This window comes from Gopherus evgoodei, chromosome 7 (genome assembly GCF_007399415.2).
Source record: "Gopherus evgoodei ecotype Sinaloan lineage chromosome 7, rGopEvg1_v1.p, whole genome shotgun sequence".
Taxonomy (NCBI): Eukaryota; Metazoa; Chordata; order Testudines; family Testudinidae; genus Gopherus; species Gopherus evgoodei.
The window spans coordinates 26640204-26712292 of record NC_044328.1 but is presented as its reverse complement, the minus strand read 5'-3'; positions in this window follow the sequence as shown (position 1 = coordinate 26712292).

The window sequence follows — 72089 nt, the reverse complement described above, 5'->3', positions numbered from 1 at the left end:
CTCCAGGTCCAAATGACATTCACCCAAGAGTTCTGAAGGAACTCAAATTTGAAATTGCAAAACTAACAACTTTGATATGTAATCTATCACTTAAATCAACCTCTGTACCAAGTAACTGGAGGATAGCTAATGTAATGCCATTTTTTAAAAAAAAGGTTCCAGAGGCAATCCTGTCAATTACAGGCTGGTAAATCTAACTTCAATACCAGGCAAATTGGTTGAAACTATAGTAAAGGCAGGGGCGACTGATTCTTCCTTCCCCTTCTCTGCCCCATAAGTCCCCTCCGGTCAAGTCAGAAGCCAGAACCAGGCCAGGAAGCCCAGGCCCCCACACTTGCTTGGGAATAGGGAGATGAGAGCAGCCCTTGGCCCATTTCTCCGCCTCCTGGGTCCCCTGTCCAGGCCAGGTTGGAGGGTTCACAGCTTCCCACAGCTGCCCGCTGGCTCTTACCTCGACCTGCCTCAAGCGCCTGGGCTGGGGGCCGAAGAGCCGCAGCTGGGCCATGTTGTAATCGCCTCACATTAGGAGAATGTTGTAGGTTGCACAAGGAAGTTTAAGTTAATATACTTCATGTGAATTTATGTAATAGATATAATTTATTAAAAAAGCACTATTCATATGCTTCAAATTAAACACATGAATAGGTACTTTCAGGATTGGGGCTTAAATATAGTGGATCTTATTGTATTTCAATTCCATTTATTACTTATAAAACACCTATGCACGTAATATTAGGTAGTTTATTTACCATTTATGAACACTGAAGAAAAAAACCTATATTGTGAATTTAATTCTCACCCTTAAAAGTCAGGAAAGTCAGATATAACATTCTTAACACTTCCTTACTTCTGTTCCCATTCCTTGTTGGGATAACAGTCAGAGGAGTTGAAATCCACACCTTTGAATCTCCAACACTACCTGGAAAAAGCAGCAAGAGGAAGCCTGTAGGATAGTGATTCAGTTAACAAAAGTTGTTTTAACTCATGTCTGGAAGCTAGAGGTGTCCCTGTGTCATCATTAACCCTGTCTTCTTAATGAGATGCTAGTTTGTTCTTTTTACCTGCAGCTTTATCCTTTAGCTGCAATATCATGTCCTCCATGATCACAGTGCACTCTTAACGGCATCTATTAAGAGGCATAATTACAATTTACAGCTGTTTGTTATCAGCGACAATGAGTAAACTGCCAGAATAAAGCAAGATATTATCCTAAATAAATTCAGACTAAAACCAGCCTCAGAAAAGGAAAAAAAACACCTGCACTTTCAGTTAACAAAAATATTAATGTGTTATAAGGAGCCAAGCAAATGAAGTTTGAACTTTTTCTTCATATGAAGATCTGCAGATAATTCTGAGACTTGTGCATTCATTTGAGAAAATTAAAGTAGGCAAGAATAATTTCATCACAATTGAAGAATACCTCAGAGTTGGTAGAAAATTATTCCTGCCTTAAAATTCTCCTCCACTCACAAGAAAGTCAAAGAAAGGCAGAAATTTTCTTCCTTCTGTTTCATTCTATGAGGAGAGAGAGCTCAGCTGCATAGATGCATTTTATCTGGACTCACCTTCCAAAGGCACATTTATACAAGGAGATATAGTTGAACACAATACCACATCTGCTGTGCCTCTGCCCTAGTTAATACAGCCAATAAGAGCAGAAAGCATTCTTCTTAGATCTTGGTATGGCGACTACTGTTAATAATCCCCACACAGCTGCATTAGTCATTAGAAAATTAGTAAAAGAACTGAAATAGACTGTTGGTTACATTGGTAATGATCAGAATTCTTTATGCTACACTCCATAGTGTATTGTATATCTATATCTAAAATGCAGCTAAACTCAAACCAGTCTTTTGGCTGAATAATATCAGGGACTACCAAATAAATTTGTTATTTGGGAGATATATCGTAATATTGCCTGTCTCTTGGAAAAGATTCTTTTCCTTTCTGACTTGAATAAATTAATCTCTAAGCACCAGCTCAAGGCTTAAAAAAACAAACAAACAAAAACATTTTTTATATGTTTTGAACTCATTAACTCAGCTTTTATTGTTTCATGGTTTCCTTATGCTCCACCTGTCTGTTGTATGCACCTGTTATCTCTCGTTTTATACTTTGATTGTAATCCCCTCAGAATATCTCTTTGCTGTGTATTTGTAAGGCACCTAGTATTTTGGTCAAATGATTATGGCCCCTACGCCTTACTATGTCCCAGAGTAAAGAAAAACCATGAAGATTCAGCTAACTTTGTCTCTAAATTTGTTCTGATGTATATTAAAGTTAGTCTGCTAACTTTAGTAGTTCTAATTCCTACTTTAGCAGTATCTGTATTCATAAGAGTATCTCTGAATTTATTTTATGTCATAAACAGTGCCGTCATAATTTCATAACAGAAAGACCAAATTCATTCCTTGTTTTAAGATCATGCATGACGGTGGCAACTGTTGTTGAGTATGTTATCTCAAAGGCAAATTGTTCATGGATCCAGTTGGAAAGGCTTCAGCAAAACTTTACTTTCTGCTAGGGTTAACACATAGCAATGCTGTATTCATGGGTTTAAAAAATAGATTCTGCATGACTCATGTCCAAAAGGCAGGCACAGAATCCATTTTAATTGAGACTCAATATTCAGGAGGTTTTAAGGGAAGCTAGAGGGTGATTTCCTTTCCCCCAAAACAAATTTATGCTTTTTAATTGCCAAATAAATTATATACATGTTCTATATACACACAAACACAGAGAGATATATAAATGCTATATGTTACACAGCAGGTAGAAGCTCCTCCATGAATTTTAAAAGATGCTACAACTACACACTAAGCCCTGATCATTCTTTAATATTCCTTGCACTTATACATCAAAATAATGGACTAGGAATAAGCAACATTGTCATCCTATAACAAACAGTCAAATTAATTACTATTAGCACAGGTCATTAACTAGACTGTAGTACTCTGAACCAGTCTGCATGGAGGTGCCACCAGAAGACAGAATTCTGATTTCCAACACTTTAGGTGAAAAATGTGTATTATGTTGTAAAGTTTAATGTGAAAAATGTGTATTATGTTGTAAAGTCTAACTGATTCTCTTTAGTTGGCTAGACAAAATATCTTCCATTATCTAAATCACCTTGCACCATTTAAAATAGTATGCACTGGCATTTATTTCACCATTCTGCTGAGGAAATAAGGTGAACTTAGTGATGGGAAAACTTAAAGAAGATTCAGACAGAGGGCAAATACAAAAAAACCTGTTCCTATTCACTCAAATTAAAAGAAACAGAGAAAAAAACAGAAATTTTCTTCACCTGTCCTCATGTTTCTTTTATATTTTGCATTCTCTGAATATTGTAGTAAGAATTTGCTGAGAGAATGTTAATGGAATCCGCAAATTTTATAAGCACATTTCAGAATATTTGTGGAAAGTGAATTTTGAACTTTGAAACACAAATATTCACACTGGAAAACGGACCAGGGAACAAACACTCCAATTTCTTTCTAAATCAAATCATGTCCATTAGTTAAGCATGTCCAGCTTTCTATTAAAATCATACTTAACGCTTACACAGCATTTGTCTTCCATAGATCTCGAAGTACTGTACAAAGGAAGGTATCATCCCCATTTTACAGGTGCAGAAACAGAGAGGTTAAGTCACTTATCCGAGGTCACGCAGCACCTCAATGGCAGAGCCTAGCCTAGTGCTCTATTTACTGGATCATGCTGCTCTTCCTATGGGCTTGTCTATATGAACAATTAGTGCATTGCAAGCTGGGGTGTAAATCTACCTCAGAGTAGCCTGCTACACAGTAAGTGTCTATGTGGTCCCTGCTGCCATGCACTAAAAGTTCTGTAGTACTTTGATCTTCCCCGTTTTAAAACAGGGGTAGATCAATGCACACAAACAAACTTTTACTGTATGGCAGCAGGGTCCACATGGCCACTAAGTATGGAGCAGGCTAGTGTGCGGTAAATTTACACTCTAGCTTGCCACATTCTTGCTATTCACTATTCATACAACAAGTCCTGTGATGCTATTTGTTATATCCAATCCAAATTCTGTCATGTTCCCCATCCTGTCCTTCTAGCACAATCAGCTCTCTCTATCTGATCCTCTCTATCTGATGTCCTTCACACTTTAGCCCCTCTGTTTTCACCTTTCTAGCTCACAACCAGCTCCATTCTTCTCCCAGAGCCACAGTAAACTGCCTTTCACTTTGCAGATATTTTCTGATAGTCTCTGATGGACATTGGCTGCCTAATATCTTAAAATCTTTTCCTGTCTAAGGCTCAACCAGTGATGCATAACATTTGAAGAAAGTAACCAGCACAGGAAATCATAACAGCAAAAATTCCTTTGTATACAATTCATACAGGTTATCAGCAAAGGTAAAGGATGTGTTTGGGACAAAGTCTTATATCAGGTAGAAGGTTTACCTAACCAAAATTAACCCACACCTTCCAAAATGTCTGGCTTTGATCAGGACTGTTCATAATTTTTCCACAGCAGTTTGACCATCCCAAATTCCTATAGGCTGTAGTTTTAAATTGTTAAATTGTATCAAGTTTCAGGACACATGGCAAGTGAGTTGAACTTGACCAGGCCTTGGAAAAAATGAAGTCACAAATATTTGCACCAGCTTTCTCCCCTCTGCAACAATCTTCCACGCATATCAGAGATTTTTGTTTAGCAGTCCTTCCTCCCTACGTAAACTTTCCCAGTGGCATAACTGGGAAATGAGATTCTCACAATAATTTTTGTACAAAATTCCTGCTTGTGGATGAAGCATGACTGAACTTCTATTTTATCACATTTATGTCTGATGTTATAACCTAAAGTAAAATTCTCCGAATGGGACACACTGTCTCAGTCATTTCCTCCTATCTTTTTCTGTCTGACCCCCATTCTGTTGGACACTCCTTAAAGCTCTAAAGCTGGCACAGTAGGGCTCCATTTTTATTGTGTTTCACTGACTTGTTACCAGATTTGCTCAGGTTTCAAGTTTTAAAAAAAGTCAGTTCTAAATGCCAGTCCTCGTAGACTCAGCCTTAGATCATAAAGCCCATTTGGGTTCTTTATTTTCCTTGTATTCCCACGAGCAAAAGGCTAAATTATACCTTCAGTTACACCTGTGCAATCCCACTGAAGGACAAGGTGGCTACTTACCCATGTTTCAGAAAGCAGAATTTGGCCCACGCTTTCTTTATTAATAGTGATGATGTATGAGAAGGAAAGAACTCCAGCTGGACACTCAGACTGGAGGTTAGAACCTTCCCACTGTCAAGTTCTGCTTGACACAGGGAAGTAGATTACATCTCCCTGATCCAAGCCTGTACTAGCCCAGCCATGAATTAAAGAGCCTAGCTGTTATTCTAATTTATGCTACTGACTTAGGGTCTCAAAAGGGAACATACAGCTTTGGAGGATCAGTGTACAAGAGCTACAGTCTATCACACCTCTCTCACCCAGCACAACTCTTATTATTTGCACTGCAGTAGCACCTAGGAGCCCCAGTCATCATGGATCAGGACCCCGTTGTGCCAGATGCAATACACAGAACAAAAAGATTTAAGTGATCTTACACTGGTATGGATGTGTCTGGTAGTAAGGGACAGCTCTATCAGGAGAACTATCCATTGGCCGAATCTAGCTCCTTTTATGCTTGCTAAGCAATACATTATAGGGCCAGATCATAACTGAGAATCTGACACTAAGTTCGCAATGCTGGCATTTGGTAGAGGAAAAATAATCCATGAGGTTCTTAACTGAAAATCAATCACATTTGATATGGAGTCCTCAGGACACAAACATGGAACCTAAACTGTCATTTTTAGAGAGCACAACAGCACTTTAAGATGTACTTGAAAACTGTGTGATAGCTCCAGCCATTCAATTCTCTTTCATGATGTAAGTGGGTCTCATTCTGGTAGCAATGCTTGTCAATTTACAGTAGCTGCAAATATTTTTAAAATCTGCTTGAATGTCTAATCCCCTAGCATGCACTAACTGCTTGTTCTATTTAACAGAAACTGAGACAACATAGTAAAAAAACCCTATTACAATATATCATAAATCTTTCATTTTTTACTCTCTCTATATATATAATTACTTCTACTAATAATCTCAGACTCATTAGTTCCACATATCTTATTTAGCTAGAGAAAAGAAAAATAAATAACCAAATGGCTTTACATGCAAAATAGTTAAAAATAATCATTCCCCCCCCACGTGAAACAAAGTTCTATTGAAATAAGAAATTTGCTCTAGCTTAGGTGCCATGGCTCGATGCATTACCACTGTAAACAAAAAATTACAAACTCTGATATTCTGTGAGGTAGTTGCTAAACTAAAGTAAATACAGTGGGAATTCTGGGATCGTACCAGGTGTGGGAGGGAGCATAGCTAGAGCACACTGTGCTCCAGAGATCCTGGATCAATGGAACAGAAGTTAGAACAACCCAAACCAGCCCCCAGAATTAGGGAGTGTGGGAATCAGCAAGGTAGCAGAGAGCTATCTATATCCCCTCCTCTCTCCTTCTCTGGAGTGTCTACCAGAACTCAGGAGCATCTGAAGATCTAAATCCTGGATTCTTGAGCATGGAGGAGGAACGCATTCAACTCTACAGGTTCTCCTATTAAAGATCTCTATAATGTTCATTCATTTCATAGCAAAGCTTTGCTAGAGTCAATGGTACTTGTTGCCAGGCTTCCAATAAATTGCTATTATAATCAATAGTAAGATTAGCTAGATGTCTGTCAGTAATTCTCTTCATCAAGAAGACAGTGTTTAGAGGTGCACTTTCCAACTATTATACAGGGATTTAGCATTAAGACACAGAGGATTTGTACAGCAAAATCCCCATTCACTAAAGTGAAACTTTTCCCCTTTGTTTTTAGTATTAGCCCAACTCATTTCAGCTTGCTTATAGTCTTAGAAGTACACAAATACACAACAGCACACCTCATGATTTATATGCGCTGTATAGCCTCCATTGTTGTTGGTACCATGAGTAATGTCTCTGAGTCTGCAATTAAGACTGCTTTGTTGAGACCTAGAATTTAACTCACTTTTGAATCATGTGCTGCATGCTTTTTGGAATGTTAGTGAAGTTGAGAGTGTCGGTGAATGTGTACTGACACATACTGTGAGCAATTTTAACTCTCTCCTAAAACTATTTAATGTTGCATGTGGAACTTTTTAATTAATTCTTGTGACTGGACTGTCTAATTGCTATATTCTCTTTAACAACTTTTTGCCCACAGACCTTTTCAATAAGGTTGGTTATTGACCTCCTCCCTGATTTATTTGCTTTGAATTGAATAGACATGATGTATTTTTTTTATCCTAGCAAATGTAAGCAATTAAATCAAATTAATTCAATGTGATTTACTGAAGAAGTGGCTTGTTTCATGTACTGACATCGACAGTGACAACACGAGCACACTGCAGCAAGTCATGATGGAAATAGCCCTCCTCTGAGACCACAATCCAAGAATCACTCTACACAGCAGAAAGCTGAGTTTCAAACTTCAGAGTGTTTTAGAAAATCTCTTTTAATGCTCCAATTCCGTTTCAACCTGCATAACCATGACACAGCCTCTCTCCCATGCAGCACTGATGGGCAAAGTGAGAGTGACATACTATCCTTTGGAATTTCCAGGCTAAGGCTCTTGTGGATGATGTCATAATTAAACACTGTGGATAGAGTATTTTATTCTATTGGGATTTTTTGGGGGGAGGAAGGATTGTTCTCAATTCATTGCTTCATTCTCCTTGTATTAAAGGAAGCTGGTGGTATTAAACAGTAGCAATGTCATCCGCACTGCTAGACTTAAAGGGGGCCTGCACCCCATTCTCCTTCCCCCAAAATCTTTACCTTTTTCACAAATAGCACCTTAGGATACTAAAACTGAAACTACCGGCATTTCATTTACTTTTCACTATTTATATTTCTTGATTCTGGCTAAAATTTACCTTTGAGTGAAGTACCAACACAAGGTTCTTCATGTCACCTCATTTCTGCTTTGGGGATGAGCAGGGACAGCTATAAGCAGAGCAGTCATGCAAGGGGACCTCTATCTTCTGAACTGGTATAGAAGGCTGCAGCTTCTACTCCAACTCTCTGAACCTATTCCCACAGAGAAGAGAGACTGTAATGTCATCCTGTCCCTGCATTTCACCCCTGCCCCCCAAACAACTGCATAATTTACATGCATAAATTCCAGTTACTCAGGCATAATGCAGGTGAAGATAATTTCACTCTACAAACATTTTTTCTCAGCTTGGATAGTCTGTTTCATTCATATATATGTATGCAGTAACTCCCATTCATTTATAGTCACTTTCTCGTCAGTTCCACCTTCAGGCTCTCAAGCACTAGCTCAATACTGAAAGTTCTTAGATTCTAAGTCCACAAGGGACCATTGTGATCATCTAGTCTGACCTGTGCATAACACAGGCACAGAACTTCCCCAAGCAATTCTTCAAGCAGAGCTTTTAGAAAAACATCCAATCTTGATTTTAAAATGATCAGTGATGGAGCATCCACCATGACCGTTTGTAAGTTGTTCCAACGGTTAATTACTCTGGCTGTTAAAAAACTACACTTTATTTCCAGTCTGAATATGTCTAGCTTCAACTTCCAGTCATTGGATCACGTTATACCTTTCTCTGCCAGATTGAAAAGCCCATTATTAAATATTTCGCCATGTAGGAACATATAGACTGTAATCAAGCGATTCCTTATTCTTCTTTCTGGTCAGCTAAATAGCTTGTGCTCTTTGAGTCTAGCATTATAAGACATGGTTTCTAATATTCTAATCATTTTTGTGGCTCTTCTCTGATCCCTCTCCAATTTATCAACAACCTTCTTAAACTGTGATCACCAGAACTGGAGAAAGTATTCCAGAAGCAATCTCATCAGTGCCAAATACAGTGGGAAAATAACCTCCTTACTCATACTTGAGATTCCCACTTACATATCTAAGGATTGCATTATCCTGGTTAGGCACAGTGTTGCACTACGCACTCAAGTTCAGCTGATTATCCACCATTACCCCCCAAATCTTCCTCAGGATAGAATCCCCCTTGCTGTAATACAGCCTACATTCTTTGTTCCTAGATGTATGAATTTACATTTAACCATAGTAAAACACATATCATTTGCTTGTACCCAGCTTACCAAATGATCCAGATCACTCTATAAGTGACTTGTCCTCTTTATCATTTACCACTCCCCAGTTTTTGTGTTATCAGTGTTTATTATGTTTTCCTTCAGTTCGTTAATAAAAATTCTAATGTTTGGATTTCAAACACTGATGGGGAATATTTAAATAAAAACCCATGTGCAATTTCTGTTTTAAAACTCATATTTCTAGAGGTGTTAAGCCCTGTAAAAGCTTATTTTTACACTGAGAAAAAACAAACCACTTTAGGCTAAATTCAATTGAACGATGTCTATTTATGTTTGTACCAGCATTCTCATTATTGATCCCAATTTTATTTTTTGTAGAGCAATAATCTAAGACTGTAATAAAAAATGTCTTCAAGATTAAAACTTGGCAGTCTGATGCTTTTTCTAGGAAAAATTTTATTTTTAATAAAGTTTGAAAGATCCTGCATTCCTTGCATATCCCATACTTCTACTGAAATTTGTTTTTTTTCTTGTTACTGTTTGTTTGGGTTCTTATGAGTTTTAGGAATAACTGAAATCCCTCAACAAAAACCACCCCCCCACCATGAAAAGTTAGTTAATGGTATAAGGTACTTTTAAGATCTTTCACTTTAAAAAAAATGCAAATTGACAGGTGGTGAGTCTGTGATATGGTCTAATAAACTGCTCCACCTATTCAGCAGCAACTTTTCACAAAATTTGCCTGATTATTTTAATGATGATAAATTACTGAGCTGCACCAACCAAAATCACCATTATACAATATTAGACCATTATACAGTCACTACATATTTTATCATATAATTACATTTTAAAACTGTATTTTCTACTTTTGAATAATTCACAAATGGAGGAAATTTACTTGAAGAAAACAGATTCCACACGATAACATTGTGACAGAAAGAAATGAAAATAAGGAAACACACATTCAAGACTGACCTGCAATACTTAAGGCATCTCCTTAATATACTCTGTTGTGCCCATGCATGGCCATACCCAAGAATCCTTGGGCTTTTATTACTTTGTGTAACAATTCACTGTATTTTCTGCTTAGTGAAATTACTATTATGCAACAGACTTGTGCTGTTTTTATGCCAGAGAAATAATAATAAAATCCCCATTTATTTTCAGCTTGTATATCACTGTGTTTGCTAGCTGTGAACCGGTAGCTAAGCTGGCAGCCAAATTGGCAATCAAGTTAGCTATGAGCCTTGCTTTTATGTTAATCAATCCCCTTTTCTTTCTTGGGGCAGATTGTTTGATACATGAGATTCTCAAACTAATTTCAAATACATTTTTCATCAGACAAAAGCAGTTCATTCAGCCAAGAGTCTACCAGGCCCACATCCCAGCTTATGGCTCCAGCTACTGTATTTTGAGTTCACCAGTCCAGAAAGAGGGAACTGGGTCAGAAAGTACTTAGTTCCTAAAGGGAGGAAAGAGGAAACGATTCAGAGAATGGGCTCTTCAAGCAGAAGACACTATCCTGCCTCAGTTTCTCAGTTGAATTTTAAGGGGCAACAGCATAAGCAAATTATGCTTGATGGGTCTATAAAACAAGCAGGAGGTTTTGCATAAAATGTACTAGTCCTTGTAAAAATGACATAATTTTCTATGTTCTAGCTGAAAGGACTCCTAACACCGTTAAAAAGATTATGCTTCCCTATTGTATTCCTTTGAGGATTTTTTTTTTAAACTATAGTTACAGTACCTGAGAGTGCTACATTTTCTGAAGAAAATGTTACATATTGCTGATCTAGGAATACTAGAAGGATGAAATTAATTTTCTGTTCTCTCATTGTGCTGTGATATCTGTGCAGCACACTGGGAAATCCACAGGAGGCACCCACTGTGCTCTGCAAAATGAAAAAGAAAATAATTTTATAGTGCAAGTGAACTACTATCATAAACAAATTGTAACAATTTAATATGTTTATTGAAAGCTAAATTTTCAGCATTTTCAGCAGGCTCCTGTGCCCTTTGGGATATATTGTATAGTTCAAACTAGCTAGCTGTCCCCTCCAGCAATAAAATGTTAATAGACTGAAGCTTTTGGATTGCATTACTATGTGAGTGATGCAATTTAATTTTATAAGATGCCATCAATAATATATAAAAGGTATTGTATTACACAATGTGATGCTTTTAATTCCTAAAGCAAGTCTCAAGAAATACTAACTGAAATACAGTACTGTGTAGGTGATGACAGCGTTTATATATTCATGTTAAATTCCTTATGCTAAGAAATGGCCAAACAAATAGGCAAGCATATTAAAAAAAAAATTCAACCACATTAATGAAGGCATAATTCCATAAGGTTTTTTTTTTCCCTAGCTGAAACTAGAGCATCTTCTGTCTAGTTGACCTCTAATTAACTGTGCAGGAAATTGGTTGTAAAAGTGTTAATTTCAATAGGCTTAAAATGTGCATTAGGACAGATTCAAATAGAACAGGATTTATTTTTATCCTGGCAATGCAGGCTCTGAACTTATCTTCTGTCATGATGACGTTATAGCAATTTGTCACTACAGATAGTCTTGAGGATAAATTTATACAGTTTTTAAGAACTTTTCACCACCAAAGGGATCTGGCACTTAATGACAGAGATGAGAGAACAACTGGGACATACAGTAACTAGTAGTCTGACATCATATCCTGAAATATCAACATACCCTTTTCCTGAAAATGTATGCACCTGACTTACCAAGGACAGGTTACATTTTATTTATTTTTTTTAACTCAGCTGGGTGAGGTGATTGGTCAAGCCATTCTGCTGACATTCCCTGTGGCTGGAGTCTTCTCTAATGATGGGGTTTTGAAGTGCCATAGCTCACACCAGTTTTGAGGGGCAAGAGTGAGTGGGTCACAGGATGCAATGAATGACAGGACAGGGAGAGGAGGACTTTTCATATCCCAACACACATTAGATGCACCCCTTGTTCATATCCATTTCTGTGCACAAGGAAAACACATTGAGGTATTTCATTCAGGAGCCGTTTCCTATCTAAAATCCTAGTCTCTAGGATGGGCCTTTTATGGCCACATAGCAAGGGGATAACTATTAGAAGTTTGACTACTGAGTGAGCCATGTCGGAGGTTTCTTGTTCAATTGGATAATAAGTGTTATGACTAAACACTTAAGCCATAAACCATGTGTGGAATTCTTATTTGCCAAGCTCTAGATAGCAGCACCAGTTTGAACTCTGCAAATGCAGTTGTTAGAGTCCCTGTTGTTACTCAATGTGATGTGTAAAATTTTCGTGTTAGATGATGCATATATCAAAAGACATTAATGCTGCAATAATATGTAGGTATTACTAAATGTTGTATCACCAAAATATCAATTCAATAACCCAAGGCCAGATCTAAAAAATTTGCCAGTATAGTCATGTCAATCATGGGTGTGGTTATAGGGGCATAAAAGTACTTTTGCTAATATTGCTTATTTTGCCTGGCAGCCTGTCTCTCATGCATACCTGATGAAATGCATAATCTACAGAAACAAACATTTTGGTAACATTTAAAAAGAAACTTTGGGCCAAATTCTCAACTGGTATAAAATCTGCATATCTCCACAGAAATCAAAGGAAACTTGCAGACTTACAACAGCTGGAGATCTGGTTTGTATTGTACACGTTGAGTGCTTTACTCAAAAATAAAAAACTGAAGTTCATACCCACATATCTTTTTAAGCCAAAATACATAGATAAAGTAGGTAGTGTAGGATGTACAGAGATACAACAATGATTGGGCACCACATAGCTGGCACAAGGGGAACTTCACATTTTTAGATGCATACAAAAAGATTACTAAAGGGTATAGTTTAGTATTCTAGCTCTTAATGTGCATAGCACTTAATTGTCAGCTTGGAAAAATGTTATATGGAATATCAGGTGTGAAATACTCTGCAGAAAGTAGGTCCAAAAATAAAAACACTCTTCATAAGAATATTCTCTGAACCATTCTTATGAGAAGACCAGGCTTTTCAAATTTGCAGCTGATGTGCTAGGTTGTGACATCTGAAATCAGTCTGTAACATGACATGAGAGATCCAATCTGACAGGATGAATCAGCTGAAGAGGCAGCAACTGAAGTCTTAAAAAACATGGGTTTTTTTGAGCACCGCAGTTTTGAGAAAAGCACAATTTGAAAAAATAAAGGTGCACATACAGAGCCTACCATCACCCTCTTAGTTTAATTTCATAGTCCAAGTAGGTCACACAAACAGGAAATGTTTTAGATGTACCTATATACTTGCAATGTAAATATATTTTCTTTATTACTTGACCACTTCATAGTGTATAGTCCTATTTCAAATCCTAGACATCATATACAAATGGCATCAATTTCCTTCTGGGAAATATTTTTAAATGAATTTTGTATCTGTGAAAAGTGACAAATTAATGTTCTTGTAGACTGAAATGTAAGCCCATTTCCCACTTCACCCCACCTCTTATTGTTAATTAGTATGATTAATTTTATAGTACGTACAAAGTGTGTTAGGTACATCATAGAAGGGATGTTTCTACCCTGAAGAGCTTACAGTCTAAACAATGGATGTGACAGAAAAGAGGAACATAACAGAGACCAGAGAGGGTGAGGAAGGACTCAGATTAAAGACATATGATCAGATGACCTCTCAGTATAGATAGATGTGGGCCAAATTTAGAGCTGATGAGTAAGGTTGTGTAAATTAGCTGCCATCAAACTTATACTCTATGTTAAATTCCCTTACGCCTACTTACATTCATTCTCCTTGTATATGAGGGAGTCTAAGACGGCGTAATTTACATGTCAATGAGTCAGAAGAAGGTATAAGTTAAAACAAAGTGGCAAATACTTAAACTTACTCCTAATTAAACAACCGTCTGGCTCCTCATTGCACATTGATTGTATAGAAATAGATCTAAGGAAGTCTGAGTGTAAGACTGAACGTAATTATGTCTAATTTACAGTATTTTATCCATCAAATCTGAATTTGGGCCATATGAGACATGAGTCAAGATTTTATTTTCAGTTTAACATACATATCTCAGTTCTGGCCTGAAAAAGACCTATTTCCAGTTACTGCACTTCATGTTCCAAGTCCAAGCCCCTCTGAAGTGTAAACACTAAAAAAGTTCACTAATTCTCAACAATCTGTATCCTCTCTATTAGCATATAATTGAACAAATTAAAAGAAAGTATTTTTGTCTGTGTTTTTCTCCTCTTTCTTGGTTCACTTCTTAGCCTAAGCTGGAGTCTGGCAGATGGTAGTTGCTATAATAGGCTAATGATGACCAAAAATATATTCTAGAAAGAAGCAGAAGAACAAAGGGCACATTGGCCAAGAATGAAGAAAAAGTGGTGATTTAGACTCAGTGGGGGCCAAATCCAGTTCAGCCCAATAGCCCTCCAATAACAAACCATGGTACTTCCAAGCTACCTACCCTGCCAAGAGTCAATTTCTCCAGAATCCCAAGGTGGGTTTTATATAGTCCGGCACTGCATTATTTTGGATATAAATGTTGTGGGTCCTTATGCATCCGCTCAATGCCAGGGCCTATAACCATGGAATGACGGATCCTGCCTTAATTAACCATTGATGAAAAGGAAATGAGAGAGGTGATTACATTTACATCACAAATCCCATATTCAGTACATTCATTTGGATAAACACTATTTTCAGCAATATCATCAGACTCAACAATGAAGTTCTGTGCTGCAAGTTGATTTCTTGGCTTGATAAAGGGAAAAAAGGCCTCCAATTAATTCTCTGCTGCAATTCTAGGTGATGAAGGCAGAGGACAGAAAGTGATAGAATGGGCAATAGCCTACTTATTAAGGGCCTCATCCAAAGCCCAAAACAATGAAATCAATGGTACTTCCATGGATTCAGCTAGATCAAGCTCTAAAATGAGTTTGCCAGACAATTCCTACATCCCACCAGCCTCCTCCACCAACTTACTTTGATTTCAAATATAACTTTAAATCTGATGGTTTTATGAAGAAGCATGTGCAGAGATTTCAAACTCTTACATGTTTTCTTAGTCATGTATTTTTGATATATCTCACACCTAAAAACTATATTAATAGAGGGTATTTGGAGCATGATTTTTGTTAATGATAGACTCACAGACCTCACTTCATATTCATCAGCTGTTGTGCCATGGCCATCATATTATTAGCATAAGCACAGAAAATTAATAAGTAATAAACCCTTGGGCTGTCACAGATGCCTATAGGCATCAACCCACCACATTCATGTATAATGTGGGAATTATAGCAGTTGTCTAAGATTGCATAATCTGCCTTTGAAGATTTCCATTTAGACTAAAGAAATTGTTCCAACCATGTAAGACAAAAGTGCTTTCTGGGATATGAGGAGATATGAGAGGAGAGCAATCCTAGTTCCATCATCCTTCATCATCATTTGCCCTTCTTAAACAATAGATTCTAAATTAGGGACATATTGTCATTTCACAAACAGTCAATACAGTGATCTGAAGGGAAAAGTTGCAGACTGCGTGCAAAACAGTGTGTATCCAGAATCCAAACAGCAAGGAAGTAAAAAACAGCTTGAAAAATGACGACTTGTTTTCAGAGCAGTGGGAAAGATCTCTGCCCACTGAGAGCAACAGACCGATGTCACCATTAGTTCATAATTATATATAGGTGTGATTGCTTCCTCTATTATTAACTCTCAGTATCTGTGCTGTTTTAGAAGATTTTCATTTTTTATTTTAAGATGTATAGAAACACTAATAGGTAGGGATTTAGTACTCCATTCTGGCATTTATATGGAGTCTATAATCTGCTATTTGAATGACTTACAGAAGTAATATGAAATAAACCAGCAGATACTCTGGGCCAGCTATAAGCCCTCTGCGCCACTTCAGTGGCTGTGAAGCTCTCTTAACCTGCCAATTAAAGATTCCACCTCATATAACGAAATCCCTATGTGGTATAGAACCAGCTCTACACCACTCTAGCTCACAAGCACCTGATCTGGGGGAGTTGAGGTGTGGCCAGGGGAAGAGCTGCAGGGACCCTCTGTACTGCAATGATCCCTAGCTGTCATTACCACTTGCTTGGGGCCAGTACCAGTTGGTGCAGGTTAGAGCAGCCCTTAGTCTGCTCTAACTTGCACCAGAGGAATAACTAGCATCTAGTCAACCCCACAATTGGAAGTAGACTGATAAAAGTGGCAAAAAGTCATTTTTGCACCCCACTTATGTCCTACACCTGTCGGAGCTTAGATGGGACCCAGTTTCTATTCTAAATCCCCCTTTGCAGTAGTTAATCACTTTCCCAAATATTTTACTTTTTGGATTAATTTTCAAATGCTTCAGCTCAGCCCCAAAAAGGGTATAGAAATATTCATTATTATCACATATCCATGTTTTCTCCTCACTGCTTTGAAACATCTAGAATGTTTCCCATCCTCTGATTGGGAAGCTGGATGAACCTTAATTAGGGGAGACTGTGGATTCAGACCTTCCTGCTTTTGGCATCAGAAAGGGTGCCTCAAATCCAACTGGCCATCTCTGTGAGGTAGAATAAAAGCTCTTTATGGTGTGTAACTGTTGATTTTGAGACCTGCTGGAGACTATCTGAAAATTTAGAGAGTGATTGGGATTTCCTTTAAGGATACCCTTTAAATTTCCACCACAATCTGATAAGATGAACAAGGGATCAGATCCTCAACTGGTGTGAACTCTCTGTGCTCCATTTCAATGGAACTCTGACAATTTACACCAGCTCAGAATCTGCCCCAAGGTGTCTATGGGTCAGAAATAACACACAATCACAGTTCTATTTGAAATCAGTGGAAACTACAGGAGCTCAGTAGCTTTGACAATCACACTATGGGACAGATTTTCAGCTTGTGTAAATTGGCACAGCTCTATTGACTTCAATATGTTGATTTACAATAGCTGAGCATCTGGTCCTATGTTTGCAGCTAATAGACCGTTTCACTGCCCCACCAGGCCCTCCATGGATCTGTCCAAGGTAGTGCAGCTTTACCACCAAAGAGAGTTTGGAATCTATATGATCCACACTGGGAGAAGGATCATTGCAGAGCCTCCAGTACTTTGGGATATACACTGGGGTACTCAGCAGTCACATGCTGAGGGATAGCTCAGTGGTTTGAGCATTGGCCTGCTAAACCCAGAGTTCAATTCTTGAAGGGGCCGCTTAGGGATCTGGGGCAAAAATTGGTCCTGCTAGTGAAGGCTGAGGGCTGGACTCAATGACCTTTTGAGGTCCCTTCCAGTTCTAGGAGATTGGTATATCTCCAGTTATTACCTTATGCTCCTGTTTTGTAGCTATGTTCAAACTTTTCTGGGCCAGATCCTGAGATCTTCAGTGGAGCTGGTGAGGCTCCACTGAAGTCTATGTCAAATGAGTAGGCAATATAATATGTACTGCATCAACTGTGCTCAAACTTTCTTGAATGAAGCATAAACCAAATCATTTATGCCATTGCTACCAGTGAAGGAATTCAGAATGGATGTACCAAGTGCAAGTTAAAAGTAAACTGAACTGATAAAAACAACTTGCCATTTTAAGCCCAGTTAACAGTGCTCTGATTTTGTTGTTATACTTCATAGTGCGATTGCCAAAACATAAAAGAAAACATTACTTCTAGATGAAAAACTTCTACTACTTCAGACAGGAAGAGACCAATTCATTTTTTAAAAATATAGTTGGAAATTGGGTATTTTTGAAAATGTGCTTTGTGGATATAAACTCGTTTACTCCCTGCAGATCTGTAATTTCTGAGGAAACTTCTATGAATCTTGTAAAGCATGCTGTATGGATAATTTGTAAAACAATTACCAGCCGAAGTAAAAATGTGGCCTGACAATTTGAAATATGTGCTCAGGAAGATGAGGGACTAACTGCATTGAGACAAATTCATCTCCAGGATGTGACTCTATTATGTTCAATGGAATCACACCAGGGATGAGTTTGGAGCTTTGGGGCGTATATAGTGTAGAGAGAGGCTTTGCAAATTTCCCCAGGCAGCTCTCACAAAGCATGTCAATTCTAAGCCACAACACACCCCTTATTATAGTCCTGGGGCTCCCTTGTGCGCAGGCAGGCCATTTTACCAAATTATGTGGTGATTTTGTGATGCTAATAAAAGGCTAAGATGTGATCATAATTCACCTGAGATCTACAACAGTATTTGATACCAGGTCCTTGGAGGCAAAAGACGATTGAACTATGCCTGTGCATTTTCTAATCCTCAGAAGAGGCATAATAAATTATCACTTCACACAAGGCCAGAGGAAAGGAAGGCATACCAGGGCATTCATCAGTGTGCATTTGAGGAACTTTTCTACTGTAATTTTCTGAATAAACATTAAAAGAAAAATTAGTGTGGTATCAAAGATTTCTTGGGATTATAAGTGTATGTGTAACCTATAACCCACAGTGCTGCATTATTAAAATATAAAAATTAAAATTAATAACATATTGGGGAGATTGTCCAAGTCCAGTGCTTGGAAAACTCTTCTGGTTCAAGAACAAAAACAAAAAACCCACTACACTAACACTTTTAGCACTCTTGTTGAAAATGTCAGAAGACACACTTGTAGCTGAGGCTTGGCTTGACATAAGTAATTAACACATGGAGGTAGGCCTCATTTTTTGGAAGACAGAATTATGGAGTTAAACAGATCATTAAATAAAGATAAGTAAATAGGATGGAAGGCTAAATATGTGTAGCTGCAGCCGTGTCAATCCCAGGATATTAGAGAGACAAGGTGAGTGAGGTAATATCGTCTATTGGACCAACTTCTGTTGGTGAGAAAGAAGCTTTTGAACCACATGGAGCTCTTCTTCCAGTTTAGGAAAGGTATTCCAAGCACCACAGCAAAATGCAAGATGGAATTGATTGTTTAGTGTAAGTAATTAGCACATACAGCAATGGAATATATCGAATTTAGCCATCTGAAATAGAAACTCCAGAACATGAAGAAAAAGTAAGCCAAATTTAACAGCAACATCTACTTCCTGAGCAAACGCAAGAAACAAAACATCATCCCCAGTGGTCTCACCGTCTATAAGCCTCTGATATCTACCTTGAATGGTCCCTTAGACTATGTGCTAACTACTTATGCTACACAATCTGCTCCATCTTGTATGTTGCTGCGATGCTGGGAATACCTTTCCCAAACCTGAAGAAGAGCTTTGTGTGGCTCGAAAGCTTGTCTCGGTCACCAACAGAAGTTGGTCCAATAAAATATATTCCCTCATTCACCTTGTCTCTCTAGTAGGCTAAAAAGACAGAATGTGTGACCAAGATAAAAGAAGAGGGAAAATACCCAAGGAACCATTTACTAACCATGGACATAATAAGTTAGGAATGTAGAGCTGAGGTCAAGCATGGACAATGCATGGACAGATCATGCTGTGTGGGAATTTGTTCCTGCAAAGTAATCAAATCAATCCAAAGATGTGTGATACATTGCATTTACTATACATTGCAAGTGTATATAAACAAAGAGGTTTTCTGTTCAACTTTGGATGTGTGGTAAGTCCTACATCTGCCCCCTATGCTTCAGTCTGATCAACTCATCATAGCTTTGCTGTATGCTAAATAAAGGAACCTAAGGGACAAACCCTGGAGTCAAACTGAGCTTTTTGGATCTCAGAGAACTGGATGAAGTGTTTTCCTAGAACTGGGCAAGCTGTTCTGGATAAGCAGAGTGAAAAAGATCTTGGAGAGAATCTCAACACCACTAAGGACAGAATGAGGCTGTAGGCTGAATATAGAGACCCTGGAATTCATAAATACCTTTCCTAATTTCTTCTCTTTAAATAGCCCCACACCTCTCCTACACACATTCTCCAAAATGAGTCCATTAAGTGACAGGTCAGGTTGACAGTGGCTGTCCACTAATGGAGAGAGTGTTTTAACACAGGAAATGTTAACACACCATATTTCAAAGATCTTAAAATTAAATAAAGTAAATGACTTTTCAAACAGTACCAGCTTATATTAGGGGAAATTCTACTCCCCTCTACCCTACTGTGGGCTCTGGGTGGAGATGAGGGGTTGGGAAGAGATGCTGGGTGGGGGGTTGGTAGGATGAGATCTACAGAGAACAGCACCATGGGCACTCCACATGCCACACCGTGGCCACTGAGACACGGCCGGCGCTTCCAGTTAGGCGACCTAGGGCACCAGGATTTGGGGGGGCGGCATGTTGCCGGGAGGGCGGCAGGGTCCTCCGGTGGACCTCCCGCAGGCTTGCCTGCGGAGGGTCCACTGGTCCCACGGCTCCGGTGGAGCATCAGCAGGCACGCCTGCGGCAGGTCCACCAGAGCTGCGAGACCAGCGAGCGGCAGAGCGCCCCCTGCGGTGTGCCGCCGTGCTTGGGGCGGCAAAATGTCTAGAGCCAGCCCTGCGCCCAGGGCGCCAAAAATCCTGGCGCCGCTCCTGCACTGAGAGCAACAAGACAGGAAGCTTCTGCAGCCCTGAGATTCAGCAGCTGCTGTGGCGTGACTCTGCTGACACTCCATAGCCTGTGAGGAGAGTATTTCTCTCCCTGCTCCAGCCCCTTCAAAATATCCTAGGGCATAGCCCAGTTACCCAGGTGTTAACTGGGATATGGATTTGGGTATGATAAAGATAGTTCACATCAAAACGTAAGAAGAATTTTGCTATGCAAATATTTGCATTTGTTTACACAGTTTAAAAGTATCCCACAAACCATTTAGCTTCTATTTATATGCAAATAGTTCCGTTGCATACATGAATGACTTTACAATTACTTCAACAGTGAACTAAAATCATTTGCTTTCTGCATAGGTACTAATAATCTTTTCTCTCTGTTTCTTTCATTGTTTTACTCTCTCCCCCATCTCGGAGCTCAAACTTAAAAAAACACCAACCCCACGATGGCTGGATTATCCCAAACAGAGCGCAGGAGCAGAGGGGAAAACTCAGATCCACGTTGATCTCCTTGCAAGAGAAAGGCATGAAATGAGGTGGGGGGAGGGGAAGCAGCCTATGATTTCATCTAATCCCTTTCATCATTAACTGAGGCTCTTCCAGATTTTGGATACAGCATGGAGCAAGGCAGCAGCTGTTCTTTTTGACATCATCCCCAGGTAAACATAGATCTCCAAGTGGATATCAGATTGAGACTTAATGATGCTGAAAGCACCATTATTAAATTTCCTGGGTCTCTTCCGTAACTGCTGCTAGGAAACCACAAAGGGGTCCAATGTAATAATCTGCAGGACTAGAACCTGGGGCATTCCAGGCCACTGAGCTTCTGCATTGCCACTGGTTAGGTTTCTGCTGGAGAACCCTGTAAAGCTAAGCTCTGCAGGAAATACTGCCCAACGGAGCCTGAGTGGCAGCCCCTCACAGCCCACTGATTGGTTGATGCTAATATTAAAACCAGCAAGCCATCATGGGGAATTGTCTGAGTAACAATGCAGACTGCTTCCACTCCAGCCCCTGCTTGATATAGACTCCAAACTCCAGGTTCTGACCCTGGTTTGTCCTGGACTTTGTTATTTGCTTGCTGTCTGTAAGCAGCCGACTCTAGCTTCCTGATATTCTGACCCAGCTCAACCCTGCCTGCAACTTGGTGTCTGACCCTGACTTCCTGGCATTCTGACCCAGTTCACTCCCAACCCCATTACTTGTCTCCTGATTGCAGTTTAGCAGCTGGCACTCAAGCAGCCCATGGCCTGGTCCTGACACATTGTACATTGTTCCTGAAACAACTATACTCCCAGTGGTTACGGGAGCTAGGGGAGCATCACATAGCCCAGACTTCTATTCAGATACTCCGACCTATATGGCGTCTCCTTTCCAGTCAGACCCCAAGATCTGTAAGACTGGGAGGGGTCAATCCTTGATGTCTCTAAAGACCAGGGCCGGCTCCAGGCACCAGCCGACCAAGCACGTGCTTATAAGGGGCCGCCTATCTTGGTTTGGCGGGGCGGCGCTCTGGGTTTTTTTGTGTTTTTTTTTTTGGTTCGGCGGGGTGGCACTCCGGGAGGGGGTGTTGATTTTCTTTTTGGTTCAGTGGGGCTGTGTTTGGGGGGGGGAGTGTTTTTTGTTCAGCAGGGCAGTGTTGGGTTTTTTATTCTTGTTGTTTTTGGCTCAGCGGAATGACGCTCGAGGGGGCATTGTTTTTTGTTCGGCGGGGCAGTGCTGGGTTTTTTGTTCTTGTTGTTTTTGGCTCAGCGGAATGACGCTCGAGGGGGCATTGTTTTTTGTTCGGAGGGGCAGTGCTGGGTTTTTTGTTCTTGTTGTTTTGGGCTCAGCGAGATGACGCTGGTGGGGGGTTGTTTTTTGTTCGGAGGGGCAGTGCTGGGTTTTTTGTTCTTGTTGTTTTTGGCTCAGCGGGATGATGCTCGGGGGGGTTGTTTTTTGTTCGGCAGGGCGGCGCTGGGTTTTTGTTGTTGTTGTTGGTTTTGTTCAGCAGGGTGGCGCTCCAGAGGGGGTTGATTTTCTTTTTGGTTTGGCAAGGCAGCACTCGGGGGGGGGGGTGTTTTGGGTTCGACGGGGCTGCACTCTTTTTTCTTTTTTGCTTGAGGTGGCAAAAAAGTTAGAGCCGACCCTGCTGAAGACATCTCTAATCACAGGGGAAGAAAGGCTTAGAAACTTAGCAGGGCCAACCATGGAGTTTTTGGAGGCCTCTGGCTCTTCTTTTGGTTTTCTCAACAGTAGAATAGGCCAGAAACTTTATTAGGGGCTTGTCTACATCAGAAAGTTGCAGCGCTGGTGAGGGAGTTACAGCGCTGCAACTTAGGAGGTGTACACATCTGCAGGGCACCACCAGTGCTGCAACTCCCTGTTTGCAGCGCTGGCCGTACTCCCGTTTTGTCTCGGGTGTAGAGGATCCAGTGCTGGTGATCCAGCGCTGGAAATCAAGTATAGACACTTACCAGCGCTTTTCTTGACCTCCGTGGAATAAGCAGGTATCCCAGCATGCCTGAGGAAGCCTCTGGTAATCAAGCTGGTCTCCTTCCCCGGCTTGCTCTCGCGTTCCCCGAACCCCGAGCAAGCACGTCTCCTTCCCTGCGGTTTGCTCTCGCGTTCCCCGAACCCCGAGCAAGCAGGTCTCCTTCCCTGCGGTTTGCAGGGTGGTTCGGGGAACGCGAGAGCAAACCGCGGCGAAGCTGGTCTCCTTTCCCGGTTTGCTCTCTCGTTCCCCGAACCCCCGAGCAAGCAGGTCTCCTTCCCTGCGGTTTGCAGGGTGGTTCGGGGAACGCGAGAGCAAACCGCAGCGAAGCTGGTCTCCTTTCCCGGTTTGCTCTCTCGTTCCCCGAACCCCCGTGCAAGCAGGTCTCCTTCCCTGAGGTTTGCTGGGTGGTTCCGGGAACGCGAGAGCAAACCGCGGCGAAGCTGGTCTCCTTTCCCGGTTTGCTCTCTCGTTCCCCGAATCCCCGAGCAAGCAGGTCTCCTTCCCTGCGGTTTGCAGGGGGGTTCAGGGAACGCGAGAGCAAACCGCGGCGAAGCTGGTCTCCTTTCCCGGTTTGCTCTCGCGTTCCCCGAACCCCCCTTGAAGCCGCCCAACAGCGCTGCAGTGTGGCCACATCTAACACCACTTGCAGCGCTGGTTGCTGTAAGTGTGGCCACTCTGCAGCGCTGGCCCTATACAGCTGTACTAATACAGCTGTAACAACCAGCGCTGCAAAATTTTAGATGGTGAATGCTTTTGAGCTTTGTTGTAGGCTGGTGACTAGTTTCAGAAGCGATCCTATGGATAGTAATTGGCATAAATGAAACAAATAGATTGCTCATGACTTGTTCATTTTAATATATACTGATTACAGTGTTTCCTTCCAGGCACTTAATATTGGAAAAAGCCCAAGATTTCCTGTGAGTGACTGTAAGTAGTTAAGTATCTCAGGTTCAGGTAAAACAGAGTCAGAAGGTACAGCCCACTTTTCAAACTTTAACTCTTAACTAAACTTCAAATTAAAATTACAACTTTAGGTGCTTAACTTTAGGTAACCAAATCTGAAAATGGAGCTCTTTAAAATACTGATCCAATTCTGATGGTATGGCTACAAAAAAAAGAGACAGTAAAACTCACATGTCTGTCTGTTGTGTCTCACATGTGTGTTGGGAACTAAATCTTCAGCATCAATTTACATGTTAATTACCCATATCTGTATTTTGTCTCATGGTGTAATGCATTTTACTCATGATTAGGAAACATAGTATCAATATCCAGTTTCAGAGTTAGGGTGATTAATTTGATTTCGCTAAATTCATGTGAATGATTTTATGGTTATTGTTACTCCAGGCTTGAACTTTATGGCTCATTTCTAATAGTCAAGTGATTAAGTGTCCACAGTATCCTGCTAAATTATAAAGTGTATATATGTCAATATTCATTGGTGTTTTGGCACCTAAAATGTAGTGGTTTCAGGGCGTAGTCTCAAATGAATACATTATTTCCTATTAACATTGATAATAAAGGTTATATACACATATTGAGAAGATATCAGATGTAATATTTTTGGCAACTGTGTAGGCTGGGTTTGAAATGAGATGGTTGGTTTGTCTTTTTAAAGAATGTTTACAGTAATACATTATAACACAAGAAAAATCTAAAGTTGCACTTATTCAGGTCCTACACATTAATATATATACACACACATCTGCTAGTGGAACTCTTGATCATATGCTTAATTTTAAGCATGTAAGCAATCCCACTGATTTAAGCACCTACTAGATACTAACCCTCTTTGTAAAGTACTTGAAAATCTACAGATGAAAAATGCTAATATAAGAGCTAGTTATTAATATATAACCTGCTGAATTGGGTCCTTAAAGTATATTCATAATTTTGTCTTTGTAAGGCTTAGGACTAAAACTTATTGCATTGTTATGGGAATTATTTAGCACTGGAATTATCATTTTTCATTTAATTAGAATATCGATATTCCCTAAGAATGTGCAACCTTAAAGTCATGTTACTTACTTAAAAGAATGGTCACTATCATTACGTTGTACATGGAGCAAAGTGCAGAATGGCAACTGCACTGACCTGGTAAGGGGCAAAGTTCACAAAATCCAAAATGCAACCATTCGCTTCTCCTCTATTGAAAACCAAAGCATTTTTCCTCACCATTCAGTGCCTGGAATTTTGATGGTGTAAACGGAGGAAATTAAGACTTGGATTTAATAAATCTTTGTGCAACATTGAACAAAAATCCAGGTTTCACTATAGAAATCTTATCAACGGGGAAAAAATTGCTCAGTAAAATTTCCGTTATTACAAGTCTTCCATTTCCATTACAAACTTAGGAAGAGATTCTGTTCTCCTACTCACCACTGTGGAAGAGTGTTTGAGAAAGGGCAGGAGGGAAGAATTTTCATACATAAGAGGGAATAGTCCTATTGATTAGAATATTTTGTTGATGTCTGAATTAGATTATAAACTCCTTGGAACAAGGACTGTACAACTGATGTTAGACCGCTACCAAAAACACCATCAGATAAATATTACTTATGTCAAAAAACTTGTTCCAATCCAAACTTCTTCCAGCAGATACTGGAGTTCTGCAACTCCCAGATTGATTTTCCTTTCATATTTCAATTCTACTTGATAAACAGTTGCATTTAGGTATATTAAAATGAGTTATAATCTTGATGTCATGGTGGTATTTAGTTGTTAAATCTGAGGAAAAGGAGTCCTAATTCCTGGTGTCTATTTCCAAACTCTTCCAGACAGTGATGACATTTAATAACTTTGGTGAATCAGTTGGAGATGCTCAGATCAAAGATGTTACATTGCATAAATCAGTATCATAATATAAGTCCTATTCGGACTGTTTTTCCTTATCTTCAGACATTCAGTATACTATGTTTCAAGAATAATATGATCGATCAATAAATGTTGGTTATTATATGAGTGTCGTTAGAAGGCTCTAGATCAATTACTCTGTGTACCACCAAACCTAATTTATTACTAATCTGCAGGGACAGATGTTTTTAAAAATGAACATTAACTATAATCACGAGTTAAAATTAAGAAAGTAGAATAAGCCTCTTAAATCAAATGAAACGTCACTAAGGAAAACCAGATTTTTTTAAAAAAATATAGCTCAAACTTCTTGAACCCAGAGTTTAGAATATGCTGTCCAAATGACTCGTCTATTCACACCCCATTACTCTCAGCCTTTTGTACATCTAGAAAAAAATCTGTTCTAGACCATCATTATCAGTACATCATTAACGAGTACAGCTCAATAGACAGCAGTGCTTTATGTCTATATCAACCCCTCAAAGCTATTAGATAAAATGTGTTATTTCCATAAGTACTCTGTTTTAGTATTCTAGATTTTGTACAAAAATACAGGAGTATTTTTTCTGTAAAATCAATGAGAGATTTCTCTTCCATATATGATCTATTCCTAACACTGTATGAGGAAAAACACTGTAAAAACAATACAAAATACGGCTGATAAGGAGAGAATTACAGTACCATAGTAACTGGCCCCAAAGTTCTAAATTGCTATTAAAAAACACTGACAATCTATTACTTTTTTAGCTGGATTACAAAAGCAAAAGTGTCTGTAATAAGGGAATTTAACTGACCAAATTTAAATAAGAGGTTCATCTGATCAGAAATGCAGTGAATCATTTATGATGCTGTAGTATTCTTTGTATGTTAATTAAATGTAGTTTATAGGCAGAACACAGTGAGCCAGAAATTCATTATAGCATGTCAGATTTTGTTCTGAACTTTAGCACTAAACATGTGTCTATTGTCGTTGAATAGTACACACTAACTGATTTTTTCAGTTTGAAGTTGTGATATTCGAAGATATGAGAGGTTTTTGTGTTGGGTAATAAAATAAATTAGAGTTATTTTTTGTTTTCTGTTGTCATTCATTTTGAACTAATTATAAGTGCATAAAGTTTAGGTTAAAGTTAGTACGGTTGACATGAAGATACTTATGATGACTGTCAGATTCACAACAGCAGACAATAGACAAAAATAGAAAACTAATGGCCAAGATCACACCTTCTAGGTGCAATGATGGAGAGGATCCTCTGCTTGCTGGAGGGATTTCCTCAGCCACCTCCCACAGCATCTTCTTCCTTCTCTGTCCTATCTGGCGTCCATGTGGGCCTGAGTGGGACAGTAGGAGGGAGAGACAATCCATTGCCTCCTCCATTGGCACTCACATTTATTATAAGCACTAGAAATCTCAACTTCCAGAGTACTGGGGACATCTACAGAAAGGGTGATGATCAGGCTAATTGGCTCCCTGGGGCCACACTGTCAGAGAGACAGAAGGGTATTTGTGGGGGAGGGGTGTCAAAATTAGTCCAAAAGCACAAGGCTCCTGTAGTCCTAATCTGGTTCTTATCTCCTGCAGATATCAGAGGATATGTGGAGTTGCCCCCAAACCCCACCTGATGAGAGGGGGATCTCCCCATGGGAACTTTACAAAGAAATCCTCTCTCTAAATCCTCTCCAATCTGCCACTTGTTTTTCCAGAGGCCTACAAATGTATACGTTTTAAAACATGTATCTGCATCTCAGATGTGGCCAGGAATTAAACTATTTCTTTAGCCAGTCCACAAAAGGCAATAAATAGGCAAAATGGAACCCCAGCTATCTTTTCTCACTCCTTGTTCCCAAAGAGCCAACACTGAGAACTGCAAAGCTATTTAAATCTTCAAGACTTTTCATTTTTCCTATTTATACTGTAAGCAAGGACATTTTTGCCTGCAATTACAGATAGTTGTCATTATTAAACATAAAGTTAAAAAAAAAGTGTACTGTAGCTTGAAAGTGCTAAATACTGTATTATGATCAATTGCCGAGCTCCCTGAAACAGCATTGTAAGGAGGCTGTATAAATGCAATTTAGTTGTAATGACTATCAGTTAAGAATGCACAGGTGCCATCATCAAAGAAGAGTCCCTTTTTAATAAAAACAGTTTGCATAGGGTTCATAAATGACCCCCTTAGTGAAGCAAGGAAACTTTAGTCAAGTAGAGAAGTCAGGAAGTTGCCACACTTGATTTAGCATAGCTCCTAAAATCATGTGATATTTTTCATGTGTCAGAGTGGGTTTCCAACTCAAAGCCAGAGCAACGAGCAAAAAGAAACATAAAAGCCCAGTTTGGGGAAAGAAGCATCTGCCAATGTTGGAAAGGGAAACACAGAATTATCCAGGGAGACACTGGAGAGAAGCAGTTTTGGCTGTTGGCCTATTTGTCTGAGCGTGATTTGTGCCGCTAAACCCATGTCTAGTGAAAATCCCTAACTGCAGGAATGGCACATTTGAACATAAAACATAACTGGATATTGGAACTGTGTATTAATCCTGTGTCTGCTGTGTGCACCTAAAATAAATAACTAATTACTCAGATCCAGAATTCTCTAATTGCTTGGCACCGCTGTAGTATTTTTCCTTGAAAGCTATGTAAGTGATTAGCAAAGCAGAGCAAGTGCTACTCCATGAATACCGTTGATTAAAAACCTTTGTTAAATTTATAAAATGAAGCTCTGAGCTCTTAAAATATGTGCAGCTGATTATTCCTGTTAAGATGCAGTTTGTTCTCTTTCTTCAGTACATGCCATATGTAGGAATTAATCATTTAGTAATCTATACATCTACTTAGAAGTGTTTGTGAACTAGCAGTAATTGTTTTAATAAATTCCAGCCTGGAAAATAATTTGCTGCAGTAAGCCACCCACAGTGGTATTAAAAAAACAAGTAACCCAATTAGAGGAGCATATTTTATCAACTAAAATAAGTTAGACAAATAGCCCTTGTTGTTTACATTAATTCTTTAAATTTCTATATACAAGAATGTATGTTAAAGAGGCAAGTATATTCAGACAGATATTCTACGTGAGGTTTTCACTGTAACACTATACAAAGTGAACCATTATTTTATAGTGTTGCTACTTTAAAATGTTATTCTAATATTTTAGAATAACCTCAGTGTAGTTAATCACAATTTCTCAGCAAAATCTCAAGATATGTTGTGTCCACCAATCAGAGGACTGAAGTAGACATGTCTAATTAACAGAGTCTCTGAACACACAACTGGTGGCAGAAACTATTGTATATCCTGCAGAGTGGTCTTGTTGAGACTTGAACATCAATCCTCAATGTCCATTATCAACAACTCTACCAGAGGACACCTAAGGAGTTTTGTGAACTCTTCTTCTTGTGAACTCACCTTCTTGGTTGGTGAGCACAAACAAGCAAAGTCCCTGAATGATGACATAGGCATGAGCTCTGTAGACAAGAGTGCATATTTAATACTAGAAGAGGATTCAAAGGCAGCCTACTGACTCCAAAAACAGTTTTGCTTTGCTGCAGGGTAGGAAAGACACCCCACTCACCCTCAATTTCTGGAGATTAGGTTCCTTCCCCTCTGGAAGAAGCCACACCCTTCAGGGACTGTCTGTGGATGTGTACAGCACAGCACAGTAACTATTATAATACATTATATAAATAGTTCATCTTAATGTAGTGAAACATTTGCAAGATAGTCTTACATCTCTGTCACTCAAGAAAAATAATACTTTTGTGGCTGACCTATAACTGGTATGTCTTGAGCGTGCTCAATCCCCTAGTTTCTTGCCCCACAAAGCCAGTATGAGCAGTTCTAATCTTATCTCAGCTGAAAGTAACAATCTGACATGAAATTTAGAAAGTCATCTGTTGTCCAGTGGCCTCTCAAACCACTGACAGCATGGGCTGGCTTACCCAGCATGGACCTCTCTCTTTCTAGAATCAACATATGACTTTCTGATGGTATTGTTTTATTTCTACTAACTGCCAACTCTGCCCACATATCTACACCAGCGACACCATCACAGGACCTAACCCAACCAGCTACAACATTACCGGTTCATTCACCTGCATGTCCGCCAATGTTATATACGCCATCATGTGCCACCAATTCCCTCTGCTATGCACATAAGCCAAAGTGGACAGTCCCTACATAAAAGGATAAATGGACACAAGTCAGATATTAGGAATGGCAATATACAAAAACCTGTAGGAGAACACTTCAACCTCTCTGGACACACAATAGCAGATTTAAAGGTTACGATCCTGCAGCAAAAAAACTTCAGGACCAGACTTCAAAGAGAAACTGCTGAGCTTCAGTTCATTCGCAAATTTGACACCATCAGCTCAGGATTAAACAAAAACTGAATGGCTAGCCAACTACAAAAGCAGTTTCTCCTCCCTTGGTGTTCACACCTCAATTGCTCATCCTCCCTGATTGAACTAACCTCATTATCTCTAGACTGACTCTTGCCTGCATATTTATATCTGCCTTTGGAAAGTTCCACTACATGCAGCTGACGAAATGGGTATTCATCCATGAAAGCTTATGCTCCAATACATTTGTTAGTCTATAAGGTGCCACAGGACTCTTTGTTGCTTTTTTACAGATCCAGACTAACATGGCTACCCCTCTGATACTTAAGAAAGTGAGTTAACCATGGGGGGGGGAGCATGAAACCTGCCTCATTTTCAACAATCTTAGACCAAATCCTGCAAAGATGTAGTTACATGCTTAATTTTATACAAATGGGATAGCATAGATTTCCCTGAGCTCCAAGTCTGGGTTTACAATACATGGTGAGCTATAATTCATAGATTCCAGTGCCAGAAGGGATCGCTGTAATCATCTAGTATGACCATAGAACTTCCCCAGAATAATTCCTAGAGCATTCATTTTAGAAAAACATCCAATCTTGATTTTAAAATTGTTAGGGATGTAAAATCCATCACAACTCTTGGTAAGTTGGTCCAATGGTTAACTATTCTCACTGTTAAAAATGTGTGCCTTATTTCCAGTCCAAAATACATATTAATGGTCTAACGAGCTCCTCAGCCAACCCTTTAAAAACTCTTCGATGCAAGTTATCAGGGCCTGCTGATTTAAAAATGTATTAAAAAATCTGTAGCTGTTGTTTAACATCCTCCAGAGATACAAGCTGAATGGAAAAGTGTTATCTGATGTAACTACATCATTTCTTTTTTACCCAAATACAAAACACTTCTGTCATTTCTGTATTATCGTTCTTATTGATAATTCTACCATTTCCATCTAGTAATGGACCAATACCATTGTTAGGATTCTTTTTGTATTCCTAATTTACTTAAAGAGCTCCTTCTTATTGTCCTTAACTCTGCTGGCCACAGATTCTCCTTGTGTTCCTTTCCATCTCTTATCAGTTTGCTACAATTCTTAGCTTCTGTTTATGTTCATTACTACCAAGTTTCCCTTTCTTCCATTTGTAATATATTATTTTTATAACTGCCTTCACTTCCCCTCTAAACCAGGACAGATTTTGTAACCAATATGACCTTCTTTGTCATTTGTGTGATTGCAGTTTTTGAGTCATCCAAAGAAGCATCCTTAAACAATGTCCAAGTATCACATGCATTCTTCTGATTAAATTCTTCCTCCTAGCTGATTTGGCTCATAATTCTTTTCAGCTTTGTTAAACTGGCCCTTTTAGAGCACCAATTATATTATATCTCACTGGTCTGGATTTCATTCTGTTAACACATTATAGTGATCAAGTCATGGTCACTTGTACCTAAGTTATCATTCATTTTTAAGTCTGTGATTATTTCCTTTTTATCTGTCAAGATGAGGTCTAATACAGAATTTCTCCATCTTAGATGAAACACTTTTTGAGTTAGGAAAATTGTCATCTATAATATTTAGATTAATATGAATTAATATTTAACACTTAAAATAGGAGAGTAAACCTTTCTTTACTTAATAATCTTATTATTTTATTCTGCTGCCCATCACCATAGTTAGGACCCTACCAAATTCACAGTCCATTTTGGTCAATTTCACAGTCATAGGATTTTTAAAATCGTGAATGTCATGATTTCAGCTTTTTAAATCTGAAATTTCACAGTGTTGTGGAGGGGAGAAGGAGGGTTGCAGTACTGCTACCCTTACTTCTGTGCTGCTGCTGGTGGCAGCACTGCTTTCAGATCTGGGAAACTGGAGAGTAGCAGCTGCTGGTCGGGAACCCAACTCTGAAGGCAGAGCCACTGCCAGCAGCAGTATAGCATGGTATGGTATCCTTACTTCCACTGGCAGGGTGTCGCCTTTAGATCTGGGTGCCTGGCTATCAGCCGCCGCTCTTTGGCTGCCCAGCTCTGAAGTCAGTGCAGAAGTAAGGGTGGGCAATACCACAGTTCTCCTAAAATAACCTTGTCATCTCCCTGCAACTCCCTTTTGGGTCATGACCCCCAATTTGAGAAACATTGGTCTCCCTGTGAAATCGGTATAATATAGGGTAACACACAAAGATCAAATTTCATGAGGGGAGACCAAATTTCATAGTCTGTGAATTTGGAAGGGCCATAACCATAGAATCTGAGTGCCTTCTACATGAAACCAGTTGCAATGGTGAAGTCCCTGTTGGACTTTATGGAACCTTTAGCTCTCCTCCCTTTTCAGGGTAAAATTTCTCAGTGGGTAATATTTTGTTGGTTAGTTGATTTGTTTATGGTATAGCTTTGTTGGGGGGTATTTTATTTTTTTTAAGGAAGGAGGGCTGTGTTTTGGTAGATGTTGGGAGTGTTATTCTTGCTACAATGTAAAGGCTTTATCAAAAGTGGAAAGTTTTGCAGTGCTTCCTGAAGATGACCACTCTACATTTGCCAAATGTCTGTAAATTCATTTCATATATGGATCCCTTCAGCCTGAACAATGCATGGATCATTGCGATCACGTCTGGAGATGTAATTTACTATATTTTTTGAAATATAAAGAGAATAGTCTCGGCAAAAATATTGTTTCATAAATACTATTTGGGGGAAATTCCTTCAAAAATGTGATTGAGTCATATATTTGTTATTTTGTTGGTTGCTCTCTAAAGCTCTGATCCTACAAAGAATTATGCGTATGCTTAACTTTACATACACGAGTACCCTCAGAGAATGCATATTAATACAACAAAAATCTGCTTGTTTACCAAAAAAAATCCACTAATATTTTTGCAGACTTTTGAAGTAAACCGGATTCTGCCACCCTTGAGTAGCACCATACTATGTAAGCAGTCCCACTGAAGTCCTCTTTAAGCCAGTTTTCGTCATTCCATCTAACATCTGCATCTCCTTTCCCCAGCAATGCCTGATGCTTGCATACAAAGAGAGGTGTGCATTATATTTAGAGCTGGGCAACTAATTTATAGCATAGTCAATGGGACTACTTGCATATTGTAAACCTTCCACTGACTTCAATAACAGTAGAATAAAGGCAACTTCTGAGCACTTCTGAATGGTTTTGTTTGTTTGTTTTGCTTTGTTTTTTGAAGGTCCTGTTCACATTAGTAATGGAATAAAATTCTGGGTTTCAGATAACTTAATTGCAAAAAACACCCAACCTTTCTATATAATGGCATGTGCCCTGCAATTAAAAGAGCTAAGAGGATGTTTAATTGCTCTAGTAGCCTGTGAGATGGGAGGGTCCCAGAATTCAGGCTGCAGCCCAAGACCAATGTCTACACCACAGTTAAACAGCCTCTTAGTCCAAGTCAGCTGGAATGAGCCAGCTGCAGGTGTCTAATTGCAATGTAGATATACCCACAGTGAGCAATCCAAGCAAAATAAATTAGTCATTGTTTTAAGGAGTAAAATTTTTCATATTGCTCTAATAGCAGTTTAAAGAGCTTGTGTGCCTTTTTCATTGTTGTCCTACATTGTTAAAATGGTTTTAGTTTATTATCCCCACACACACACAAGTATTTTTCCTTTTTTCCCTATTGAGCTTGGTATCACTGCTCAATATTTCTTCCCACTGTGAAATATAACCCACATATAAGCCATGTCATCAGCAAATTTAGCAACTTCTAAAACAATGCCTTATTCAAGGTCACTGATTTACACAGAACAATAGCGATACTGATATTTGATCTATGTGCCACCTTGCTTCCCTATTCTGAACTGTTTCCTTTTAATTAAAAGCCCTTTTCCTTGTTTCTAAACATATTATTATTTACTATTTACATTATGGTAGTGCCTTGAAGGAAGGGCCCCATTAGGCTAGTCACTCTACAAACATATTATCAACAAACAGTCCCTGTCTCAAACAGTTTACATTCTATGAGTGAAATTCTAGTCCCACTAAAGTCAATGAGAAAATTCCCATTCATTTAAATGGATCCAGGATTACACCCGAAGTATAAACCTATTTCAGTATTCTTCCAATACAGCATGTTAAACTGAAGTTGCTCCTCCAAATCAGAATTGCCTTTGTTTTTTGTACCTTCAGGGTTATTTTAAACATGATTTTTGCTTCTTTTAGTTGTAATAACATGTAATTTTTTTTCTCTTCAATTCATAACAGCCTCCATGAAACTGGAATTAAGACTGTAGTTTTGTTATAATGCAAATATTTAGCTATATAGTCTCCACCAACCTGCATTAATACTTAACACCAAGGAATTCATTATTACCTGTGCTTCCTCTAAGACCTGAGTTGCATCCATACATTGGATATTTTGCCTACATACATTTGTGAAGTGCAAATGTTGACTCACAATTGCTCATGCCTCATTTTAAAAGCCTGGCCATAAATGTTGACCAGCTCTTAGCATTATCATAATTAAGATTAATTTTTTTCTTAACACTAAAAATTGGTATTATGGACACTCTAAAACATCTGAACCAGATCCTGAGTGGGTGTAAATTAGCATAGACCCACTGATAAAGCTACACCAATTCACATTAGCTCAACATCTGACCCTCTATATTTTTGTATTTGAACGTATTCTATGACAGTACACGCTATCCACTTGGTACTAATGTTAATGGGCCCAAAACTGAGCAAATGAGATCACTGCCTGAATAAAAGAACTGGCTAGCCACTCTGGCACAAGGTCCCCACTGGCTTATCCCACAAGCAGTCTGCATTGCCTTCAAATTACTCATAAGATTCTGTTAGAGCTCTGTTTACTCCCTTGCTGGCTCAGTGGCTGCTCCTTCATGGAAGTCCACAACTCCCTATTTGAAGACATTCTCCCTCAAAAGCAGTTGTGTGCCACTTTATGACCATCCATATCTTCCTCCTCAACCAAAGGCTTAGCCATTGATTTTGTACTACCTCAGGGAAGGCACTGATATGCTCCCTACTTCTTCCAAAGACCTGGGGCAAGTTTGTTTCTAACTGATTAGGATTGGGGAAGATCCATAAAAGATCTGGTCCTACATTTAAAGAATTATTATCCCATAGCTGGCATCTCTTAAATACATGACCCCCATACATGGCAACTTGGCCCCTTTATGAATGTATGTTGTGGGCATTAGACACACAAGATGGGTGATATATATTATTGGACCAATCTGTGTTGGAGAGAGAAACAAAGTTTTCATCTTACACATTGCTCTTCTTCTCCAGGGCATGTATAACAATATATTTGTGCATTAACAGCCAATCCAAGATCTCTCTGAGCTGGAAAAATAATAATATGCTGCCCACTCATGAGGAGCCAATAGCCACATTTTAGCCTATAGTGAATTTTTATGGCCAAGTTATAAGAAACAATGATTGAGGGTTTGTAATAGAATTGCCAAGACTCCCTTAATATAAAGGTTGAGATATTATACATAAACAGCATATTATTCTTCCTAAGAAGATAATTTTCGGCATAGTTATTGGTAATGTTGCACATAACATACTTTATAAGCTCATATATATATTAGGAGCATTTACATAGCAGTTTCTTCAGATCAACCCCCCAATAAATGAGACAAATAAATTACATGGATTCCATGTGCAGGATCTAAACTAAATTCTTTTGATTAATAAGCCATTAATGGTAATGGTAATGAGTATGCCACTACACATACTATAAAATATGTAAAGCATGGATGATTCTCAATAGATCTTGGCAAGTGCCTCATTTAACCTTCACAGCTTATGAAAAACTGTTTGAACATCTTCGTCTTAGGCAAAAAAACTATTGATTGTTTACAGTGCTGTATGACCTTTTGTGACAAGCAGGAAAATTTAGGAGATATTAGGTTATAATTCAGTCATACAATATGCTGTAAATTATGTTGGTTTTCAAATTCTGACATTGCTTCTACACATTTATTTTAATTTTGGGTCTCATCAAAGCTGAACCAATCTTTGAGGAAGCTATGTATAAGAACCTAGTTCAAACTGAAATGTTCCTTATAGAATCCAAGGCTAATCTTATCCTGAAAATGAAAAGAAACTATTGTAATCAAAGAACATCTAAATAAATGAACTTGAGGACAAGAGGTTTTGTATACTATGAACTATGTTTTTTTTTTCTTCAGTGAATTGATTAATTCATTATTATTTGTATTACAGGTGTTCCTAGGAGCCTTAGAGATGGACCAGGGGCCCATTGTCCTAGGCACTGTGCAAACACAGAACAAAAAGACAATCCTTGCCCCAAAGAGCTAGTGATGAGACTGCAAGCTGGTAAAGATACAAAACACTTCCAATCATGAAAATTAGTTCATCAATATACAATAAAGCAAAGTTCACTACACTGGACCTTATCGAAGAGCTCCTACTGAAGCTATTAGGATTTGAGGGCATTGTGTATCCCACAAAACCTTACCCAATGCTTGCAAGAATTGAAATGTAAAATGATGCTTACTTTTACAGCAATCCAACCTCATGGGATCTCATTCATCTATCTCCTAATTATACCTTTACTGTTCACTCTAATTCAAGCTCTTTTATCATCAGTGCTGACAGACTGTAGTGATGGTAAATTACAGTACGTTTCTCTGAACCCCATAATTACAAATGATAATGAGTGACTGTAGAAATGGTTCTTTGCAACATAAACATCAAAGAAAAAATATGGAAATTGGGGAAGTAGTGGCAGAGAAATATCTTACTGTAGCTTCTGTAGAACCCTCATGCAGTAACTATTTAATTGTAACTTAACAGTTTATTTGCTGCCAACCTATATGGTCACTGGAAACAGTGTCAGTTCTTTGATGACCTTGGATATACACTCCCACCGTCTATCCCTGGCAATTTCCTGACATAATTAAATTCACCAGTTTTTCGAACGGGGAATATAGGGGCTCTCTACATTCTCTGCTCTAACATTGCTTGCTGGTCCTACTGTCATTCTCCTCCTTTTCTATCACTGAAACGCTTCTGCTACCTAACTTCTGTCTCCCTACCCTCCATGCTTTTCATCTTCTTCTCTTCCCTATCTCCACTTCCTACTAGCCCTTTTTCCCCCTGTTGTTTTGATACTACAGTCTCACCTCATCCATAACATTCCCCTCCCACATCTTTACCAAAATGCCTACCTATCCCCTAAATAAAAAATACCTATTATTGCAAGTTTTAATAAAATGAAGAAATATATCTAACAAACCATTTGATCTTGTTGCCATTCATAAACATGTAGTCTTTTCCCCCAGCCACCCTTTGTTATGTTTTTGTATTCTATTATTGTGTCACATCTCTTTTTCATTGTAAATCCTTTAGGGCTATGCCAAAGCATTCTATATGTTCTGTAATATGTCCACCATATTTCAGGTGTTATATGCAGTGGTTCCAGTTAACAATATTCAAGAAAGGTAGAAATATATTAGTTTGAGAGATATCACCTTTCCATATAATTAGGGATATAGGTAGAAATGGTAGACAGTAAAAACATTTTAAATGAAGCCACTGTATGTCAAACTAATAAAAATTACGTATTAATTCCACATATGTGAAAGTCACAGAGATCTGTGAAATGTATGTTTAAGTGAAGGAAACTCAGCCAGTCATCCTAGGTTCTCCGTATTTTCCTGAACCAAAGACATGAGGCAGAGATTTCACTCTGTTTGGCAAAGCTCTAGTTTTCTTTATATGAGTTTGGTCACACCATATCCTTCTACTGAGACCAAGTTTGGCATCAAACTCTGTATGTGGATACAACTCTCAGACTTCAGTAGAAGCGGTGAGCCATACACAGTGATACGCTACCAGGTCAGAGATCTGAAGAGCCAATAGCCTGTGACATTTACTGATGAACAGAATGTATATTTCTTTATCTTTTTTCAGTTGAGATATATAATATTATAAATATGAGCTGTGTTGTAACAGAAATTAAAGATCATGGCATTCTATAAAATTGTGGTTTCGGTCTATAAAAAAAAGATATTACTTGAAGTTACTGTATATATTCAGTTTAACGGTAAGTTGTCCCTATCTTTCTGCGCATTTAGGTATCATGAATCCTGATTCTCCTACTGCATAATGTAGAGCTGATTTATAAGAAGGTTATCAGTATCAGTTCTGATGCTAATTAAAGTAGTCTGTCCAAATAATTGGATCATTAAGTAATCTCGTTTCCTTCCCTACCAACACAGAGGTACAATGAGATATTCCAAAACAATTCAAGATGATACAATTTGTTACATTTAATATTCAAATGACAAATTAGGTGAAAATAACATGATTTCTCAGGCTTAAACATACAAACTCTTAACCCATGAGGTATATGCATGTTCAATCTTTTAGACAGCAAGGTGGTTTAATCTAGGGTTGTTTTATGTATTTGAAGAAATAATCCATAAATGCCATTCTGTGGATTCTAGTGTCACACACTCCTGCACAAACACACACTCACTACCATCCATTTACTGGAGTTAGAAACAATATGCAAAAATACTGTGGTAGAGGCCAGGCCGGCTCTAGCAATTTTGCCGCCCCAAGCACGGCAGCATGCCACGGGAGACACTCTGCCGCTTGCCGGTCCTGCGGCTCCGGTGGACCTTCCGCAGGCGTTTCTGCGGTCAGCTGGTCCCATGGCTCCGATGGAGCTGCCGCAGGCGTGTCTGCGGGAGGTCCACCGGAGCCGTGGGACCAGCTGACCATCTGCAGAAACGCCTGTGGGAGGTCCACCAGAGCCGCCTGCCACCCTCCCAGCAACCGGCAGAGCGCCCCCTGTGGCACACTGTGGCCTGGAGCCGGCCCTGGGTAGAGGTGCCTTTCTGCTGAAAAAGTTTGGGAAGTAAATCAGACTAAAAAGGTGGACAGTTATGCGGAATGGTTGTCATCATTCGTGTGGTTTCATTGAGTTTTGGGAAGCTGATACATGGTTGAAAAGACTAGCCAGTGATTATTGACACTGGTATTTAACATCAACAAACTTGCTGGCTGGCTACAGATTTCTTGCCTATAGATGTCAATCTTATATGACCCATGTTGCTGGACTCCTACCTTTTGGTGGCATTGTATAGCCAGAAGCTGCAACATGGCAGCAGCCATTGCCAGCACATATACCAGAAGCAAGCAAGTCAACTTTTCCTTCAGTTTTTTAAGATGGTGGTTCCTGACTGGTTCCTCCTCCTTGGAACTTCTCAATTAATCAAAATGGGACACTTCCTTTTCTGGTGTCTTTCGTCTCACCAAATGGGGTCTGATTTATTTATGGCAGTGAATCCCAGTAACTATGGGCTAAAAAGGTTCATGAATATGAAATTATATCTAGTCAATCAGCAATAGCTCAGTGAATAATTGATTTTTTTGATTCCTGGGCCAGACTGGAAAAATCTTGGGGGGGGGGGAGAGGGGAGGATTCATCTTGAACTGAAACTGAATTTTTTGTTTTTACTCAATAAAACAAAAAACTCATTTGGGGTCAATTCAAGACATTTTCAAAATGAAACTGACATTTCTGAAAACAAACTGGAGGGGGGTTGCTAAAATTTGTTGCTGAATTCAAAATGAATTTTCAAATAGTTCTGGTGACCCTCCCTCCCAAAGATATATTTTTGGTAAATTTACTATTCACTTCAAAAAAATTCCTTAGCTATAGCCAGCAGGTCCATATGTATGTTACATTAAGATCATGGATCAGTCCACTGGCATTCTCAACCATCCTAATAAGTCCTGACTCAAGAATAATTTTAAAATGCAAATTATCAAAAAGATGAAACTGAAATCATAGGAATACATCAATCACACATTCACTGAGCCATGCTCAGCAAGACACAGTTCCTGCTTTCAGATGGATGTTTATAGCTCAACTTTGAACAGCATTTCTTACAAAAGAATCTGGAAGAAAGGTCAGCCTTCAAGTCTCTCAGATTAAAAAAGTCTTTTTCTCTTTAAAAAAAAATCACAATTTTGGGGGGCAATTTTTATAAACAGGCTTTCCTCCCTCAAACCATAAAGCTTACTGAGCTTCACTGTTATTTTTAAAGGATATCATGTTTATTATAATTGTAGGTGAACAACAGAGAGGTCAGCCTGTCAGTTACTTAAGATACCATATCATTCATCTCCATCCTACATAACTACTGCCTAATTGCTGCCTTGTACTTGCATGAGGAACATAATCATATCAGGTTATATTGAGGCCTGTTTGCCAGATAAATACAAGGAAAAGTTATTTGCAAACATTTCAATGAATTGGAAACCAAAGGCCAAATCTCAGGTGCCAATGCAACTGCTTTTCTTTAATGGAAATAACATTATGCTGTTGGATGTATATGACCTACTTGTCTCTGGGTGTTACATATCTTCATCTACCTGGTCTACAATGCATGTGGGTCTTTGAGATCTCTCATCTAGACTAGAGACAACAACTCAAGTGGAGGAGGCTCTTGTTTTTAGTTTTGGAAGTCCCCAGTTAAATCCCTGATAGAGGACAAAGATGGTGGCCATCACATGTATACCATTGAATTTGTATAGCAATAATTTTTGGTGCAACTTTCAAAGCAATCAACACAGGTCTAACTCTGTTTTCATTGACTTTAGTGGAAACAGGCCAACACTGAGCACTATTGAAAATTCAACCCAGTGAAGGAATATAGTCCAAATTAACCTTGTCAGGGTTCTATAACTTCTCTTGTTTGTGATAACAATATAAGCACAATTCAGCTATTTAGTGTTATGCAATTTGGTGATTAGATGGTGTTGTGGATTAATGGAAGGGTACAGCTTTGTATTTTTAGCTGTATTATATAGCATGTAATCATGCTGGTAGTTGGTAATTTTTTTAGTACCTAGCGTGTAGCATCTCCCTTGAAAAGGAAACACAGTTTGAAATAATAAATTTCTAAGAGTATTTTCCTTTGAATATATTTTTTGCAAATTTTAGGTGACAGGGGAGAAGACAATGTAAACCATGTGGGATGATAGTGATTTGTGAATGAATACATACCAATAGGGACCTGGCTGGAAGCTATTCATTTCCAAAAACCTAACAAATTCCTTTATGTTCAAACAGACTTCCTTGCAGTTACTTATACCTGCTCTAACCATGTCTAAAGGCATCCAAAGTTGGTTAACTTACACACTGAGGAGCCAGAAACAAAGCGACAGAAGGTGTAAATGAAATCAATCCACACTTTATTTTAATTTACACTTTCCCTGACTCTTTGCAAAGTATTGTGGTGTCAATGAGAGTACTCACTATGTAAGGGCTGGGCTACACTAGGGGGTGGTATTGATATAAGATAAGCAACTTCAGCTACGTGAATAGCGTAGCTGAAGTCGAAGTATCTTAGATCAATTTACCTCGGGGTCTCACGGTGCAGGATCGACATCCGCGGCTCCCAGTGTCAACTCCGCTACTGCTGCTCGCTCCGGTAGAGTTCTGGAGTCAACGGGAGAGCGTTCGGGGATTGATATATCATGTCTAGATGAGACGCGATGTATTGATCCCCAAAAAATCGATCGCTACCTGCCAATACGGCTGGTAGTCTGGACGTACCCTAAGTGTTTGCAGGGTCACTTTATTTAGACCTAATCAACAAAGTGTATCAGCCTCAGGATTTGTTTTTTTAATGCCTCCAGTTTCCATTGTATACAAATATTAGTACGTTAAGTATAACAGAATTACAAAGTATCATTTTGCATTAATTGTAATATATATATATATATATATATATATATATATATATATATATATATGGGCATGAATGCACATTTTTCAATATTTGCAAAATAATATCTATTCTTTTTTAGCTTGGGAATAACATAAAATTTCTCATCCTCTTTTTTTTTTTAATTAAGGTTCATGCAGTTAAAGTTATTTCGTCCTGCATAGAGTATACAGATCATCCCAGGCCTATTGACAAACCTATGTTTAAGATTCCCTCCCCAATTCTGCTCATCATGCAGCTAATATATTGTATATTTGCTTTTGTTGAAGAGATTCTTTTGGTGATTTTGCTTCTTCTGAGCCATAGTTAAGAAAGCATACACTCTCATCTGAGAAATCAAGGCTGAAAAACCTGTAATTTCTACTACATTAATTAAATGACCGGTCACTAAGGCTTAGATTTTTCAAGCTATTGAGGCATTGCTCCATTCAACATTCCAAAGCCCAAGTTATTTAGAGACAGTTAAGCTCCATTTTCAAGTGACTTTGAGCATGCCTACAATGACATCTGTTAGCATGCAGCAAGCCAGCATGTAAATCTACAATACTCTAGCTGTTTCAAACAGCAGTATGTCAAAGCACACTAGGGACCTCTTAGTCCATGGTAGCAGCGCCCTCATGGACAGGTAGTGTGCAGCAAGGTAGAGCAATATAGATTTACTTCCCGGTTTACTGCTAACAGACTATGTAGACAAATCTTTAGGCTATTAGGAGTCTAAGTCCCTTTGCCTTGCAACGAAAAGAACTGCAGGCATTGATGGGGAATGACTCATTACATCACTAAGATTTACAACCCCACACAAATAAAAATCATATTAACTACATACCTTAAGGTTTAAATGTTATCTGCAGAAGTAATGCACATAAAATGCCCTCATATAAAATCAGATATTTTAGGCCAGAAGGGACCATTGTGATCATCTAGTCCAACCTTCTGCATAACATAGGGCCAGGGGAATTAATTACTGCTTCAAGTCCAAACAGCTGTGGTTGAAAAACATCCAATTTTGATTTTAAAATTCCGGTGATGGACAATCCACTGCAACCAATGGTGAGCTGTTTCACCCTCACTTAAAAATATGCACCTTATTTCTAGTCTGAATTTTTCTTGTTTCAATTTACATAATCTCAGGGATGGTGGTAGTGTCACAATAAAGAAAGAAGCTGAGGTTTTGGGATAATGGAGGTGGCAAGCTCAGATACCTTATACCAGTGGTTCCCAAACTTGTTCTGCCGCTTGTGAAGACCGATTTGTGCTGGCAGCCAGTATGTCCCTTGGCCCACACCACTTCCAGCAGCTCCCATTGGCCTGAAACAGAGAACTGGGAGCCATGATTGGCCAAACCTACGGACGCAACAGGTACACAAACTGGCCTGGTCCACCAGGGGCTTTCCCTGCACAAACAGCAGAGCAAGTTTGGGAACCACTGCCTTATACATTTTAAGATGATGTTTTGGTAATATGGTGTGTGCATAGTTTGCACACACAATCGCAACTAGCCACACAAGTTACCAATAAGATGCCTCTGTCATGTGTGTGTACAATCATGTATTTTGTGTATTGATGTCTAGTATGTAGTGAGAGGATGTAGCAGTAAGACTAGTGATCACCTGTGATTCATATGAAGAAGCTAAGAAAGACGCATTGTGAGACAAAAGGGCTTACTGATAATCTGTGAAATAATCACTTTTTGTGGACATAAAAAAATTAAGATTTTTTGCAACTATCAATTTTCATCAATTGCTCTTTGATCTGTTTACTTTTGAGTTGTAAAGCAGAAAAAAAAAACCAACAAGGGATGTTGAGAGAGACACAGAAAAGAGCTTTTTATCAAACAACCAAGATCAAACGTAATTCACAACAGAAATAATCTAAGAAGTTTTTAAATCAGTGATGCAGTGGTGCTCAAATGTTACAGTTCGAGGAGTATTCTGAAGCACACACAATTCCCATAACATTAATACTAAGGCCTGGCCTACACTGGGTGGGGAAGCAGGAAATCGATCTAAGTTACACAATTTAGACCTACTCACCACAGTGTCTTCACTGCAGTGATCAACTGCTGCCACTCCCCTGTCAACTCTGCCTATGTCTCTCATAGCACTGGAGTACAGGAGTTGACGGGAGAGCACTCGGGGATCGATTTATCACGTCTAGACTAGAGTGTCGATTCATTATTTGAATTGTCCTTCACAATTTTTGCATTTTAAAAAGTTTCTGTTTTAATATACTTTATTAGTAATATCTACACAGGAGCTGACAGATTTTCAGTACAGTGCAAGGTTTTTAGTAATTTAATTTTAAATCTCAAATTACTTTTTTTTCTTCTCAGAACTAAGTGAGTATTTTCAGAAACTCCATTTCCTCTGAATATATGTAATGTGCAGAAAAGGTTCATTAAAAAAAATGAGAGAAAAAAATTCAACCCTTGTATAAGCAAGTGAAATTCCACTGGAATCAATGGGTGTATACCAAGCCTTGAATGGGGCTCAGGAAGTGGCTCAATATTAACTGAATGTGAGCCCAAAACAAAAGCCCAGATACGTTGAGGTCCAGATCTGGCTGTTGCTGCTTGGGCCACTCTCCAATACGTTAATATACAATGAGAAAATAAAAAGGGGCAGGGTAGGTAAGAAAGAAAATAAAGACCCAATCGGAATCCTACTGCAGGCAATGCTAAAACTCCCACCGATTTAAATGGAAGATGGATTGAGCAATTTACCAAGGGTCGTGGTGGATTCTCCATCCTTGGCAATTTGTAAATCAAGATAGGATGTTTTTCTAAAAGTTGTGCTCTGGAACTTATTTTGGGGAAGTTTTATGGCTTGTATCAGACAAGAGATCATACTAGATGTCACAATGGTCTCTTCTGGCCTTGGAATCTAGGGAAAGAAAGAAGGAAAGAGACCTTGAAAAGAAAAAAAGAAATGAGAGAGGGAAGATAAACAGTTGAGGAGACAGAAATGTAGTGAAAGGACAAAGAGATAAGGAGAGGAGGATACTATTTCTCAGACTGTCCGAGGCAGGATGCATAGGGTCACATTTGAAGGTTATCTTCACAGTCATTGAGTCATAAGAGCTAGAAACAGTTTCTTATTTTAATGAGAACTTGCATTTTACAGTACCTGACTCTGCCATGGGGATAACATAAATACATCAAGTTATTGGTTGTACTTGTGCAATGAATGCCCTCTGGTTGATTGATGGACACAACCTCTCTCTCCTTTTGTGCTGTCCATAAACCATCAAATACTCATTTTGCCAGTACAATCGATACCATCACCTTTTTACTGAAGGCTCCTTTATTGTTCCACATACACATTGTTCACATTGTGCAGAGCACTAAAGCAAACGTTGAAAAACACTAATTAAATTTAGGAGATGGGCTAATATCCTCTGTGCTAAGGACAGAGATCTACTTCGTGGAACCACTTGTCCCTGCTTACTGCATGAGACAAGAGAGGCAATAGTATGAAGAATCTGCTTGTGTTACTGGTCTTGTGTTGCAGAGACAACATTAAGCATATAAACTAATGCCAGGAATAGAACACCAAAAATAAAATTATTACATTAGCACTTAACATTCAGAAAAAGATGCTGCTGATTTTCCCTTTCCAGTATTTCTAAAAGTATGATTTACTTTGCACATATTTAATCAACAAAAAATGCAATGGAATTAAAAATCTATTTACTCTTTCATACATCTTTCAAGATGTCATAAAATGCAACATTTGGATTTTAAAATGTGGGGCCACACTTTGATACTCATACTCAGGATTATTTGATTTCAGTGGGACTGCCTGTGGAGTAACAAACTATTCAAAGGAACCAAAGATACCAGAATCCAGCCCTTCAGTACCATTACAGGGCTATCTGCCTTATGGGCTCCGTTCTGCCACACTTACACTGAGTAGCAACTGACTCGGCAACTAGTCTAACTGAAATCAATAGGACTGCACATGGAGTCAAATTCAATATCAGTAATGGTGGGGGAATAGGGTCTACATGCATGATGTAAAGGAAGCATCAATATACAGCAAAAAAATAGAAAATATAATTTCTCATGAAAGGAGGCAGAGAAGGAGCTGAATTTCAGAATGCCTATGGACCACTCCTCTCTCCCTACTAAATCTCTCACTGAGCTACAGCACACCCCACACCAAGCCACTTGCAGTTGATCTTCCCTAGATAAAGTTAACTTGCCCTAATTTAGAATGATCACAACCAGGCCATAATACAGTGCAATATCATGGTCAAATTCATTGTATTATCAGGGCTCTTTTGTAGGTTGATTTTTTAGAAAATGACTACAACGTTCTGAACAAAAAAAGGAATTATGTACCCACTAGATTTTGTCCTGTGCCAGAGCTCTGCACAGCACTAGATGGGAGAATGTCAAGGATCCTGTCTGAATTCCCTGATTCTGACAGACAGCAGCGACCTTGATGCAGCTCCATGACTGATGTAATGTAGGGTCCTTAATAGACCCTACGCCTGTGATGGATTGGTGCAGTACAACAGAAGTCATACTCAAATTAGAAGGTGGAGGCAGAGACTTAGAACCTAGCTGCAGCACTGATGTGGCAGCAGAGAGCTCCCCTGCATCAGGGGAATTATCCATTGGACATCTGTTTCGAGATTATGGTCCATTTACACCAATTTAATGGCACAAAATTGTCATAAACGGGCTAGAGAACAAGTTTGATTACCTGGACTGCATCTCCTTGCCAACACTAATGCTCATATTTTCTATGGGGCATTGAAGTCCATGGGACTACTTACCTGAATAGCTATCAATGTGAATAAAGAGTTCCCAATCTAGTCCTAAGAGGCACACCAGCTTTGAAAGGAAAACGAGTGTACCTCACTTCTGTTGACTAAAAGACTGTCCCAGTAAAGTCAAAATCATTCCCCTCAAGTAAGATAAGAATATTTGGTCTTCCTTCATGACATGATATGACTTTAAAAGGCAAAGATATTGATGCTGCTTCAGGACATAGCAGTGTGGGCCCCCAACACCAGCCAAAGTTACAGAGAAATAAATGGGATTTAACGTAGAAGCAGGAATGTTCACTAGCAGATTATTATACAGGGAACTACACATGTAAAAACAACATGTGAACAATTTTTGGTTTATCTAAAAATATTAAAATTTCATCTTTAACTTCCCTTCATGCTGATGAACAGAAATTTCAAAAATATATTTACCTAAATCCACATCTGCTGATCTAATGTTTTTAGTTAAATATAGTTATCCATATTTAAATCACGAGGACCAGCACAGAGAAAACTTATTTCATTTTTCAGCAGTTTCTGTGTGTTTCACTACATTAAATAAACTTTTTCTGTTCAGTGTGACATTCTTTTTATATGTGAAATGAAGCATGAAAGTAATAGTCATAGCAGAATTTCTTACGGGCAAAAGTTTGATGGATACTTTTAAAATAAGTTGATTCAATAATTTTAAATATTTTGGAATGCTAGGGCTAGTGTTTATAAACTAGAAAGTGTTAAAGATAAATTTGAAATACCTGTTATGTAAAATCAAGAGGAGAAAAAGTCAATATTTTTTAGGTTCTTGAATCCTTTGAAAGAACTGAAAATGTAAACAAAAATATTATTATCCCAAGAACATTGTTAACATTTTCATATGACAGAGATAAAAAATAATCATCAGTACAGTTCAGGGAAATATATTGTGATTTAATCTTCAGATTAAGAACAATCAGAATACATGCACATGGAAAAATACATATAATGGTTGCTAGAACAAGTACGAGAGAATTCTTAAAAAACAAAAACAAACAAACAAAAAACCATGTAGTCTTGTGTGTGGATCCAAGTCCAATACTCAGAAGTAGGCACAACGAAGAGAGGAACAGAGTAAACATTTGGATCCCAACTAAAATATATAAGACTAGACACCTAAGTAATGTTACATATATGCTATGTCTTGTGGGATTGGGACTACATGGTCCAGTCCAATCCTACAATTGTTTCTCATGTGACTAATCCTTACCTTACACAAACAGTCCTATTGGCTTCAATGGACTTGCACCAATGAGGTCAATATAAGTCAATTTGCTTCTAGTTATCTTCTAAACATTTGTTACGAACCCCATCGTTATGTGTCCTTGAAAACTGTATCTCTGCATGGGACTGAAAATGAGGTCTCTGAAAGCATTAAAAACAATAGTTGCCATCATAAGACCTTGCAAGAGCTCCTTTGTGAAGAGCAACAGAGTAATAACGATAATTCATAGAGTCATGACTCATTGCACTAACCCTTTGCAAGATGAATCTGGTATTAGCTACACTCATGATTGACACTGGAGCTGAAAGAATAAGTTTTGAGTAACCCAGAGTATGTTTGGACTCTGAGCTCCCCAGAAAATACATAATCATTAGCTTGTGACTGTCTCATTCTCCCAGGTAACAGCTAAGTTAATTAAGCTCCAACTTCTCCACTTCAGATGTGTAAGTCAAAAGCATACTAACCCTAAATGAAGGTAAAAATAAAATTGTAGATCAGGTACAATTCTATGTTAGATGACTGGTAAGAACTATTGCCATCGTTTCTAGGCACCTCCTAAATCAGTGTTTCTCAAACTGGGATCACCGCTTGTGTAGGGAAAGCCCCTGGCAGGCTGGACCGGTTTCTTTACCTGCCCCGTCCGCAGGTCTGGCTGATTGCAGCTCTCACTGGCCGTGGTTCACTGCTCCAGGCCAATGGGGGCTGGTGGAAGCGGTGGATAGTAAGTCCCTTGGCCCGCACCACTTCCAGCAGCTCCTATTAGTCTGGAGCTGCGAACTGCAGCCAGTGGAAGCCGCGATTGGCCTGGACCTGTGGATAGGTCAGGTAAACAAACCGCCCAGCCCGCCAGGGGCTTTCCCTACACAAGCGGCGACCACAGTTTGAGAAGCACCATCCTAAATCAAACAAAAAGAAAACTATAGTTGATCACAACCAAAAGATGAAATGAATAATTCCCCAGAAAGGAAAATATCCTCATGTTAAGATCTTAGAAAATGGGAAAGCTTCATGGCATCTTATAAATTGAAAATGTCTTTTTGCCATCTGTGAGGATGAATGTCTATGGTCAAAAAATTATTTCCCCTCTCATACACTAACTGAAATGAACTTTTAAAGTGGAAACAATTCAATGATACAGAGTGACTGCAGACAAATAACCTTGTAGACTGAATATGAATAAATATATAGCTTATGCTACATAAGGGGGAAATTTTCAATTCCTAAAAGAAATCTGAAAGCTTTCTGATTTTCTTTAATGACAATGATCTTAAATTTAGCTAGCCCTTCTCATACAGATGGCTCACAAAGCACTGCTTGAACTTTACTGATTGCACAAGCACATATAGGGACCACTTCTCTTAGCTGAATTTACAGCCATCTCTGTTGTGAGCTGCAGCAACAGTTTAATAGCATGCAAGAATACTACACATCCCTTTAGGAGAGGAAGAGACTACATTGTGCAACTGAAAACTACAAGGCTAATTTAGACAAGCAGATTATAATTACATGAGTTCCAAATTCTGGGAGTTGAACCATACTTTGGAGAAAATGCTATGAAATCTTTAATGAATGTCAGTGGTCTGATTTTTAGTTTTTTGTCTCATTTGATAGATTGAGCCTCCAGCAATATATTGTCTCCTTAGCACAATCCTTGTAAATTGAATAATGATGACTCAGCCCATGGAGCCAGGACTCTGGGAATGAGTGCTGCCGCCTGAATCACTACCAGTTCTTACTGCAGCACCTTGGGCTTTCCTTAGAAGTCTTCTATCCAGTGGACCAACACTTGTGAAATATAAATATATATTTATATATATTATATTATATTATATATTTATATTATAAGTAATATAAAATATAAATATAAAATTTAGACCAACACTTGTGAAATCTGATGCAATTACAGTTAAACATAGCATGGTCCATACGGTTAAGAGGGAGGCCCATATTTTTCTCTTCATATTATATTTTGTAAGCACATATGAAGTGAATTTTTAAATGAAGCTCTTGCATAATCCAAATTCATTCATCTTGCAAATATGGTGATTTATGTCATTTATGTGTGCAGTGCTCCATGAAGAAGTTGTGTCTTCAGAACATCATAACTGCTATCGGAAATAGGTTAAGTGTTTTCCATTTATTCTAATTATCATTAGCAGAAAAATGTGAAATGCAAACAATGGAGATTATTTTTTAAATGTGAATATCTAGTATAACAGTGTAAATGTCCCTTTGTATAAAATCCTGTATTAACCTAAGATGTAGGTACCATAAAATACTCCATTTCTAAAAATCTTTTAAAAAAAAAAACCCTAATATTCCCAGACTTTGTATCTGAAGCGTAAAGCATAACAATTGTTTTATTTAAAGAAAAGACTGTCCAAAAAAGATGTGTGTTTGGAATTTTGGTTAGTTGATTGGCTGGGTTTTCCTTTTTTGAGGTGAAGAGGAGGAAGTCTTTGAGTCAAAGAGGGAAGAAGGGATCAACGGTTCAATCCAACTCTAACTATATTATTAGGTGAGAACAGGAAGCTAAACTCAGAAATGCACTTGGTATTTGCAGCTTTTTGCCTTTACTCAAAACCATTCACTGTTGCTAACTGAGGAGATCCCACTTACTTTGATACTTCTTTTAGACCTTCTTGTTGCATTTTTAGAGATGAGTGATGTAGGCTTGGTCCCAAATATAATGTAATATGTACTGCATTATACTATAGCTGCCAATCATCTTGACTTTCACTAAGTCTTTCATATATGCTCACAAGCAATTACTGTGATGACTTTCTGATTCTGAGGTCACATTGTTAAGCATTATGTTACCTTATTCTTTGCCATAAAGCTAAGCTTTTTTTTTTTTAACTGTCACATGCATTTGTGTCCTTTTGTTAGCTTCCAGTTTATTGTCTCTATTCCTACAGCATATAGTTTTCATCCCTAATGACCTGTTTATTTCATCTATAAGATGATGAATGCAACTTTTTTTCATCTTATATGTCATTGTTTCCATAATGTTCCTTACGTAATTTATTGTTAAGTGAATCAAGCTATGCAATTGAAAGAAGAATACAAATCCACAGATGTGGATTAAAATATGGTTACGTAACTTTCACATGACAGAACCCTTATTATACAGATTTTCAGGTGAGATAAGTGACTCCTACAAAGAAATCATGTTGCATTCTTTATATCTGAAGGGTGTTTGGGTCAAGGAAAAGTGGATTTTTGAAAAAAGAACAAGAGCTAGCATTAATTATGTTTTATGGATTTAAAAAAACAGGCCCACAGAATACTGCAGGAAAGTGTAAATCTTTAAAATATGCTAAAATATAATACAAGAAGTAGATTCAGGGCTCAATTCTCCCAAGCCTCTATGCGTGCAATTTCCATTGAAATCAGGACTTTAGTTTTGCACCACTGTACTTAATAAATAAGAAATACTACTGACTGCTACTGCATTGAGAGGTTTACCAACAAAATTGTTTGACTGGGAAAAGGAAAACTATTCAAGCAACATATCTGAGAAAAAATAACAACCATATTAGCATTTGCTAGTATTTGAAAAAAATTGTAGCGTGCTTTTTAAAAAAATGTTTTATTGCAGTATATATATTCATGACATGAAACTCTTCAAGGATACAGCTAATCCTAACATCTAAAAAAGGCTGCAACTGTGGATTCTTAAATAACACTATGGGCTACTGTGTTTGACCTTGCTAAGGAGATCAAAGTGACATCTTAAGCATACTCTATCCTTACACTAGAAAAATGACCTCAGCAGGCAATTTTATGAACATTATTGCATGGGAGAGTTGGGAAAAAAAGAGTGAATTATTTAATTGGCACATGGAAGCCAAGGCAATTCAACTATTTCAAAGATCGCCTAACACAGAATCTTGTAATGAATGGTGACAGAACCATACCGCTAAAAATCCAACCCAGTGCCCTTATAGGCAATAGTACAGCTAGATCCCATAAAAACAAAAATGGTTCAACAAGCAGAGGATAACAGAGAAAGCTAATAATTAATTAGTAGAGCTTCAGGCAATTATGTAATGGCATCAGTGGAAAACTAAGACAGAGACATGACAAAACTAAGCAGATATTCGAACAGAATGACAGGATGCAGGGCCAAACTTGACAATAGCAACATTTCATTCTCTAGGGAAATTACACCTTTCATGTCTCTTTACCTCTGATGTATCCTGTTAGAGTGCAAATTAAAAAAAAATTAAGATCCATTGTAACTCAAGACAAACCAGTAGTAAAGTGCCTTCTGTTTCTATGCCTTAATCCTGCAAGGTTCTGAGCACTCTGACAACAATCCAGTATGTGCTTAAGCGGTTTGCCGAGTTGTACCCAGAGTGCTCAGCACTTTGCTAAATCAGCACATTCCCCCATCTGTCCTACTTTCAGCCCCTCTTTGGTCAGCACTACTCACTTTCTGGATATTACAGGCACTGGTGCGAGGGGGGGCGGGGGTTTAGAGCTGCCTTACTGCACTGCAGCTCACCCAAGCCCATTGTCAGTGTCTTCTCCATGCAGACTTTGGGTGAATTTGAACAACAGTCACAGCTGCTCAGAAAATCCTATGCCACTCTATGGCCTGGAGCAAGGAAGAGGATTTTACGGCAACAAGGACCATTTCTTCCCTGTCAATTCTCACCTGCCTAACACAGCACCCATTTATTTGAAGTTTGCCCTAGGGAAATGATTTTCTGCTAACTGTTTAAGTCATATTTGGATATTTCATATATTGAGGCATTCAAAAAATTGACCATTTCCTTGATGTTTTAAACGTATTTCACACATTATTCCACATATTTTCTATACTTGCATTAAAGGTGATGGTAATTATCAATAACTATATAGTGTAATTTTCTTCTGTACTGGAAAGTTTCTATATCTGATACGGAGGTGCAAACTTCACAGGACCTTTAACGGCCAAGTTCTTAAAACATTTGTTTAGATATTGGACTATGCCTAGATTATGCTTAACCTCCACTCCATCCTCAGTGTTTAGCAGTCCCACTTCTTCTTTCTCTGTTTTCTTCTTATTTATATGGCTATAGAACCTTTTACTATTGGTTTTAATTCCCTTTGCAAGGTCCAACTCTATATGGCTTTTGTTCTTTCTCACTTTATCCCTACATGTTCTGACCTCAATAAGGTAGCTTTCCTTGCTGATTCCTCCCATCTTCCACTCCTTGTAAGCTGTTTTTTCTTAATCACCTCTCTGAGATGCTTGCTCATCCAGCTTGGTCTGCAACTCCTGCCTATGAATTTTTTCCCCTTTCTTGGGATGCAGGCTTCTAATAGTTTCTCCAACTTTGACTTGAGGTAATTCCAGGCCTCCTCCACCTTTAGATCCACAAGTTCTTCAGTCCAATCCACTTCCTTAACTAATTTCCTTTATTTTTTAAAGTTAGCCCTTTTGAAATAAAAAACCCTAGTCACAGATCTATTTTTGTTTATCCTTCCATTTAGTTTGAACTGAATTAGCTCATGATCGCTTGAGCCAAGGTTGTCCCCTACTACCATTTCTTCTATGAGGTCTTCACTACGCACCAAAACCAAATCTAAGATGACATCCCCTCTTGTTGGTCCAGCAACCACTTGGTGAAGGAATCCATCAGCTGTCACATCCAGGAAAATCTGAGCCCTATTATTATTACTCGCACTTGTCCTCCAATCCATATCTGGGAAGTTAAACTCTCCCATGATCACATAATTTCCACTAGTATTTACTTCATTAAAAACATTAAAGAGGTCTCTATCCATATCCAGATCAGATCTCAGTAGTCTATAGCTCAGCCCAAGCACTATCCCAGGGGAAGTTCTAGTACTTTCTTCCCTGATGTGATTTTTGTCCAGACAGACTCGATCTTATCCATTCCATCACTCCTTATTTGTTTACAGTCTACCTCATCATTGATATACAATGCTACTCCACTACCTTTGCATTTATTTCAGTCTTTCCTAAACAGCACATACCCTTTAATACCTGTACTCCAGTCATGACTACTATTCCACCATGTTTCTGTTATCCCTGTAATATCTGGTTTCACTTCCTGCACCAGTAACTCTAGTTCCTCCATTTTGTTACCTAGACTCCTTGCACTGGTGTATAAACATCTTAATTTTTGCTGTTTGGCTTTGCTCACATTCTTTACCTGATTAAGCCCAGATATTCTACCACCAGTATCACCCTTTAGACTGGTATCTACACTACCCTTCCTCCTTATGTCCATTCTCCCACCCACAGCTGTATCCTTTCTTACTTCATTTTCTTCCTTCTCAGGGCATGTCTACACTATGAACTTAAATCGATTTTATAGAAATCAATTTTTAGAAATAGATTTTATACAGTCGATTGTATATGTCCCCACTAAGCGCATTAAGTCATGGCTAGCATCGACTTACAGAGCAGTGCACAGTGGGTAGATATCCCACAGTTCCCACAGTCTCCGCCGCCCATTGGAATTCTGGGTTAAGCTCCCAAGTTCCGATGGGTCAAAAACATCATCGTGGGTGGTTTTGGGTACACGTTGTTTCTCCTTGATGCAAATCTGCCCTTTGTTGATTTTAATTCTCTGTATGCCAACCATCCTCCCCCCTTCGAAATAAAGTAACTATTGTTTTGAAAACATGCATTCTTTCTTTATTAATTAAAAAAAATGAGATAACGGACAAGGTAGCCTGGGTGAGTTGGGAAGGACACGACCACATTGATTATTGTAGCCACACTAAAAATCAAAGTATTTGAATGACAGCCCCGTGTTCTTGGGCATCTGGGTGAGAAGGCTATGGAACATGAGGGGGAGGAAAGGCGGTTATACAGTGGATGCAATAGGGATCTGTGCTCTTGCTGACTTTCCTCAGCATCGCGTCCTGCCTTCGCTCTTCATGCTCACTTAATTCTTTCCTGGCCCCTTCACAGAATGCTTCCATGCATTAAGCTATGCCCCATCAGCGCAGGAGGACTGCACAAGCTCAGAAAACCTATCATCACGAGTGCATGTTTTTCACCTTCTAATCTGCAATAACCCCAGGGACGGAGATGATGGGGAACCATAGAAACATTCTATGCTCTATGATTCTGAGGGGACTGCATGATCACCTGTGCTGCTAAGTGCTGCTGAGTTTGCGACACTGACCAAACAGGAAATTAAATTCAAAAGTTCCCAGAGCTTTTCCTGTGTACCTGGCTAGTGTGTCCAGAGCGGTCACATTGGAGCACTCTGGGATAGCTCCCGGAGGCCAGTACTGTCAATCTGAGTCCACACTACCCCAAATTTGACCCAGCAAGATTGATTCTAGCACTAATCCCCTCACTGGGGGAGGAGTACAGAGGTTGATTTTAAGAACCCTTTAAGTTGACAGAACAGGGTTGGTTGTGTGGACACATTCATTTTAAAATCGACCTAACATGGCTAAATTTGACCTAACCCTGTAGTGTAGACCAGGCCTAAATGTTAAAATCTGGCGTGGTGATTACCCGGACATCTCCCAACCATCTCCCCCAAATTCCTAGTTTAAAGCTCTCTTAATCAGTTAAACCAGCCTCCATCCTAGAAGTCTATTGCCCTCCCTACTCAGGGGAAGTCCATCCCGAGAGAGAATAGTCCTCTGTTCATGAATGCCTCCCAGTGGCTATACATCCCAAAGCCCTCCTTATAGCACCACTGCCTGAGCCATCTGTTGATCATCATATCTAGTCATATCTTTGAGCTCTTCTCTAGGAATGGGTAGAATCCCACTGAAGATCACCTAAGCCTTTATTTCCTTAAGCTTCATCCCCAGCCTGGATAGTCTCCCTTGATATGTTCCAGTGAGAATCTAGCCGTATCATTTGTTCCCACATGAACGGCAATCAGTGGATTCTTTCCTGCTCCTGTTAAGATCCTCTTCAGCCTCAGGTCCACATCTCGTATCTTAGATGGGGTGGGATCTGCATTATTACAGATAATTCTTTCCTTGGTGTCTGGCTGGTAAGTCTTTCCCTAATGCTTAGGGTTTAGCTGATTGCCATATTTGAGGTCAGGAAGGAATTTCCTTCCAGGGCAGATTGGCAGAGGCCCTGGGGGAGTTTTGCCTTCCTCTGCAGCATGGGGCACGGGTCACTTGCTGGAGGAGTCTCTGCATCTTGAAGTCTTTAAACCATGATTTGAGGACTTCCATAGCTCAGACATAGGCTAGAGGTTTATTACAGGAGTGGGTGGATGAGATTCTGTGGCCTGCATTGTGCTGGAGGTCAGACTAGACGATCATGATGGTCCCTTCTGACCTTAAAGTCTATGACTATGACTAACATATCTGTGTGTTCACAATTTAGTATGTACAATATCTGCCTACTGTAACATGTACATGCAGCTAATAGAATTTGTACATGCAAGACTCATTTGCACTGGATTTGTTCACACAAATTTTTTTATGGGTAAATTGCTATTTCTGTGAAAATGGGCAACTGATTTGCATGCACAGTAGCAGATGGATTAGGATAGACAGGTCAAGACCCTTCCGAAAATGGGGTGTCTCTGAAAATTCATTAAAAATAATTTGACTATATCTGGTAATTTTCAGATGTGCCTTTCAATTAAATCGCCCGTTACGACTTTGAAGGGAGTGCCACAACTGAATTTACCAAGCTGGAGAGAGAATTTATTTCTTTCCTCAAAATTCTAAGGATAGATTTTGGCCCACACTAATATTCTTTGGGGCCAATTCCATGGAGTTTTGGGGGGTTGCAAGGTTATTGTAGTTGGGGGTTGCAGTACTGCTACTCTTACTTCTGCACTGCTGCTGGCGGCGGTGCTGCCTTCCAAACTGGGCAGATGAAGAGCAGAGGCTGCTGGCTGGGAGCCTAGTTTGGAAGGCAGAGCCACCAGCAGCAGCAGCAGCGCAGAAGTAAGGATTGTACAGTATGGTATTGCCACTCTTACTTCTGTGCTGCTGCCTGCGGAGCTGGGCTTTCAGTCAGCAACCACTTTTCTGGGTGCCCAGCTCTGAAGGCAGCAGTGCAGAAGTAAGGGTGGCATGGTATGGTATGGTATGGCCACCCTTAGTTCTGTGCTGCTGCTGATAGGGCTCTGCCTTCAGAGTGGGGCACCCAGACAACAGCTGCTGCTGTCTGGCTGCTCAGCTCTGAAGACAGCACAGAAGTAAGGGTGACAATATCACGACTCCCCTAAAATAAACTTGTGACCCCCTGCAACTCCCTTTTGGGTCACAACCCTCAATTTGAGAAACGCTGATCTCCCTCATGAAATCTGTATAATATAGGGTAAAAGCACACAAAAGACCAGATTTCGTGGCCCATGACGTGTTTTTCATGGCTGTGAATTTGGTAGGGCCCTACTTATATAAAAAGACACTTTCATTTTCTCATTAACACACTACTGACAAATATGAAATGTTGAGAATGAGTATGGCACCAAAAGTGGGTTTATGTTAAATTGTGTAGATGGAAACATCTTAAGAATTTAAAAAACAGAGCCTCTTTTAAGAAAGAAAGAAATAAAATACAGCCCTTTCCCTTCCTTTCCCCTCTATTTCCTCCTCCATCCCATTTTTCAAGGGAATTTACCCTTCAGAGAAAGAAATCCCCTGCAAGATAATAGGAGTTTTAAGTTGTTGATCTATAGATCAGCAAAGTGTGCTACTTTCCAAAGCAGATAAAGTTGTGGCTATGAATGAGGGAGACAATTAATATACAGCTATATAGCACAAATCTAAAATTCTGGTTGGCTGATAATCTAATGCCTTCCCTAGAAATAATGTTTAGGAAAAAGTTAGGGGATTGAGGCAAAAACATAGGGCCAAATTCCACTTTATTTACACTAGTGCATAAGTGTAGGTAAGAAGAATTAGGTCCAGATTGTCCAGTTGCAAGGAATCTGCCCATGCCAAATGAAAGATCTCTGATTGTAAAGGAAAGAATTCTATCACCTCAGACAAAGAAGGTGGTTCAGTAGCTGGTGGCAGCAGCAGTACCCATAGATTCCAACCACTGCCTGGTAAGATTGCTGTCCAGGACCAGTTTAATGTCTGAGCACAGAATGGATATTTTGGTGGTAGCTATAGGTGCCAACAATTATCAGATACTTTCAATGCCTTTCATCACAATAGTGTTTCAAAATTATAAATGGGAAAAACCTTAACTTCCTTCTCCTCCTACTACTTCGGTCTCTGCTCCAGCCTTGCTCTACCCTTTCCCCCTGCTTGTAAATCAGTAACACTCCCCTTTTCATACCTTACCGGAAGGAAGTTAAAGATTGTTTACATTTTGGCCAGCCAGTCTGAAGGCTATTTGTCTCCACCCACAGAGATTCCAGGAAATGTATCTATATTGTAGTTTCTGTTGGATTTAATCTCTTTCTAAAAGGGAGAGCTTCACAGTTTTCAGTTGACACTGCTGAAAATTTTTATGTATGCTGGGATCATTCTCAGAGAATATGTGGGGAATATGTGGGGAAAGTAGTAGAAATCTCATGAGGACAGGAAAGTTTGGGAGGCCAAACCAGACTACTTCTTTGATACAGGGCCTTGATTGAAACTTTAAAGGTCAAGATGCTTTGACGATACCTTCCTTCCTTGGCACTGAGAGACAACAAAGAAAGAACTTGTTACCAGCCCTTTCTAAACATCTGAATTTTAAGGACTCATCTTCTAAACAAGCATGTATCAGAGAAAAGTGCTCTAAAATTCAAAGCAATTAGAGCATATTGCAATGAATATTTATTTTATACTTTAATTAGTGTGATCCTCTGTCTTGAATTCTATTCCAGGAACTTCTTTTGAACTTCTTTTGATGATGAAATAAACAAAAATCTGTTTTTACTCGACAGCATTGCTCACATTTTAGCTGTATTTGCACAAGCTTTAATATTACTAACAAAAAAAACGGTGAAAGGAAAGAGGCAGGGAGAGAGAAAGGAGCCTGGAAGGAAGAAGTTGGAGGCATGGGGGTCACAGGAAAGAAGAGTAGTACAGGCGGGAAGGGAGAGAGAGACCTGCATAGTGTAGGATGTTGTGAAATATGGCATCTATTATTAATCTATATCTGTGCTGATTTATTTATTATGGAAGATATTATGGTGCTTAAGGAATCAAAGATTCATCCTCTAAATTAAAATAATATGAGTTCTTTTGCCTTCAGAAGCAAGTAGTGATCCAAGAATACTTTTATTTACAATGCCTTGTATGGTGGTATTCCATCACCACAGTATCAGAGCACCAACATAATGAAATCAACTGTAACTGAGGAGAACCTAAAACTGATTGCTAAACTTTAGGTATTTCCAAGCCTGATATTTTTCTAAGAGTCACAGGCAGAGCTGTGAATTCTCTGTAACTTGAAATCTTTACACCATTATTTGAGGACTTCAGTAACTCAATAAGAGATTAGGGGTCTAATTCAGAAGTGCGTGGGTGAAGCTCTGTGGCCGGTAATGTGCAGGAGGTCAGAATAGATTATCATGATGGTCCCTTCTAACCTTAAAGTCTATGAGCTGGTTAGAAAATGGATTTTATTCCCAAACAGAAAAATCAAAACTTGAAATATTTCAGCCAAAAAACAAAGTATTTCAATTTGGAAATGTCCAAATGCACCTATTTTCCTCTATAGGCTGGGCTCCTTGGCCAAACTACATCCCCTAAGATGCACCACATTCTCCTCTCTTGGTGACCTGTGCAGGATGTCATGGGAGATAAGTCTGGCTGGGAAATCCAGCCCATAGAATCATAAAATTATAGGGCTGGAAAGACCCTCAAGAGGTTATCTAGTCCTTGCCCCTGCATAAGGCAGAACCATTTGTCCAACCTGTTCTTAAAACCATCCCTTCATGGGAATTCCACATTCTCCCTTGGAAGTCTACTGCAGTGGTTAACAGTCCTTATTGTTTTTAAGTTTTCCATAATATCTAACCTAAATCTCCCTTGCTGCAGATTAAGCTCCTTACTTCTTGTCCTACCTTCACTTGTTTTCCATGCCCTTTCAGGGCTGGCTTTAGGCTGATTCCCCCAATTCCTGTGAATCAGGCCCCGCAGCATCCGGAAGAGGGGCCCCGCAAGATAAGGCCCCAGAAGACAACAGCTGCCGAGGAAGTACCCTCCGCCGAAGTGCTGCTGCAAACAGTGGCAACTGATTGAGCTGCCACCAAATTGCTGCCACTATTTTTGACGGCAGCTCAATCTCTGCCACCGTCTTTGGCGGCATTTCGACAGCAGGTCTTTTGAATCAGGCCCCGTATATCCTAAACCCGGCCCTGTGCCCACTGCTCACACTGTATTTATAACAGCCCTTAACATCTTTGAAAATGTATGAGATCCCCACTTCTTTTCTCAAAACTAACACGCACTTTTTTTTTTAACCCTAGCTGATAAGTCAGGTTTTATAAACCTGGTATCATTTTTGTTGCTCTCCTTTGGATTCTCTCCAGTTTGCCCACATCTTTCCAAAGGTGTGGCACAAAGAACTAGACAGTACTGCAGCTGAGGCTTCCTGCTGAGTAGAGGACAGTTATTTCCCGTGTCTTACCTATAACACTCGTGTTAATGCACCCTAGAATGAAATTAGCCTTTTACACAACTGCATTACATTGTTGGCTCATATTCAATTTGTAATGCATGAGAACCCCCAGGTCTTTTTCAGCAGTACAGCCACCTAGCCAGTTATTCCACATTTTGGAGCTGTGCATTTGATTTTTCCTTCCTAAGCAAGGTACCTTGCACTTGCCTTTATTCAATTTCATCTTGTTGATTTCAGACCAATTCTCTAATTTGTCAAGGTCATTTTGAATTCTAATTCTGTCCTCCAATATGCTTGCAACCCCTCCCAGTTTGGTGTCAACTGCAATTTTTATAAGCTTATTTACCCGGGGCATTAATGAAAATATTGAATAGTACCAAACCAAGGACAGACCCCTGCTGAACCTCACTACATACATCCTGCCCCACAATTTGACAGTGAACCATCAATAATTACTCTGAAGAATACAGCTTTTCAACTAGTTGTGCACTCACCTTATAATTTTATCTAGATATCTCCCTAGTTTGCTTATGAGACTGTCATGTGGGGCTATGTTAAAAGCATTATTAAAATCAATATTATAATGTCTACAGCTTCTCCCCATCCACTAGGCCAGTAACCCTGTCAAATAAAGTTTGGTTGGTCTGGCATGATTTGTTCTTGACAAATCTTTGTTAGTTATTACTTATTACCCTCTAGCTGCTTACAAATGGATGCTTAATCATTTGTTTTAGTATATTTCCAGTTATCAAAGTTAGGTGGACGGGTCTATAATTCCCTGAGTCTTCTTAATACCTATCTTAAAAAGGGGAACAAGGTTTGCCCTTCCCCAGTCCTTTGGCACCCATCCAACAGAGTTCTTCAAGATAATCGCTAATGGTTCTGAGATTTTTTCAGCCAGTTCCTCAGGTATCCTACGATGAATTTCATCAGGCCTTGCTGACTCAAATACCTCTAATTTATCTAAATATTCTTCAACCTGTTCTTTTTCTATTCTGTCTTACGTTCCTTCCTCCTTGCTGTTAATATTGTTTTTAGTTTCTAGTCACAATTGTCTTTTTTTTTTTTTAAAGAGAAAACTAAAGCAAAATAGGCATTAAACACTCCAGCCTTTTTGGTGTCATGCATTATCAGCTCTCATGACCCACTAAATAGACCATGATGGGGCACTTCCCTCTTTTCAGTACCTCCTGTTGTCTGGGTGTGGTGCTGCAATCTTTTCTGCATCTGACAACCTGTGTAGGTTGTCGATCTTTGTTAGTAGTTCTTCAATGACTCAACCATCCAGACAAGTCACACATTCTAAATGGATGAACCCCCAATCAGCAGGGGTGGGGCACAGAACTCTTCCAGCTGCAGGGGGAGAGCAAGCTCCACTGGTCCTGGGGCAGCGAGGGGGCATAGAAAGTGCCTCTCCAAAAGCAGCCAAATTTTTATTTCTGTATGCACACCCCTGCTTTTAGGCAAACCCATTGACAATTTCATAAAAGCTATTTATTCTTTCCGGGATGTATTTGACTTTGAAATATCTCTTTAGCCCCTTTTTGGTGTAATTAGCCACATGTTCAAAATGCAGCTTTCTGTATGCAGCTACATAGACATGAGCAACTGAAAAATATACTGGAGCAGATTGTCTGCCCCCACTATACTCCCTTTCAATGGTCTTAGAAGAGTCTGAGTAGCTGTGTATTTTGCTGAAGTGTGGAAATTCCAGATAGAGATACAGTCAATAAAGCTTGATCCTATAAAACCTTTGCCCTGGTGGGGGCAAGAGGGAAAGGGAATGGGTGTGGTTGGAATACAATATGTGCTGGGAATCCTGAGCCGGTGCATGATTTTTTAAAAGACGTTTGCAAGCTGGTGCACATTACAGCAGCAAAACCCATGACAAGACAGAGAATCCAAGAGCCATAACCAGCTCTCTGATAAGCTCCCCACTCTCTACTGCACCCAGCAGAAGCTTAATGCGGCTAGAATCTGTCCTGACCTCCTTATGAAACAAAGAAGAGTTCCAAAGGGGAAATCTGCTGTGTATGTGGGAAGATAGGGCACAAGCTAGCTTCTCTTGCTTATGTTAAAAGGGTTTGATCCCATTGACTTTAATGGTGCAAGATCAGGGCATAATTAGTTAAATTAGTGTAGAAAGAAGGTGTGAGAAACATTAGCAGCCTTTTCCACTCACTATCCCTGTTAAATTATGTCTTCTACCTTAGGTTCTTTTGATTATGTCTTTGATTATGTATTCTACATTAGGTTCTTTTGATAATACACTCAACCAAGATTGGTCAGATTTGGCGAGCAAAGGTCAGAGTTAATTCACTGTAGACCCTATACTTTACGTACTTATATAGCAACAGACAACAGTCATGTGCAACTGTTCTCAAATATTATTTTGAGTTTCAAGGCAAATATCAGATAATAAATGTTAGACTTCAGCCTTTATTTAATAGTGAGACTATTTCTTTAATTTTTAAAGAACAGGCAAAGTGCTGCATAATTACACATGGAATTCAAATTGCACAGAACTCACTTTTAATGCTTTTAAAAGGAATAGTGTCCAATTAAGTAACCTAACTGCTGGTTGTTAAATGACTATGGAAGCATTCAGAAGCTGGGAGGAACGTTGGAATGAAAGTACCTTTTTTTTTTTTAAAGGAAAAAATGTCAAAAAATAGAAGGAATAATGCTGCTTTTTCAGCCTACGGCTAGACAGTAATACTGCCATGCAAAATAATCCCAAACAATTAAGCTGACAGGTTTTACAACAGCCAACAGTGAAGACTGAGGGGCTTGGCTACACTGGAGAGTTGCAGCACTGGTGGTGGGTTTACAGCGCTGCAACTTACTCACCATCCACACTTGCAAGGCACATACAGCGCTGCATCTCCCTGGCTGCAGCGCTGGCTGTACTCCTGTTCTGCCTGGGGTATAACGATTGCAGTGCTAGTGATACAGCGCTGCTCCGCCAGTGTGGCCACCAAAAGCACTGTAATTGGCCTCCAGAGGTATTCGGAGGTATCCCAGAATGCCTGTTCAGCCACTCCCAACAGTGCTGGAAATGCTGCAAATGTGGCCACACTGCAGTGCTTTCCCTACACAGCTGTATGAAGACAGCTGTAACTCCCAGCGCTGCACACCTGCAAGTGTAGCCATACCCTGAATACATAGTAGTTGGGGGTGGGGAATCAAAGAAGTAGGTACCACTCTGAAGAGTCAGATGTGGGAAGTAACTGTAACCGGGTGAGGAGACAATGTAATACTTAGTGTTCTTTAGCACAACACTATCACAGGATTTATATATTTCTAAAATCACACACAGTGCTTCGCAGTGCTCCCAATAAACAACAATTGAACTTTTCTATAGTGAAGTTCATTTTAAAACTATTGAAGGATACTGCCACAAGTGGTACATCATAGAGTTTGCTAAGCACAAAGTCAGTGTGTCTAAGAGCCTTCTTGGGGGAACTGTAAACAGGAGAATTAATTGGAATAAGGTATGACTATGAAATATATTGCACCAACATGATGAGACAGTGATACTAGAGACATTTAAGAGTAGGTTAGATAAATGTCTGTCAGGGATGGTCTAGACAATATTTGGTCCTGCCATGAGGGCAGGGGACCGGACTCGATGACTTCTCGAGGTCCCTTCCAGCCCTAGAGTCTATGAATCAATGAATCTATAATTGATTCCACATTCACTTTCTGGGAATGATACTCAAGTAGGCAAGGATTACCAGAACCACAATGTCTAGATGCTATTATTTTGTGTTGAAGTAACCCCTGTGGGAAAGAAAAAAAATGAACAATTTCTTTGGTGTATTCTCTTTTATGTTCAGTGGAAGCTCTGATGCTAATTAATAGATACATTTCCTGGAATAATTGCACTTTTTTTCCATAGCTACACTAAAGTCTAATAGGTTTGCATTAAAAAACTGATTCTGGTTGTTTTACAAAATCATATTCAGTTTACTTTTAATGAGTCAGTCATATTTTAGATATTGCTGAAAAATGTTTCAAGGAAGATCTACTGAATTTAAAAAGCCTCTTTTTCTGCCATGTCTATTTACATGGTATCAGTTAGAATAAACAGACTGTGATGGGGTATGCCCCACACCAGGCAAACCAAATCAGCCAGTAATTGGAACTAAGCTCACCTGTGAGGTAACAGGCGGGGCAAGAAAGCCAAAAGACTGGCAACAGAGGAGGGCTGCAAAGTGAAGAGTGGCAATCAGTCTCCCTGAGGGAAGGAGGAATAGGAATCCCTGAGACCTAGACGACTCTAGGAGAGAGGAGTCTGACTAGATGGAGTGGAATCAAGTTGGGCGACCAGACAGCAAGTGTGAAAAATCAGGATGGGGGGAGGAAGGTAATAGGAGCCTATATAAGAAAAAGGCCCAAATATCGGGACTGTCCCTATAAAATTGGGACATCTGGTCACCCTAAAGCAAGGTAGGAAGTAATCCAAGGCAAAAACAGTAAGTTTAGGAAGGCTAAAGACCTCGACTGCTTGATAAAGGGCCCTGGACTGGAACCTAGAGAAGAGGGGGGACCTGGGTTCACTTATCAACCATTGCCAAGAGCAGTGAACTAGCAGACTGTGTGAGTCACAGCAAGAGGGACAGAGGCAGGGTAGTAGGGGTGAGTGCTGTTGAATGCTGTTTGTTGGGAGAGACTTGGAAAGGGGTCCCAGAAATCCAGCCAGAGGGACAAGTCATGAAGAGAAAGCAGGACTCCTGGAGTGAGAGAAGAATAAATGAGTTTTTAGACAAAGAAAATGCAGTAAATCTAATCTACCTGGATTTCCATAAGGCATTTGATACAGTTCCACGTGGGAAATTATTAGTTAAATTACAGAAGATGAGGATTAAAATGAGAAATTGAAAGGTGGATACAGAACTGCTTAAAGGGCAACTACAATGGGTCATACTGAAAAATAAACTATTAGGCTGGAGAGAGGTTACTAGTGGAGTCCTTCAGGAATTAGACTTGGGACCAATCTTATTCAACATTTTTATTACTGACATTGGCATGAAAAGAAGGGAGAGTGCACTAATAAAATTTGTGGATGACAAAGTTGGAAGATATAGTCAATAAGAAATAGGATGAAATTTAATAGTGCAAAGTGCAAGGTTATGCATTTAAGGACTAACAAGTCCCCAGTTTATAGCAAAAATTCTTGTTATCAGTTGGAAGCAACAGAGGAGGAGAAAGACCTCATCTGGAATGCTGTGTGCAATTCTGGTCTACCATGTTTAAGAAAGATGGATTCAAACTAGAACAGATACAGAGAAGGGCTACTAGGATGATCCAAGGAATGGAAAACCTACCTTATGAAAGGAGACTCAAAGAGTCTTGTTTAGCCTAACCAAAAGGCAGCTATGCTTGCTCTCTATAAATATATCTGAGAGATAAATACCAGGGAGGGAGAGGAGTTATTTAAGTTAAGCACCAATGTGGGCACAACAACAAATGGTTATAAACAGGCAATCAACAAGTTTAGGCTTGAAAAAAGGTTTCTAACCATCAGAGGACTGAAGTTCTGGAACAGCCTTCCAAGGGGAGCAGTGGGGGCAAAAAACCTAACTGGCTTCAAGATTGAGCTTGATAAATTTATGGAGGGGATGGTATGATGGGACTACCTCTGATGACATGTGGCCCATTGGCAACTGCCAGTAGCAAAAATCCCCAACTGATGGAGATGGGACTCAAGATGGGCAGGTCTCTGATTTACTACAAATAATTCTTTCCCAGGTATTTGCCTGGTGGGTCTTGCCCACATGCTCAGGGTCTAAGTGATCTCCATATTTGGGATCTGGAAGGAATTTTCCTCTCGGTTGGACTGGCAGAGACTCTGGGGGGGGGGGTTAGATTTCCTCTGCATCATGGGGCATGGTCATTTGCAGGTCTATTTCAAGAGTGGGTGAGGTTCTATGGCCTGCAACGTGCAGGAGGTCAGACTAGATGATCATGTTGGTCCATTCTGACCTTCAAGTCTATGAGAAGGGCCACAGACAGAGAAAGCAGAAAGTCACAAAGTGATGGAATGCAACTGCTGGAGATGGGCATCAGCTGGGCAGAGTTAATCTGCAGTACAGCCAGGTCAAGGAGCCATCAAGCAGTTATGACACAAACCAATAAGGATGCAACTATTCTCTCACAGCAAGGAGAAATGAAGTATGATCTTTGGCAGCAGGGGCTTATTAACATGCCAACACAATATGTTTAACTCTGAGCTTTCAGCAAGAAACCACACAAATGACAGTTTTGAAGTCTATCTTAAATATCATCCAAGTTAAATGTTATAAATATTACTGCCATCGTAACTGATTAATACAATGAGGATTAAGACACTGACCTCACAAACACATACACACAAGTGAACAGTGCCACTTACTGGAGTGGTGCAATTCAAATGTTTGGCTTCCTTTATGGAATAGCTTCCTCGTGAGGAGAGTTTAAAAGAATTTTGATTGCTCAGCTTTGAAAAGATAAAACTGAGATGGGATATGACAGAAGTCTTTAAAATCATGAATGATGTGGAAAATGTGACTAAAGAAGTTTTATTTACCCTTTCGCATAACACAAGAACCAGGGCTCACCCAATGAAATTAATAGGCAGAAGGTTTAACACAAACATAAAGTACCTCTTAACACAACACACAGTCAACTTATGAACTCATTGCCAGGGAATGTTGTGAAGACCAAAAAAGTAAAACTAAATTCAAAACAGAATTAGATAATGTCATAGAGGGTAGGTGCATTAATGGCTATTAGCCAAGATGGTCAGGGATGGAACCCCATGCTCTGGGTGTCCCTAAACCTCTGACTGCCAGAACCTGGGACAGGATGACAGGGAATAGAGCCTATGAGTCATTAAGCCATGTAAGGGCATGTGACATGCTCATGTGACCCTGGATTCCATCTTGGACTGGTAACTTTCCACAAACTGGGCTGTGAGCTGCGTTTGAAGCAGTATACTTCCACACACATGGCAAAAGGTATAAAAGACCCCTGAGGAATCTCTGCTTTGCCTCTTTCCTGCCCTGGGTGATTAAGATAAGAAAGGGCTGGCAATTAAATTAAGGATCTGGAAGTCCTTAAATAAGCCTATAAAACAGGAATATCTCAGGGGAGGGTGAAGGTTTAAAGACAGAATGCAGGGGACTCAGAAGAAATACAGCCAATGTTACATTCAGAAAAGAGGGAGATCTGAAGGGAATAGGTGAAAAGAAGGGGACAAAACCAAGGAAAGGAATAGCATGTGGCCCCATCAACGTAGTATCTGAGCTCCTCAGAATGTCCAACCTATTTTCCCCTCACAGCCCCTCGGTGATGTTGTGCAGTGCTGTTATCCCCATTGTACAGATGGGGCACTGAGGCAAAGAGACTAAAGGTCAGATTTTCAAAGGCATTTAGAACCTAGTGAGATTTTCAAAAGCGCTTAGAAGGTTAGGTGCTTTGTAAACATCACTAGATGCCTAACTGCCTCTTTGGACGCCTGAAAACTTTTGACGCTGTCCCTAAGGCATAAGGTCATACAGGAAGTCCATGGGGGGAGTAGACGCCAGGTAGCTGAAGGCTCTCTTTCTCTCTCTCTGCTGCATGCTGAAGAAAAAAAAATAAGAGGAGTCTGATAGATGGGATCAAAACCAAGAAAGCCAATTCTCTGAGACCCCAGCAAATGGTCCCAGGCAATTGGGAAGGGTGTCATGACTGACAGCGTGAAAAGCAGCAGAGAGGTCAGGCAGGATGAAGAAAGAGACAGTCAGATGAGAGATCATTTAACCCCCAAGGGTGGCAGGTTCTGCCCAATGCTGAGTTATAAAGGAATGGCTGCTGTGCAATTTTACATTTTAACTGAAAACCATTTTGTTTTGTCATTTTTTGTTATGAGTTTGAGAAAAGGAAGGAATGAGAAATTGCTGTATGAGTATCAGATGTGTTTCTGCCTCAGATTCTGTGTTTCAGCTCTATTCAGGCCAATTCCAGAACAAAGAACAGAAACTGCATCAACAGAGTCCATAAAGTCAATGATTATTGTTATGATTTGTATTATTCACTGGATACCATCTGTATGCTCAGCACTGTTCAGAATATGCCAGAAAATATAGTCCCTCAGCAAATGTGTATAAAATGTGGATAAGATGGCTCAAATATTTAAATATGAAGTGTTTAATTATTGAGCACATGTTAATATCTATGAGAGGAGGTGCTGTCAGCAATAGAAGTTTTACCTAATTAAGGACTGGAAGTTTGGCTCTCCAGCTCCAGTGCCTGTTTATTTTCCTTTCCTGTTTGCAGAGGCCCTGATATACTTCAGAAGACTCAATATTTTTCTAAACTTTAAAATATGGAATTTTCTTGGGTTTTGGTTTTAAATATTGTCCTGCAAGAACTGCAACTCAATCACTGTGGTGTTGGTTTAAGAGTCTGTTGGAAAATAACTAGCCTTTAAATAGAAGTGAAAGCAGTGTTGCTAACTCTCATGATTTTGTCATGAGTCTCATGATAATTATTGTTTTCCTTTGAGCCCCTCCTGGAGTCAAGTTGATATATCATGATTTCAACCTTCATTCTTAAAGAAAATTGAAGTTTCTAGCCAGGAGCGGTGCCAAGATTTTAGGCGTCCTAGGCGGGGGTCCTTTCACGCTCCCGGTCTTCGGGGCACTTCAGCGGCAGGTCCCGGAGCGAGAGAATGACCCGCCGCAGAATTGCCGCCGAAGACCCGGAGCGCGGAAGGACCCCCCGCCGCCGAATGCCACCAAAGACCCAGAACGCGGAAGGACCCCTCACTGCCGAATTACTGCTGAGGGTGGCAAAATGCCCCCCCCCAATCCTGACACCCTAGACAACTGCCTAGGTCACCTAAATGGAAGCGTCAGCCCTGTTTCTAGCCCTTGTGACTGTGGAGAAAGCTTCAAAAGGTGACCCCAGTGAACCCTAAATGCTCAAAAAACAGAAGGCAAATAAAAAAACACCAAATATATATATTTTTTACATAATCTCTTGATTTTTGAATATTCAAGGTTGGCAGTACTGTGAAAGTGACTTGAAAGTTTCAGTTTCTAGTCTATTATCTGTTGCATAGTAACACCTCTAGAGTCCCAGGCAGGTGCGGTATAAACTCAAAGGGCTTTGCTGTTTCCAAAAGTGAAATGACCTATTTTCACTTCACCAATCTTGGAAAAGTAGGCAGCTTAAATGATAGAAAGTAATCTAGATTTTTCTACAATTGTTTCAAATGTTATATTCAAGATCAAGAATATACTTTAAAATTTTAAACCTAATCAATGTCCCTTAAGTGACTTGACCCAAGATGTCAGAACATGTTAGTATTAGAGCTACATGTGTCAAATATTTATTTAATTTTCTCTCTTTATATAGTAATTAGTTCAAGTAATCCTGTCAGCTCATTTCTAAATTATTATCTGCAAAATAAATCAAGTAAAATACGTGAGTTTTCAGGTGCCTGAGTAGCCTCTGGAATCACGGTTAAAGTTGCCTCCTACACCAAAATCTGAAACGGTGTTCCTGATTGGCAGCAGCATGATTATTGGGTACAATTTGGGTTATATATTGACCCGGCTATGCATCTGATCACTTGGGATTAAAACAACCCTCTATGTGATTAACACATAAGGTTTTCAATAACTGCTCATTATGGAGTCTAGTGTCTTGGTGGTGAGATAATGGCTGGAATGGCTAAGGAAACTGCATCTCTGGCTTCTTGTTAACTAGTGTGATGAGACAGAAGTTTACTTTTGTTACTGGTTTGGTATAATTGAATAATAGAATAACCACCAGTTTAGGGTAAATCTGCCCTATTTCTCAGCCATTTGTCCTGAATCTGGTATTCTCAGCTGTGACCTACTGACACATAATGACAGAGGGTCTGACCCCAAATGGGGTTTTGCTGTAGGTCATATTAGAAATTTAAAAATCCAAATATTCAATGGAATTGTCTGAGTCAGAAGGTACTGGCAGGTTATATAGGTGGCTGAAATATATTGTACAGAACTTGAAAGTAGTCACTATTAATTAATTGCAGAAATACCAGTTGCTGTGTCTTCTTAATTAGGAGAGAATTGCCACTTCCTTTATAGCTCCATGATTTCAGGGTTTATTAATGATTGTCCATCCTTATTACTCTGGTATAGAAGATACCACCCCAAATGATTTTTTAAAAAATGAAACGATTTAAATCCAATAAATTATTTTTGTTTTAAAGAGGTAAAAATATGTAATTAAGTAGGGATGAAAGATATTTTCTCATCTCATTCTGTACAAAAAAAATGGATCAACACCTAAAGTACAATAAAGTTTGAGATAGTATTTGTCATAATAAAAACTTGAAAAAGTTGGAGCTATCCAAGTTTTTAGAAAAAGACACATATCAGTTGTTCAGACACTAGCTGTGTATGCAGTAGGACAGGACTTCCCACTCCAACAACAAAGTCAGTTTAATGAGGACAGAGACCACACCAGAGTCCCAATAATTATACAATTGCGCTGAGACCTGTCTGCAGTCTTCAAAAGACAATACAAATATCTCAGTGCTTGAGACTTATCTGGAAAAGAATGGTATGACAGTAAGAGACAGGAAGGTAGAACAGTCTCTTCCCTTTTCTCAGCTCATGTCAATCTAGAATTAAAAAATACTAAAAATTAGAGGGAAATTTTCAAATGCATGAATACAAGACAGGCATCCAACTGACTTTGCATGGCAGCTGGGTGCCCAATTGCAACTAGCCTTTGAAAAGCTCCTCCAATGTTTCAACAACACTCCCCATTTAGGCACCATCTACAATACAGATGAGATTTTCTGAGGGACCTATTGGAGTTAGGGACCCAACTCCCACTAGATTAAAAAAAAAAAATCAGAGAAGTGGAAGGACGGATAATTGGCACTGGTTACACTGATACCATCAATAGTCCCATCTAGGCAAAGATGCAGAACTGGACAATGTCAACTGAGGTTGCTGGCAAGGGTAGGTAGAAAGAAAGAAAGCTGTTAGCAGCTGCAGTTACTAGCCAAAAATCAGTGGGAGTCAGGAACCTGAGATCCCTTTGAAAATACCAGCTTCTGATTTTAAACTGAGTTTGTCACTAGTCAATGCTATGCATGGTTCTAAACATTGTTTGAGTCTACATGCACCACAGTAAATATCTGAGCCGGAGATTTAGACTGAAATAAAATCCATGAAAATAATAGAGTTCCAGCTATCCTAATTGATATAAGCTAATTGCAGACTTACCATGAAACCACATGCATTGTACAAAGAACACTAAAACTATTTTATAATCAATGGTGCTTAGCTCAGACTTGATCGTGTGAAATTTAATTTGCAAATAAGCAAGGTAAGACAGAAAAGGCTAAATATTAATTTTAAGAGTACATTTCACAATCTATAGTATCACTTTCCCTTTTACAGATAAAGCAATGTTGTTTTTTCTCATCTTGTAACAATATCCATGG